At 55.5% G+C, this 60,948-nt stretch overlaps 3 protein-coding genes across 3 annotated transcripts; all 3 read right to left on the bottom strand.

Annotated features, from left to right (window-relative positions):
• Positions 1–1,060: 1,060 nt before the first annotated feature.
• Positions 1,061–7,393, bottom strand: LOC121160203 (corticotropin releasing hormone binding protein). Its single transcript, XM_040985853.1, has 7 exons — positions 7,313–7,393; positions 6,968–7,061; positions 6,623–6,780; positions 5,519–5,729; positions 3,378–3,536; positions 1,303–1,410; positions 1,061–1,218 (listed from the first exon to the last, which is right to left on the bottom strand). Exons 1-7 carry the CDS (start codon positions 7,391–7,393, stop codon positions 1,061–1,063), a joined length of 969 nt encoding a protein of 322 aa, XP_040841787.1.
• A 14,155-nt stretch (positions 7,394–21,548) lies between these two features.
• On the bottom strand, positions 21,549–23,048 carry S100Z (S100 calcium binding protein Z). Its single transcript, XM_040985877.1, has 2 exons — positions 22,908–23,048; positions 21,549–21,707 (listed from the first exon to the last, which is right to left on the bottom strand). Exons 1-2 carry the CDS (start codon positions 23,046–23,048, stop codon positions 21,549–21,551), a joined length of 300 nt encoding a protein of 99 aa, XP_040841811.1.
• Positions 23,049–32,676: 9,628 nt separating this feature from the next.
• On the bottom strand, positions 32,677–33,834 carry F2RL1 (F2R like trypsin receptor 1). Its single transcript, XM_040985852.1, has one exon. The coding sequence runs from the start codon at positions 33,832–33,834 to the stop codon at positions 32,677–32,679; it is 1,158 nt and encodes a 385-aa protein (XP_040841786.1).
• Between the last annotated feature and the right edge of the window lie 27,114 nt (positions 33,835–60,948).

Raw genomic sequence — 60,948 nt, 5'->3', positions numbered from 1 at the left:
CACCCTGGACAGGGCCTCCTCTCCAGCACTCCACTGCTGCTGCCCAGGGACCCCGTGCAGCATGTGCTGCCAGAAGCTGCCCACCCTCCAGGAGTAGGGATAGAGCTGTGAGCTTCCTGAGAGCTGCAGACAGGGTGCTGGTGGCCACCTTCCCCAGCACAAGCTACTGCCCACCATGGAGCTCCCAAGGGAGGGGAGCCACAGTGGCCAGCTGTGGCGAGTCAGGACAAGGACACCAAGGGGCCAAGGTCCCTCCTGAATGAGCAGAGGCGTCTGGCGGGTTTGAAGCTGACAGGGACACAGTTGCCCGAGCATGGATTCAGCTTTCTGAGGGGCGAAGCCTCCAGGGAAGTCATCAGGAGGAACCGGTAGGTGCCTACGCCTCCCCCACCAGGCTCCTGGTCCCTCACCGCTGAGGTGTCCCCTCCCTCCAAAGGCCAGCCTGGCAGCTGCAGCATGGCCCACCTGGGTTTCCCTCCTGCCTGGCTGCCACATTGTACACAGGATCCAAGACCAACAGCGGGCACTATCACGGCCACCTCTGCCCCCAAATGGGCACTTCGGGGCTTCGGGTCTGAGTGGATCTGGTTCTGCAGCCAAGGCGAACCTAACAAGACGGTGGGTAGTACAGCGCCAGGGTCGGCTTGGAGCACGTTTATTTACCTCTATCATGGGCGCAGCACTTCTGTCCACACAACTGGGTTTTGTCAGAAACAAATGGCTACAAAATCAGCAAGAGCTACAACTGCCACCTGGTGTAAACAGCAGAATAAACACACACTCCCTGTGGGAGACACTGGACTGCACATGGACCCGCCCCTTTCTTCCTCTGTGGCCTGAGCCGCACACCACGGGCTGCCAAGCTTCTGCTTTAGAACGTTGCTCCTGCCAGAAGGGCTGGTTTCCCACCACATGGATCATACGTAGATTGCAGAGAGTGGCCAAGTAGGAAAGTTCATACATGTGTGCACAGGTGCTAGCATGTGCTGGAGGTGGGAAGGGTGGGGGTTCCAGCAGGGTGTCAGGGCCCCCGCCGTGTTGCAGTCACTGGTGCCAGGGCTCAGGGTCCTGACACACAGGCGGGCTGCAGGCCGTTCTCATTTGGGGCTTCCATGTCCTGTGTCTCCAGCTGGTGGTACTCCACGGTCATGCGGTTGGTGTGTCTCCCGCTGGAGACCATGCGCACCACAGCACTGTCACAGCCGATTTTCATCTGTGCTGTCACAGGAGGGAAACAGAGGGACAGGTTTCCCAGCAGGCACGTGGGAGCCTGGGCACCTCTACGAGGGTCAGACGTCTTACCAGGTCCACGGAACGGGTAGCAGAGATCAGCCAGGGGCATCATCTTGGAAGGGTCCAATCCGACCCCGCCCAGGAGCTCCACGAAATCTCCTGTTCCCCCACAACCTACTGAGGGCGGCTGTGAGAACAGATGGCAGAGAAAGGGATGCTGACACCCACGTACATGGTGGTTGGCTGGCCATTTGACCAGCTGACCACCTGACCAGCTGGCCGAGGGCAGGTCAGAGGGCTGACTGCAAACCTCCACCCCCACCCCACAGCCCTTGGCAGGGCCAAGCAGTTTAGCACCTGGGACTCCAGAAATTACAAGGTATTTAAGCAGGGAAGGGTCAGGGCAGCGACTTTTGTCAATCAGCCGAGTCACCATTTTTCTTAATGTGTACACGTGTATTTTAAGCCCAAGGGGATCTGAATGAGGAAAGGGAGCGGACAGCCTGGCCTCCCCAGGTCCCTGCACGGACAGCCTGGCCTGCCCGGGTCCCTGCACAGATAGCCTGGCATCCCTGGGTCCCTGCACAGACAGCCTGGCATCCGTGGGTCCCTGCATGGATGGCCTGGCCTCCTCAGGTCCCTGCACAGATAGCCTGGCATCCCTGGGTCCCTGCATGGACAGCCTGGCATCCCTGGGCCCCTGCATGGACAGCCTGGCCTCCCCATGGCCAGCTGTGAGGACTCACTTCACAAATAGATGTCCGCATGGGCCCTCCCCTCACATCTCCTCTCTTTGGAAAGGAGTTTTCCTCTTCCTGGGTCACATCATGTCTAACAGTAAGGATATGCAGGAATTGTGGGATTGTGCAGGAATCTCACTTCAAGAGACACAATAACCCCAAGCTGACCACGTCTCATCCATGACCACAAGAGACAGTGGCCCTAACCTGACCACATCTCATCACAACCATGAAGGCAGTCACATGGTCCCTCCAGTCTACTGTCACAGGAAAGCCTGGATGACCCCACACCTTGCAATCAGTTCACATTGCTCCCTCGCCTGCACCTCAGCAGTGCCTGCCACCCTGCACTTCTACTTGAGTCCCTCGACAGCAGAAGGCTTCAGAAGGTCTTGGAAAATGGGAACCCAAGAATGAGCCTATTGTGCTGAAGATCCTTCCTCCCACAGAAATGAAGAAGTGGGCCACAGTGCCAGTCCTTTACACGGCAGCAGGCTCACACTGGTAAGTTCAATGCCAGAAGCTGCTGCAGTGCCCTTGGAGAGTGCGTGGCCCTGTACACCCGGTGCTGCCTGACTCATGCCTCTCCCTGCCCTGCCTTCTCTCCTCTCCTGGCACCCAGCAGCCTCTGGCCACTCTATGTCACCCAGGGTGGACAGTTCTCTTTCCATCCCAGCAGAAGGCAGTCGCCCCGTGCACATGGCTGCCTTGGTCATACCAAGTCTCGGTGCCATGTGTGTGGCCAGCACTCTGCAGAGCCAGGCTTGACCCCTAGGCAGGCACCACACCAGTCAGACTGTGCCAGTGCATTCCTGACTTTTGCTATGGCATGGTGGGTGCACTGGGGGCTTGGAGGGGAGCTGGCATGCTCCTCTCACTGGCCTGGTCCCAGTCACTCATTTGCTCCAGAATTTGGGCACCTGAGACAGGAAGGGCTGTGCGGCCGACTCAGAGGAGGGTGCAGCACGGAGAGCAAACCAAGCCCAGCCTTGATTCTACAACCCACACAGGAGCTCACCTGAGAAGGGCTCTTAGCGAATGTTCTTATTTTAAAGCAACATGCACTGAACTGAATGCAAAGCAAATTGCTCTCAGAAACGCCTTCTGTGTTTTGCAATACAAAACTCCGCTCCCTGATTTTCTGCTACAGTTGGCATCCTCCTGGCCCCGTTTTGTCAATGAGAGGCTTCCTGGGTGTGTAGAGAAAATTCCAGCTCTCAGTCAAGCAGCTGTGAGGATGAATCAGACCAGGCGCTGTGAGGGAAGCACCAGCACAAGCGAGCCCGATGGTAATTACAGACCGCAACCTCACCGCTGTCTGCGCCAGGAGCAAAGCAGCCAGGGCTCAGAGCCTGACCTTGCACGCCCCCACACCCCGCCCCCAGGGACATCGGGAGGCAGGGCAAGGTCCCTCCTTCACCTGCAGGCCACTGAAGCGGCCCAGGGCCAGGTCGGATATCCTCACCACGACCGGGTAGACCACGGAGAAGCTGCAGTTGCGGCGCTGCTGCGGCACCACCAGTGTGAATCTTCCGCTTGGGCTCGGGGAGACGGCGTTGCAGGCTTGGGGGGCGGAACACGTGTGCATTAGATACTCCGCGGGGCACGCAGGCAGCACACAGCACAGGGTCATCTGCAGCCAAGGAACTAGGGATAATGATGGCCTGGCCGGCCGGCCTATCAGCAGATGTCAGTCAAGGCCCAGGGACATCCTGACCATGGGCAAGCTAGGACTCTGGAAGAAGAGGAGTTGAAGGGGAGGCCAGGAGCTGGGCAGCATGTTAAGCTGCTGCCTGCAGTGCCAGCACCCTACATGAGTTCCAGGGCAAGTCCCAGCTGTTCCACTTCCCATCCTGCTCATATTCCTGGGAGAGCAGCAGAAGGCCGCCCAAGTGCTGGGACGCCCTGCTGGAGCTCTCAGCTCTAGTCTGGCCCAGCCCTGACCAGTGGGACCACTGTGCAAGTAAAACAACTGACGGAAGATCTCTCTCCATCTTCCCCTCTCTCTGTCACTCTGCCTTTAAAATAAAACCAAGTCTTTCTTTTTAAAGTGAAACTAGAAGCCAGCCCATATACCTGAAGTCATATTGTTAATTTTAAATGATCAAATAAATATTTTAAGCACTTTATGACAGTGACAGAGGAGGCTGCAAAGAAATGGACAACACTGAGGTTTGAAACTTTATGCTGGCTGTTAGTAAGTTCACAAAAAATCTTCCAATGTGTAGTTTATATGAACAGCTGAGCCTTTTTCATCTCAGATCTAGAATCACAAAACATTCTTTGAGAGGTGAAGTGAGGTCAGAGAGTAGGAATTTGCCAGTTACGAGATAAAATTTTCTGATGGCTCAGAACAGGTCAGAGTCACCTGTGGCCTCCTTCTGTTATTTCACTCCACTTTTCATAGTGGAATTCCTTGAAGATTCCAGAAGCTTCCTGGATGATTCTAGGAGATTCTGATCCCTAACATAGGAGAAACATCTGATTTTTTTTTTTCCATCTTTGGAAACAATCTTTTTGGGATGACTTCTTTCAAAACTTTTATTTTCTTTAATAGAAATCAGAAGATCATGGTGTGCCACTGATGGAGCAAGGATGAAATCTGAGATTGATTCTGGTTCCCTGCTTGCCTTGCTCCCTGGAGACACGGGCCCTCCATCGTTCTGAGCCAGCACCAACACCCTGCACTCCCGGGTCCCTTGCCTTGCTCTCTCCCAACTGCCAGCTCAGTCAGGACACAAACACACCCCTCCCTGCCATGTTCCATACTCACCAACTCAAATCACTCCACCCTGCCTCTCACCTCCCCCAGCTCAGAATCCCCGACTCCTGGACCTCTGCATGCGAGCCAGCTCAGCCATGTCCGCCCTCCCCCGGGCCCTCTGCTGTACCTGCACACGAGCCAGCTCAGCCATGTCCGCCCTCCCCCGGGCCCTCTGCTGGCTCACACTGTACAAACCCTTGTTTAGCCATGCGTCTGCCCTCTCAGGTTTATCCCCTTTTAATCCACCGGCTCTGGCTGGGAAGGTCTCTCATCTCCTTGCCTGCTTCTATCTTCCTTATAGTGCCTGGCTGGCACATCAGGGCCCCGAATGCAGCCTAAAGGCATGACACCATCACTGCTAATTTTCCAGATCTCTCTCGTGCTTGGGGAAAAGCAGCAGTCAGGTGACTGTGAGCTCATCCTGACATTCTGTGCTTCACCTGGGCTGCTGAGGCTCCAATTACCCAGCAGACATGCCCTAGGCAGAGGTGCCCAGGTCTGCTCGGGCCTGTCCCAGAACAAGGCCTCTCTCCACCGTCCCCGTGCTCCCTTGGGCTCAGCCTGGCTGTGGGAGATGATGAGGGGCGTGAGGGTCAGTGTTGAGGGTGCTGGGTGACTCAGAGGACCTGGCAGGACAGTGGGGATCAAAGACACATTCAGTGACTAGTAACCAACAGGAGATGCTGTTAAGGTCACTTCTGATGATGGTTTGTACTCCAGTCAGCTCCTGTCCACGCAGAGCAAGGCTGCCCTGTGCCAGGCTGGCCAGAAGCCCACTTACGGAAGAGGTTGGGGTGTGTCCTTATGGTCACTGTGAAGCCGTTTCCTGGCTCGTGGACGCGGAAGAAGAGCATGGCCACATTCTGGGAGGACGTGATGCCCCCTCCGCTGAGACCACCGGCACACAAGTCCACATAGCGTTGTGGCGTGGGAAGGGGGTGGTCCTGGGTGCTAGGGAACTTCTCTCCCTTGAGGATCCAGCCGTCGAAGACCTGCAGGAGTGCAGGGGCACTGCGGATGCAGGGTCAGAGGCCGGCAGAGGCACCCACACAGGGGCCCTCCTTCATTCACTCTTCTTTCTGAGCCTTAAGGCTCCCACAGTATGCACATTCTCTCATGCCTGCCTATTTCATGATTCCCTGGTAATTGAAGCACCGACCACCATGGTTTTCTGGTAGCCCCCTCCCAGTCCTGGTCAGCTCCTTTCCTTGCTTGGGTCAGAGAAATGACCCAGGCAGCACTGTATCTGTCAGCCGCTACATGAGGACCCTTAAACCATTGAGAAACAGCATGCAAAGATGCCCCACTTGGCACACTCTTTGGAAGCCTGTGTATTTCTTTTATATTGCACATTTCCACACACCTCCCTCCTCTTCCTTTCTGCCATACACACACACACACTGCTGAGGGCCATCACCCCTCCCTGTGAGGACACACACACACACTGCTTTAGCGTTCAAGCATGACACCTGCTAGTTTGTCCCAAGGACTGCAAAACCCCACGCCCAACGTGGTCACGTCTGCACAGTGACTTGGAGCGCAGATCTCATTCTCTAATTGTCCAGTCCAGCCCTGTCTACTGCGGCACCCACAGCCAGTGGCGGCGCAGAGCCCAGCTGGCCGTGGGTCGGAGAGAGCCTGTTTCCAGCCTGCAGCGCGTCCTGCGGTTCCTTGGAGCACCTGGATGCACAGGAGTGCATCTGGTGGAGACGGTGGGACCAGGTTCTCAGGAGTGGCTGGGCTCCAGCAAGACTTTGGGCCCCAGGGGCGCATTAAGTTTGGAGTCTCTGAGGGCTTGCAAGGGATTTTACACTGGGGCCATACCCTAAGACAAGCTGAGCCTGGGGCCAGGGGCCAGGCGATCCCGCAGGGGGTGCGGCCTCACCTTCAGGAAGTCTCCACGTTGGCAGTCAAGCGAGGCATGGTCGGCTTGCACAGTGAGCAGCTCTCCTGGCTCTGCGATGAGGAACGCAGCGCAGTGCAGCTGGGGCTGGTCCGCGGTGAAAGTGAACTGGCCCTGGAGGCTCAGCGCGTCCAGGCAGCCTGTGGGAGGGACGCAGTCCGCACGCCTTCCCAGCGCCACCTCCCTGTGCACACCCCCTCCCCGCAAGCCTCTTAAGACCGCTGCTTCTCCGGGGACGGTGCCCTTGGCGCTCCCGGCCACCCATCCTGTGGGGAGACCCCAAGCCCCTGTCCCAGCACAAGCCCAACCTCCCACTGTCCAACTCACGCAGCGCACGGTGATACGGCTCCTCCCCAGCCACCTCCCGCTTCGGGCTGGCGCCCAAGACCCGCCAAGGATCATAGTCCACCGCTTCCCGCAGCTGGCCAGGAAAACAGTTTGGTCCCGCCACGTTGGAGGGACCAGGAGTGGAGCTCTCTCTCCCGGCTCAGCAGAGTGGACAGTCTCCCGGGGCTCCCAGAGGACCTGGAGATCTGGGATCCTTCCCGCCAAGCCGTGGACACACACAGCGAGCGCAGAGACAAGGGGGATGGAGGACCCAGCAGGGCAGGTGACCCCCAGGGAGGCTCAGGTGGGCAGACATGCAGGGTCCGCGGGTCAGGGAGGGCTCACCTCGGCGGCACAGCTGTGCCCGCGGAGCGCTGACACACAGAGCAGAAGCAAGTGGCAGCGGACTCGGAAGGCAGGCGACATGCTGCTGTGCTCCGTGGTCCTGAGGGCAGCTGAGCCTAGGGTTCCCTCACAGAGCTCTTATACAGCAGTGGGAGGGCAGCTCCCCCGTAACCATGGGTTACCCCATCCTGGTGACTGCGCGCATGGTGATGACGAGCTCCAGCTGCCAGCCACAGGTTGTCAGTGCAGCCCGGCTCATTTCTCATGCCAGTCCCTGCAACTTGGGCAGGGAATGCATGGTGTCCCACCAGTGACATGCCTGTGTGCATACAGCACAAAGCCCATGCAGCCTTGCCACGCAGGCTCTTCTCACTCACCATGGAGGGAACCTGGGTTCACTGAACACCCCAGCAACCCAGTGACAACCCTTCTACCCATCCCTATGGCTCTCTATCCTGAGGTTTTTCTTTCCAGCACTTTCTTAATGGAAAGCTGATTCTGGAGTCGGTGGACAGTGGATCTCAACTGAGCTCAGAGACTGCACCTGATAGGTACACAGAGCACATCCAGGCAGCCCCACAGCCCTGCAGCCCCTCACCCTTGCAGCCCCACACCCCTGAAGCCACACACACCTGCCACTCCACTCCAGAGCCTGCTGATTCCCACATTGCTGCTAAAATCACTATTCACCATCACAGCTTCAATTGCAGGAAACAGGTGTCTTTTCAGTTTCAAATACTTAGTTACCCAGGAATCTTCTAGTGGTGTCACACTTGATACTTACAGGAGGGTCTGAGTGCTGGAGGCAGCTCTTAATCAGGAGCTCCCCCTCCACTCACCCTGTACCCACCTTGTCAACAGAAGGGACAGCAAAAGAGCACCCAGGACACAGATCTGACTGCCATGGCCTCCCGCCCACCCCAGGGATAATGTAGAAGCTGGGCCTGTGGCGAGGGGACAGAGAGCTGAGAGGAGCAAGAGCAGTCTTCTCTGTGCATCTGCCTCCCCAACCCAGCCACAGCATGGCGAACCCCAACATCCACCACTCACGGGGAGCCCCGACTCTCCCGCATGGCGAACCCCAACATCCACCACTCACGGGGAGCCCCGACTCTCCTGCATGGCGATCTGAAGCTGGGTGCCGCTGCAGCTCCATGCCACCTGTTAGCACAGCCACGGAGACAGCCCTCTCACACACACATTTTCTGTCCTACATCCCCAAGTGTCTACACATCATGTTTACTCACTACTCTCAACCTGTGGACCCCTACATGCACATACACATTATCACTGTCACACTTGTACTCTCACACACCCTACACACATGCACCTACTCAGGCTGTCACACACATTCATTCACACACACTTAACACTTTCACATGTGACACGTACATACATGTTCCCTCACGCACAAACACACGGATGGCACTGACACCTCTCAGGGTTCACCCCGGGAAGAGCCAGGAGAACGAGGCCAGCACTGCTGGGGGTTGCAGCACCTGACCCCACATATCCATCCACAAATCACGGTACCACCTGAACCCCCACCTGCCTCCACCCAGATCAGGCATGGGGCAGTTGACTTGCAGGCAGCATTTACAACACCAGTGCAAACAGGTTTCTGTTAAATTAAGGGTCAGTGATACAGACCAGAACCTGTGAGGAAAACTGACAGTGGAGAGCAGCCAGAGCCAGGGGGCGTCTTGCTGCAGGGGAAGGGGAAGGGACATTGGGAAGTGACCCAACCGAGGGCTCCAGAACGCGGTGGCCTGCATCTGAGGACACAGCATACAAGACTGGCCATCACGTGGTCAACTTCGTGCCCAAGAGTCATCCAACCAAGCCGCTTGGTGCGTCAGCAGGTCCCGCGTTCCCAAGCTGCCGGTACTTCTGCTCCCCTCCGTCTTTGCAGACAGCCTTTCCAGGGCTGGCGCTACAGCCCCTGGCAGTACCGGAGCTGTGCCTCCCACCATCCCATGGGGGCAGGAGGAACAGGATAAGGACATTTTTCCTTGCACGAGGCCCAGAATGAAGTGAAGGCCACAGCACCCACAGGATCAGAACCTGAGCCACATGTCCAGCCCCTGAGGTGGGGCGAGACCAGACTGTTGCCAGGGATGATGGTGTGGTCACTCTGGGGACATGACTCACACACCCAGCTGGGGCACGAGAGTCTCAGTCACCAAGTGGAGGTAGGGGCTGTGAGCCAACCGTGACTTGAACAGTCACCGTGGTACTGATACCAGTGCTGCCAACAGCGGCTCCCCTGCATAGCGATCAAGTTTAAGAAATAAAGATGACAAATGAAACCAACTTCCCAAGACACGTCAGCAAAACCATGCTCGTTCGCATTCAGGGAGACCTGCAGTGAGAACGAGCTTGGCTACTGTGTTGGCGTCCATGTGGTGGCCAACGTGGGGGTCACTCACCTGGTGGACATTGCAGTTAGCCAGAGGACAAGCCACACAGTGGCACCCTGGAGCTGGCACATCCTACTGGGGACCCAGGCCAGACTGGAGCTTCCACAGGTGTGAGGACTTGCAGGCTGTGACTAAATGTCTCATGGTGTCCTCCGGTGGGGGGCACAGTGTTCTGGGGATCCTGATTCCCGAGGCTGAGGGGCATCCCCCAACTGTGAGCTGCAGTACTTCTCACCATGTATGTGGTGCCACAGTGGACGTGGCAGTGCTGTCCTGTTCCAGACCCGTTTCACTTCTCTTTAGACAGCTCATGTGGGATTCCTGGGCCGAGCAGTTTTCTAGCTCAGTGGCCTCTGTGCTGTTTTCTGCAGCAGCTGCACATCTGCCATCTCACCCACAAGCAAGAGCTCCTTCCTCTGTGCTTGCCATTGCTGAGCTTCTTTTTAAAGATTTCTGTTTCACGCTTGGCACAGTAGCCTAGTGGCTAAAGTCCTCACCTTGAATGTGCTATGATCCATATGGACGCCAGTTCTAATCCTGGCAACCCCACTTTCCATCCAGCTCCCTGCTTGTGGCCTGGGAAAGCAGGCAAGGATGGCCCAAAGCCTTGGGACCCTACACCCACATGGGAGACCCAAGGGAGGCTCCTGGCATTGGATCGGCACAGCTCCAGCCATTGTGGCCATTTGGGGAGTGACTCAGGAGATGGAAGAGCTTCCTCTCTGTCTCTTCTCCTCTCTGTATATCTGAATTTCCCATAAAAACAATTTTAAAAAAAGATCTTTCATTGACCTGAAAGCTAAAGTGACAAACAGGAGACACACACACATACTTTCTCTCTCTCCACGTGGTGACCTTCTCAAATGGCCAGGCTGAAGCCAGGAGCTCCATTCAAGCTTCCCACATGGATGGCAGGGACCCAGATCAGTACAGGTCTGGGAACACTGGGAATGAGAGAGCATTGCTGTCCTTTACATCCATGGGGCTGGCTTCCAGGACCCCAGACACCCCATGGATGCACAAGTTGCTTGCAGAAAGTGGTGTTATCTGTGCCCACTGTGAACCCCAGGCCCCTCCCATCTGCTGTCAGTCATCTCCAGCCAGCTTCCTCCGCAGACCCAGCTGAGAGGCTGCTGCGTGCTACTGCCAGGTACGCCAAGAGAACAGTGTCGTACAGTGTGTAAGTGAGGGCACAGAGTTCCCCCAGGACTGTCCCTTGGGGTGGCTGTGATAAGCACAGCCCGCACAGCCCATGTGGTAGACTGGCCAAAAGGAAGGGCAGGCAGAAAGGAAACAGGGCTGACCACAGTGCCCATAAACGGCGAGGCAGTGGACAGTCCACACCACATGGGGCTTCCTAGCCCACCACGCACCAATCCTCAGAAACTAACCCAACCTGGAAATGAGTAACAACAGGGGTGTGATGGCGCAGCCCAAAGCCAGACACCCGAGAGCAGTGACGTCAGACAGCGGCTCCCTCAGCTGTGGCATGAAGCTCTTATCTCTGTTCCCTTCAGGCTGACGAACACCCAGCCCATGACGAACACCCAGCCCCGCCTCCAGCATCAAAGCAAACTCGGTGGACCTGGGGCTGTCAGCTGTGTATCACCACGGTGTGACGTGCAGGGAGAGGTGGCAGTGAGCAGTCTTGTCCCCAGGAGCCTCAGGAGGGACCTGAGGACAGGGTCAGCCAGCTCGGCAGCTCCAAAAAGGGTCAGCCACAGGAAACCACAAGATGGGTGGGGCTGGGCAGGCTGCAGCTCTTCTGCAACCCACTTCTGGGACACCTCCTGCAAGTCCCCCTTCTTGTGTCACAACATCTTACATTCAGCTCCAATACGATCCACTGCATTTCACTCTGACTGCTAAAAATGTTTATATTTTTTTAAATTTGAAAGGCAAAGATACAGAGAGACATACCTCCCATTCCAGCCCAGAGGCGAGTAGCTTAATTAACGTCTCCCACAAGGATGATAGGGGCACAGCTGCTGGAGCCGTCAGCTGCTAACAGCTGAAAGCTGAACTCAGATGGAGAGCCTGGCCCTGAACGCAGGCCCTCCAATGCAGGTTACAGGGCCTGGCCCTGAATGCAGACCTCCAATGCAGGTTACGGGGCCTGGCCCTGAATGCAGACCTCCAATGCAGGTTACGGGGCCTGGCCCTGAATGCAGACCTCCGATGCAGGTTACGGGGCCTGGCCCTGAATGCAGACCTCCGATGCAGGTTACGGGGCCTGGCCCTGAATGCAGACCTCCGATGCAGGTTACGGGGCCTGGGCCTGAATGCAGACCTCTGATGCAGGCTGCAGACACCCAGTGCTGGATCAATGCCTTCCCGAAACTCACCTTGTAGTTCCAATTCCCACAAACTCTGCAGTCACCTCACATACAGTAGAATAACATTGTGTCTAATAAGAATGAATCCCTTTCATTTTCAACAGCAGATGAAATGTGGGAAGCCAGGGCTGTGAGGACAGGTCCTGCATGAACCCGCTCATGTGTGGGATCTGAGTCACTCCCACAGAAGCCGGGGGGAACGGTGGTGCTCAGGGTTAGGGTTAGAAGGGGTGTGGAGAGGGTAGTCACAGGGGAAAGAGGCAGAGCCTGGTGCACCACTGCGTGGCAGGGGCCTGTGTTACACATTTCCAGAATGTTCCTTGCACAAATGCTTGAGGCAATGAGCAGGTTCAGTTCCACAACACCATGCCATGCAGTGTGTGCACACACATGCACACAGGTCAAAGGTTCACACTGCAAGTGTGCATTATCATACATGGCAAGAATTCATAACATGTACCATGAGATTGGCATGAATGCATGTGTGTGCACACATGTGCACGTGTCACAGGATCCAATGCGTCACTGTGCACACATACATGTGTCTAGGATCATGCATGTCACTACATACATGTGTCATAGGACCCAGTGTGTCATTGTGCATGCATACATGTGTGTCACAGGATCCAGTGACACTGTGCACACATACATGTGTCACATACATGTGTCCGGGATCATGTCACTACATACATGTGTCACAGGATCCAGTGTCACTGTGCATACATACATGTGTGTGTCACAGGATCCAGTGTGTCATTGTGCATACCTACATGTGTCATAGGACCCAGTGTGTCATTGTGCATACATACATGTGTGTGTCACAGGATCCAAGTGTCACTGTGCACACATACATGTGTCACATACATGTGTCTAGGATCATGCATGTCACTACATACATGTGTCACAGGACCCAGTGTGTCATTGTGCATGCATACATGTGTGTCACAGGATCCAGTGACACTGTGCACACATACATGTGTCACATACATGTGTCCAGGATCATGCATGTCATTACATACATGTGTCACAGGACCCAGTGTGTCATTGTGCGTACATACATGTGTGTGTCACAGGACCCAGTGTCACTGTGCATACGCACATGTGTCACAGGATCCAGTGTGCATGCATCACTTATGTCTACACACATGTATGCCTATCACAGCATGTCACTGTACACAGTGGGTGAACACATCATAGCATGACGCGGGGAGCAAGCGCTCTTTATAGCAGGCTTGTCCACTGTCTTTGGGATGGCATCCCACATGGGCACCGTCAGAAGAGGACGGCCCAGGGACCTGGGCCCAGCACCCATGTGACACACTCAGAAGCAGCACAGGATCCATTTCAGACTAGCCCGGCTCTGGCCACTGTGGCCACCTGGGGGAGTGGACCAGGAGATGGAAGCTTGCTTGCTCTCTCCCCTCTCTCGTAATTCAAGTCAAATAAATAAATCATTTAAAAAGCATTACTCTATACACCATATACACCTAAGTGTGCACAATTATTGTATGTCAACAGGAAACTCTAAAATTTACTTTGAGATGTGTCACAGGGATAGACATGAAAATCTAAACTACAAAACACAGGAAATGCAGAATATCATTTGCAAACTTAGTATTATGTACACCTGGGAGTCAGACACGAACACTCCTTGCTTTCTCTCCTCCCTTTCTGACACTCCGCTTTTCACATAAATAGACAACCTTAAAACCATTTTAATGGCAAATAAGGAGCAGTTGGCAGTTCAGCAGTTAAGACACCCCAACCTACATCCCAGCACCTTGGTCCCCAAGAGACAGCTGCCCATGTGGGAGGACCTGGCTCTCGGCTCTGAGTTTCAGTGTGGCCCAGTACTGGCTGTGCCAGGCATTCAGAAAGTGAATTATTGGGTGCAAGTGGCCTCTGCACTTCTGTCTCTTGAATTACACAAGTAAGTAAATGAACAAGCAGTCGCTTGGAAGTGGGCACATGGAGAGCAGACCTCTGGTGGTTAGAGACATCCTCACACCACATCGGAACACCTGCATTCAGTTTCCTGGCTTCGGCCTCTAGCCTCCTGCTAACAGACTGAGGGAGGGAGGCAGGGTGACGGAGGCAAGGCTCACAGACTCGGTCCCTGCCACCCCAGCAGGAGACCAACAAGGCTGCAGGCTTTGGTCTGGCCTTGGCCTAGCTGTTATAGGCATCTGGGGTGCTTCAGTGATGAAAACTCTCCATCTCTCACCCCCACCTCAATAAATACATCCTTTTTTGGGGGGGGAAAAATAAAAAATAGGCAAATGAGACAAATGTGTACTTCTCAGAAGGAGAAAAATTAATTGCCCTGAGTGTTTGGAAAGATGCTGCATGTTTAGTCACCAGGAGACACAAACAAACACTACTGAGCAATACTGGCCACATCCACATGAGCTCACATTAAATGGATGACAGCAGTGCTAAGAGAAAGAAGAAGGGGCAATGGCAGGTGTCTGTGTCACGGAAAACCACTCTGCAGTGAAAAGCAAAAGCAGGGGCAAGTTGTTAAGAAAAAAAAAAGTGCCTAGAGGGTCTACTGGGTCATTGCGGTGTGCCAAGAGGTTTCCAGAAGAAGGGTAAGCTGTAGCAGAAGTCTGGGCAGGGGTACCTCTGGGGTGTGGGGTCAGCTGGGGCAGGGAGGCTGTCCACATGCTAACTCATCACAGCTGGGCAGGCCGAGAGCTGTGTGGGACCACACAGGAGTGCTGGGGTCAAACCACGGAGACAACTGAACAAGCCAGGTGCCCCAAGGACCCTCGTGAGGATCAGGCAGGGTGGGAAGGAAACAAGAGAAGCAGAAGAGCAGAGAGAGATATGTGAAGAGGGCAGAGCAGGAGAGCGGCTGGGGGACCCAATCACAGCCTTCAACCTGCACCCTCCTGACAGCCCTGACGTCTTCCAGGAAAAAGTCAGGCTAAAAGGAAGAACAGAATGCAGCATCAGCCACGGTCCCGCTGCTGGGTTCAAGGACCAGAATGCCCGATGAGGCGTGACTGTGTTGTCTGAGTGGCGTGAGTGTGCAGGTGTGGCTGTGTGTGACAGGCTGTGGAGCTCTGGCAGACAGACCGGATACTGAGCTCAACCTGCTGGCCTCACCTCGCCAGGCCAAAAACAATTCAGTGAAGTTTCTCCATCACATGGAAAGAAACATTTTTGGTTTAAAAAGATGTCTGAGCTTTAGGACAATGAACAGGAAAGCCACGTGCCCTGCCAGTACCTAAGGTGGAAGCGATCCCGGTTACTATGCTGGTGCTGGTCTTCCCTAGCCCACAGGCACAGGTTCCTGATAAACAGGCAGCTACAGCACCTTCCTGGCAGTGTGCCTACCTCACGTTGCACCACTCATGCTCCACGGGCACACTGCTGACCAGCAGTGCTTAACTGGCCAATTCCTGGCTGGCATCCATCTCGACAGTGCCCAAATGTTTGCTATCACAATCTTACTGAGGTGTCATCTGAAACTTCTTAATTGGATTCTCTAAATGCTGATGCCCAACTGCGATGCCAGTGTGAGTCTGCGGCCCAGGGAGAGGTGGCCAGTAGCGGGTGGAGGTATGTGAAGGCCCAGGCCGTGCCCTGGCCACGTGCTCCTAGGGCATGACTCAGTTGGGAGGAGAGCAAGGCATGGGTGGAGTACTGATATGGCCTGTGAGGTGCTTTGAGGTCTGCAGAGACCCCTGGGTCAGAGGTCAACGAAGGCCAATGGCATCACACCAGCTCCGTTCTCTCTGCTGCTCTTCAGCAAGTTTGGTTATGCCAGTCCTAGTGGGTAAGGCAGAAATGTGCTCCCCATTTGGCTGGCTGTCAGGGTTGGCCTGAGGAGGGTGAGTGCCCAGGCCCACACATGGGGTCTGACAGCTGATCCTGAACTGGTCCACGACTCTCAGACCCCATAGTTATCTGGGGTCAGCTCCGAGCGCTACGCGGGTCTAATTTCCATCTACAATGCACGCTGGTACGGCTGTAACACTGGGCGTGAAATACATGCCCAGTACAAAGGTTCCTGTCCCCACAGCAGACACTGCTCCAAAACAGCCTGACAACACAGCTGAAAGAACTCATGGAAAACGCAGGTAACAGGAACACACACTAAGCATGGGTTCCAAAAACATTTTGCACCAAAATAAGCTTCACTTTGAAGCACAGCTCACAGGTGTCCCTGAGCAGAGGCTTTGGGGAACTCTGCAGTCTTTGGTCTTTTGTGCTGCTAGTCTGAGGAACAGCCAGGGGGCACTGGGAAACAAGACACTGTGCCCCACCGGGAGAGCTGCTCCCTGTCCCAGCTACCTTTGCAGCTGCCTCCTGCTCAGGGTACAGGGCTGTGCCCTCAGGGGCAGGAAGCAGCTGGCAGCCCCTATAGACTCCGGCCCACTCCTGGGTCCTGACCACCTCCAGAGCTCCAAGGTTCTCCAGTGGAGTCACGCCCTCAGGGCTGTTTCTTTGCCTCTGCTTTCTCTGCTAACATCTCTAAGTTGGTGCTTAGTGTGGAGAACGTAACTCTAAGCTTGAATCTTCCTTAGGGATCACTAGGGACCTTCTTAAAGTCACTCAGGCTTTCCTCACAGTGCAAGGGGCACCTCCAAGGGGATCCTGACCTGATGGCCTGGGGACACGGTTGGTCAACAGCAATGGAAAGCCGGGCCTTGAGAGGGGCTGTGCTCTGTCCTTTCTCACTGCAGCCTTGGAGAGTTATAGAAACAGCCTCTGTCTCTTGGTCTGTGAAATGGGAACATAACAACATGGCTGACCTCCAGAACAATATGCTCGGTGAAACAGACAAAAGGGTCAACCTTGTGTGATTCCAAGACAAGCTCCCAAGGCAGGCCAGTGCATGGGGACAGTGCATGAGGACTGTGCATGGGGACTGTGCATGGGGCCAGTGCATGAGGACAGTGCATGGGGACAGTGCATGGGGCCAGTGCATGAGGACAGTGCATAGGGACTGTGTATGGGGACAGTGCATGGGGCCAGTGCATGGGGACTGTGCATGGGGACTGTGCATGGGGACAGTGCATGGGGACTGTGCATGGGGACAGTGCATGGGGACTGTGCATGGGGACTGTGCATGGGGACAGTGCATGGGGACTGTGCATGGGGCCAGTGCATGGGGCCAGTGCATGGGGCCAGTGCATGGGGCCAGTGCATGGGGCCAGTGCATGGGGCCAGTGCATGGGGACAGTGCATGGGGACTGTGCATGGGGACTGTGCATGGGGACAGTGCATGGGGCCAGTGCATGGGGCCAGTGCATGGGGCCAGTGCATGGGGACAGTGCATAGGGACAGTGCATGGGGACTGTGCATGGGGACTGTGCATGGGGACAGTGCATGGGGACAGTGCATGGGGCCAGTGCATGGGGCCAGTGCATGGGGCCAGTGCATGGGGACTGTGCATGGGGCCAGTGCATGGGGACAGTGCATGGGGACTGTGCATGGGGATAGTGCATGGGGCCAGTGCATAGGGACTGTGACTGCCAGGGTTAGCAAAGCAACCTTGACCCGCCCTGAGATGAGGAGGAGCTGGGGAGTGAACTGCACCCCACTGTGCATGTGTTGCTGTCCGAGTCCCCCCTCACAAACAGCAAGCTTTGTGGTAGTCTAAGAAGCTAGCAGGAAGGTATGAAGTTTAAGGCAACCTGTGGATGTGGGGATGGTGGTTTCTGCCTGTGGACCCTCAGGGGAGAGCAGGTGAATTCACTGCTACTTCACTCAGGATGTGTGAATGAACAATGGTGCCATGGTTTTGGGGCACCTGGACTCCCCTCTGCTCCTGACAGGCCCTCATTCCCACCCTCACTGTGCCCAGAGCATTGGGGGGGGCGGGGTTCCCCTGCAGACCCAGCCAGGGCCCTGCCTGCTTCCAGAAGCTCTGGTCCACCTACAACCTGACACCCCTGAGTGTACCCTGTATGCAACGCATCACTGCATCTCTGGAAACCTGCCCCCCACCAAGAACACTCCTCAAAAACAACTCCCACAGTTGCAAAGAGCAAGAAAAATTGTTCCACAGATTATTCCACTAAATTAAATTCAATAATGACAGCAGCCTCTGGCTTCCCCTGGATGCATTTGGCATTGATAAGGCAAATGCAATTTGATTTCTAATTAGTTTTGCTCCTACTGGCACTTGCTGCTTTGTTTAGGTTTTAAATGTTAGAATCATTAAAGGCTTTTATTTTCCTAGTTCTTTTTAAATATTTCTTCTCAAATCCCTCCAGAAAAAAAGTTCAGCTCCACTTAGTTTTGTTTTTAAACTGCTGATGAGTAATTAAATGAGTTTTCTGTGAAGAGGGTGGTGATGAGGTCATTTCTGGGTGGGGGTGGGGTGCATTGTTTTGCCTGCTGGAATTTGAAGAAGAGCCTTCACTGTCCAGACCCAGCAGGGTTTGGGGCCCTGGCCACCTACACGAAGGCAGCGAGAAATGCGTTCTCCAGCACCACAAATCGCACACATGCCTTTTGGTCTCCCTGAACTGTGGACAGCACAGGACACGACGGCCAGGAATATGCAACCAGGGAACCACTGACCAAATGAGGCCTCATGCCAACGCACTCTGGGAGCCATGTGACACTCACCCTACACAGGAGCCTCGAACTGAACTGCGTGTGAAGAAAAATTGTTCCCACAGATGGGTGGAAAATGAGTCTCTACCCGGGTTCTCTCCCTTGTGTGTCTGTGTGAATGTGTTAGCACACTGGCAGCAAGCTCACGCTGGTGTTTGTCAAAAGAGGGAGAGAGAGCGAGAGAGAGCGAGGTCTTTCGTGCTCACTCAGCATCTGCTCCCTCTGGCCCTGCTTTGGGTGTTGGGGTACTCGGGGGAACCCCAGTGCAGCCCTGAGGGCCTCAGTCCATAAGTCCACTTCTCAGTCCTTCCACACAACTTCTCATCCCTGCCTTGCCAGGAGTGCAGGAGTGAGGATGGTCCCTGTTACCAGCTAGCTGGGTCCCCCGAGTCGCATGCCCTGGCCTTCCCACGTGACACTAACTGGAAGTAGAGCCTTGGGAAGGTGGTTAGGGCTGCATGGCAGGGGACTTGGTCATGGCATCTGCCATGCAAACCAGAGACCAGGACTCACTGCTGCCTACCATAGGGGCACAAGGCACAGGCAGCCATCTGGAAGCCCAGAGGAGTGACTGACCACGTGACCAAGACAGATACCTGGTCTCTGTCTCTAGCCTGCAGACCACACAATATGCAGGCCTATTGTGTGCGATCTGTCCTAGCATACGGGTGACCAGCAGCTTCCCCATGTCACTGGGTGAATCCAGTGGCCATGCTCCTCTCTCTGTTGGGGCTCATCTGTGGCCTGGGGACCACTGTTTTATCTCTATGAGGGTACATGACACCTCCTCTGCCTGGAGAGTCAGGCCTGGGGCAGGGGAGGGGGGAGGAGGAAGGCAGGAGCAGCAAGGCCAGGTGCTGTCTCTCAAGAGTGCCCTGGGCCACCAAGAACAGTCAGTGTTTCACCACACAGACAGCTTAAGGCCCCAGCGTCACTCCTCCAGGAGAGCCACTGCCTGCCCCTGCAAGCAGCAGATGCTCCAGTGACCCGGAGGCCATGAGGCTAGGGCTGCCTTCTCTCTCCAGCAGGTATAGCTGTGAGCAAGCAGTGCAGTCCTCTGATGCCCACCAGGCAATCACCTCCAAAGCTCCTAACAAAACCCAGATGGCAGAGAGCCATGTGTCAACATGCATGTTGGCCTCAGCTGTGTTGCTTGGGGATAGTTCTGCATGGGATAACTGCAGGTTTATACACATACACAATGCTGTATTGCCTTAAATTGACCTTGTGGACAGAAAGGACAAAGGCGACTCTGTGTCCATCCCCGTAACGGCTTGCTAATTATCACTCGGGTCTCCAGGGACTTCACACCCAGGGGTCCTTGCCCACATTGATTTAGATGTCAATTTCCAGAGAAGTTTGTGGGACTGGATGATTCCCAGAGCATGTCCCCCAAGAGTGGCATTCCTGGAGTCACAGGACAGCCCCTTTCCCACCCCGGGGATGCCACGATCCAGACTCAACTGCGGTGCCGAGTCACATCCAGCAGCGGCCGAGGCCGTCAGGACTTGCTGGCAGCTCTCCTCAGCCCCCTGGTTGAGCTGACCTCTGCTGCAGGCCTCGGAGGAGGGGCTGGTTCACTGCCTGCCTTTTGCTCTGAGCAGCAAAGCCGCGACGTGGTCTCGTGCCTCCTTTCCATGGAATGTAAGCGGGACTTGGGCCATCTGTGTCGGAGCCAGGAAGCAGCCCCAAGAGAAACCACCAGGGGTGGTGTGACAACAGACTCGCCCTACTGCCTGGGCACCAGCCATGCACACACTGCCCACACCTTTTCTCACTCCTCCTGCACTGCTCTGCCCCGTCAGACTTCACACTGGTCTGCCCCTCGGAGGGGAAAGGAACATGTTTACACAACTAAATCCTGGGTTTCCTTCCAACTGGCTGTGGGCACTGGTGGCCACACCTGCTACCAGGCCAGGGGCTGCTAGCAACACCTCAAGCGCCTCCCAACTCCACCACAGGCAAAACACAATGCCGCAGACCAGACAGGCACCCCCTTCAACACCCACCGCCTCCAGAGCCTCCCTCCACCTCAGCCGCTTCTCGTCTCCAAGACCCTGGAGTTGAATCTTCGTCTCTTACCTGGGCCACCGCAGTAGTCTCCCAGCTGGTCCCATCCTCAGCCATGAAGGGGATCACATGACAATGAGGGGGGTCACATGACAGTGAGGGGTCATGCTATAGTGAGAGGGGTCACCTGACAGTGAGGGTCACGTGGCAGTGAGGAAGGCCATGAAGCAGTGAGGGGTCACATGACACTTCCTAAGACCTTCTAGAGGAACCATCCTAGCTGGGCTTCCCATAAGTGAATCCCAAGAGGAGGTTTCATGACAAGTCATTTATTTGCAAGGGGCAGGAAGCAGGGGTTGTGTGGCCAGCCAGCAGGGTAAGGGACCCCAGGAAGTTTCAGGTCACAGTGGGAGGACTAGCTGAGGACTGCCTCTCGTGAAAGGGAAGGCCGCTCATACCCAAGTCACCAGGTTGCAGGTCAGCTCTGGCCCTGCACCTGCCGATTTGCCTTCTCAGGATACGTCCCCTCAACATGGCGCCCAGCCAGTTAGGGTCACAGAGCAGGGGGAATGGCCGACAGGGCAGGACATTCAGAGCAATCCTTTGGGATAACAACACTGTGATACCTTTGCCTGGTGCCAGCCTCCTATCCAAATAGCCACATGCTTGCAACGCTTTTTTTGTGGGGCAGACAGAAAAGAACATGCATGGAACATCTTTGACGCTAGGGGCAAGCTTCAAGCAGGGCATATGGAATCGGAGCTATTTCTGTGGAGCCAGTGTGTGTAGGTACATAACTAGCAACAAGTCACCTGTGTGGCCTCTCCAAGGAGCGGTGGGCCGGCAGAGGTCTGGGCACAGAGCTGCCCCTCTGGAGCCACCCAGCCCCCAGCTTCACTTGCGGTTCTTCTTCAGCTGCTCCACAAAGTAATCGTTACAAGCCACGGTCAGGGCGGCCACCATGACCACAAATTCGTTGAAGTCCACTTCGTTGTCCTTGTTGGCATCCAGGTCATGCATGATCTTATCTACCAGCTGGGGGTCCTTCTGGCACTACAAGGAGAGAGACTGTCTGGCATCCGACTCTGACCACTCCTGGGCCCTGTGACCTGCACACCAGTGTCAGTGTCCACTGTAGCAGCCTGTTTCCAAGAACCTGTGTGCAGGTAGGTCTAAACCAGGCACATGTTCCTAACAAGCCCAGTGCCTGGCCAGCATGCATTTATTGCTGACTCGCTCTGGCCAGTGGACATTTAATGCTGACTCACCCCGAGGAGCAGGCAGACCACACAGCCCACTGATCCCAGTGAGGCTGGGAGCACCACTCTACCCACAGAGGAATCCCTCAACAACTGAGGCTTTTTGTTTACACGAGGGGGACAGTGACATCTGCCCATACATTCTGACAATCCTGCAAATCCCTTTTGAGGTGGCCCAGCCAAGGGCTGCTGAACTCATCAGACATGAACCATGTACCAGATGAACCCAGCCTCCAGGTCAACAGTGCCATCTGTGTCCACAGGTAAGTGCAGGCAGCAGGCTGTACCCGTAGCTCCCCCAGCCCACTGCACATGCCCAAGATGCAAGGAGGGGTGCAGCCCACAGCACAGGCACCAGGGCCCATTGAGGTCAGGGCACCCCGGAGCCCTGGCACTGGCTGCCATCATGTCATGGGTGGAAACTTTAACCAAAGTCACCACACTCCAGCAAAGCATGACTTCTACTTGAATCAATCAGAATATGAGAACTGATCTGGGCCTTCTGTTGTAAGCATCAGGCAGAGTGGGAGCCAAACCCAACTTGGAAAAGTTCTAGAATCAAAAGCATTGCGCAGAACTCCCAGGTGAAGCCCTTTCCCGCCCACTTCTGTTCCCCAGGGCTCTAGGGAGCACCTCCTGAGCTCCCGGGCCACCTCCCAAGCTGCTGGGGGGCAGGGTGGCAGAAGGAGCACCCAGGCCAGGGTCACCACACTCAGAAGCATAATGCTGTGTGCAGGAAGACTGGTGCAAGAGGTCAGACCAGAGGGGTGCAACATCTGTAGGGCAACCCCGGCACCCACCAAGGGGGTGGCAGCTGTTTGTCTCCCACTCCCAACATGGCCACAGGAGGGACCCAGTCAGCGGCTGAGTCACAGAGCTTAGGGGGGCACCAGTAACCTCAGCCCCAGGTTCAGCAGGATGTGCCGCCCACCATGAGGCCAGCGTCATGCAGCCCACGCGGGATGCGCCACGCTGCCCACCCGTCCTCACTCACCGACAGGAACTCAGTGAGCTCCCGCTGTAGCAGCAGCTTCAGTTCCCCCTTGCTGAGCTTGAACCTGTCCCCTTCCCGGCAGGAATAGCGGTGGAAGATTTGGATCATGGTGTCCATGGCCACCTCCAGCTGCGTGGGCATCTCGGCACAGTGCTGACCTCTCCCGCCCGACCCAAGGATGGGACACAGCTGGGAGTAAGCAGACGGGAGACACAGCGTTTGGGGAGCCCCAGAGTCAATGGCCTCCGCCCCTCTCCCAGGCGCCCCAGTAAACTCCCCTCCAGGGCTGCTCCCTGCCTCCCAGTGCTGCAGCAGATCCAGCCCCTCGCCAGTTGGCGACAGTCAAGCACCCAGTGAGAAGGACACCAGGAGGGTGTAAGCGAGTGTACCTGCTTGGCTTGAACTGGCACCGCAACCTGTTTACAGCTCAGCTGGAGAACTTATACCTGGAGCCCCTCGCACACCTGTTCCAAGCCACGCGGGACTCACGGACGGATGGAGGTACCCCGGTCTGTTTTGAATCAGCAGAAGGCGCAGGTGTGAGCAGCTGCCCCAAGGGCCACTGAGCCGGTGTGGGCATGCCAGGGGCCGGAAGGGACTGGGTCCCTTGTGAGGGACTGATCACCGGAAAAACTCTAAAAATAGACACGGGGAGGAAGCTGGGGTTGGCGCTGGAGGAGGCAGGGTCCCACGGTGAATCTGGAGTGGCCACCCCAATGGCTGAGCCCGCTGTGGCCCTGAGCCCCAGAATGGCAGCATGCAGAGAACAGAAATGCATGTCTGTCTAACCCTAATGCAGCTGCCTAAGGGATCCCTGGAAGAACCCAGCAGACCTCCCCTCTGGGCACTGAAGACAGCTGAGCTGTTCAGAGATGGGAGCCTAGACACCCACCCATTCCTGGGCACAGGGTCAGGGGTCCTCTTGGCACCTGCTTGTCCTTGGCAGAGGAATGCGCCCCAGAGTCTGCTGCCACCTGGTGCCAGGCCCCAGTACTGCAACTTTATTAGAAGAAAGAAAAGAAGAAAGAAGAAAAGATTTATTTAATTATTTGAAAGGCAGAGTGTCAGGGAGAGATCTTCCATCTGCTGGTTCCCTTTGCAGAAGGCAACAGCGAGGCTTGGGCCAGGCCAAAGCCAGGAGTTCCTGCTGGGTCTCCCATGCGGGTGCAGGGTCCCAAGGCTTTGGGCCGTTGTCCACTGCTTTCTCAGGCCACAGGCAGGGAGCTGGATGGGAAGTGGAGCAGCTGGGACTGGAATCAGCAACACAGGGTCCACCAGCAACACAGGTGGCATTCCCACCCACAGCACAACACTGCTCACCTCCTGTCTTTAATACCAGGCAGCCCTGCCTCACCCCAAGCCCAGGAGCCTTTCAGAAACAAAGCTCAGAGAGCTGTGTCAGGCTGGAACCTGAGGCCAAGGGGGTGGATGGTGGGAGGATGGTGCCACGTGCAGCATGACCGTCTCCCCAAGACTCCTGGTCTCTTTGGTCCACAGCACCGCATCTGAGGCTGGGTCTGCACTAGCTGTGGGAAGGGAGAAAGTGAAGGGCTCCAGGGGGCATGGTCCTGATGCACAGGTGGGGTGTGAGGCCCCAAGAGCGTTCACTTGAAGTGGTGGCCGGGCACCACCATCAGGTGCAGCTTGAAGCTACATCAGAATAAGAAGAAAGGTTCTTCAAGTCCCATAAAAACAGAAACAGCCCCTGAGAGCACACGTCACGCGGCATCTGGGCAAGGCACGGCTGAGGACAGCCCAGTCTTGGCTCCGCTTCCAGCCCAGCATTCTCTTGGTGCCCCAGCCCACCCCCTGGCAGCACCCGTGGAGCTCCTGGCTCCCAGTTCAGGCCTGGCCCAGTCCTGGCTGTGGGAGGCACTGACAGAGAGAACAAGGAAATGGAAAATGCATTTGTCTCTCTGCCTTTCAAATAGAATCATTACATGGTGTTAAAATTAGAATTCCAGGGCTAGGGGAGGAACAGAGTTGTTCCCTCCAGGATACCAGTTTGAGCTGGTGGGGGCAGTAAGAGCACCAGGTCTGGCTTGGGTGAGAGGCACAGGCCACAGGCCACAGAGTGGACATTCCCACTGCTCCTCTCCTGGCAGAGCTCCACACCTCCCACCGCGGGCAGGGAGAGGGAACCAAGTCCACACCTTAACCCTATGCCAGCCAGCACTGGGTGCTCCAGGCAGGTAAGGGACACCCCCACCCCATGCCTGCTTCAGCCCCCAGCCCCTGGGGACAGGGCCAGTGAGTCTGCACAGGACTCTGCCATGGAGCTTGGTGGTGGCCCTGAAGGAGAGAGCCGGCATGGACAGAGCCCAGAGGCCTTTCCTCCAGGTCAGTGCAGGTCCCCCTCTACAACACACATTTGGGACAAATGTGGGATGGGCGCCCTCTGGCCCTGACACAGTGACACCACACCAACAGCCAACCCTCAACTTGGGTGCCATCTAGTGCTGAAATGGGGGATGTGCAGTGGGCCCAGAGGACAAGCCAAGGAAAGTTCCAGGAGGCAGCTGGTGACGGCCCAGGTGCCGGGCCCCTCCAAGCATGCAGGAGACCCTGATGATGCCCCTGGTCCATCTAAGAACAGATCTCGAGGCAGGCCTGGGCCTGCCACCACACCCATGGGAGACCCCGACGTTTTAGGTATTTAAGGAGTGAGCCCTATTTCTCTTTCTCGGTGCATATTACTCTTTCCTTAAAACAAGTCATTTAAGAAACATCCACAGGCAGGAGATCAGCACGGTGGAGTAACAGCCTAATCCTGCCATCTGCAGCTGCCGGCATCCATATGGGCACCAGGCCATGCCCTGGCGGCTCCACTTCCTTTCCAGCTCCCTGCTTGTGGCCTAGGAAAGCAGAAGATGGCCCAGAGCCTTGGGATCCTGCACCTGCATGGGAAACCCAGAGGAAAAGCTCCTGGCTCCTGGCTTCAGGTCAGCTCAGCTCCGATTATTGTGGCCATTTGGGGAGTAGACCAGTGCAAGATCTTCCTCTCTGTCTCCCCTCTCTGTAAAATTCACCCTTAAAACATAAATAAATCTTGATACCTCCAATGACTGGGGCTGGGCCAGGCTGAAGCCAGGGGCTCTAGGGCACCTCAGAATCTTACCTGTCTTAACCGTCCCATGCACCAAGAGGGTCCTGTAGAAAGACCAAAGGGACAGAGGGGCAGGAAGCATCTCCAGAGAGAAAAACAGAAAGCTGCTCAAGCCTAGACACACACAGAGCCATGCAGCTACTGCGAGGTCAGGTCTGAACCAACCATGCCATCAAGTCCGCAGGTCAGAGAGCGAGCCTGCAAGGCCCGGAGCATGGCCTAGGGGCTATAGTCCTCATCCAGCTTACACCAGGATCTCACAGAGGCACCAGTTCGTGTTCCTGTGGCCCCACTTCCCATCCAGCTCTATTTGTGGCCTGGGAAAGCAGTCGTGGATGGCCCAAAGCCTTGGAATCCTGCACTTGTGGGAGACCCAGAAGAGGCTTCTGGTTCCTGGCTTCGGATCGGCTCAGCTCCGGCCGCTGTAGGAACTTGGGGAGTGAATCAATGGATAGAAGATTTTCCTCTTTCTCCTTATTTCTGTATATATCTCACTTTCCAATAAAAACAAATAAATCTTTAAAAAAAAAAAGCACACCAGTACAGCTGGGCCCCTCAACTGCAGACCTCACACGGTAGCCCCTAGGCAGCCACAGCCGCCGGGCTGCCCCATGCAGCAAAGCTACCGTGCAGAAAGGCGTTTTTCAACAACAAAAGCTGGGGGGGTGAGGGTGAACCATGCTTATGCCACTGCCTGGGACACCTATCTATACCATGTGGAGTGCCAGCTCCGCCACGCCTGGGCCTTCCACACAACATGCTGAGTGCCAGCTCCGCCACGCCTGGGCCTTCCACACAACATGCTGAGTGCCAGCTCCGCCACGCCTGGGCCTTCCACACAACATGCTGAGGGCCAGCTCCAGTCATAGCTCCTCTACTCTGAACCACTTCCTACTAGTGCACCCAGCAGAGGAAGATGGCCCTGGTGCCTGGGGCCCCAGCACTCACATGGGAGACCCAGGGCGCTTCTGGCTGCTGTTGTTTCAGAAGCAAACCAGCAGCAGCAAGTGGCAGAGCCAGCTCCCTCTTTCTCTGCCCTGCCCCCTCTTTTCTGTCACTCTGTCTTTCAAATAAACTAAAGCTCTGAAAAGTAAGTATAAGGCAACCTCCACACAAAATAGACACATAGGTAAACATGCACTTACAAAGATGAATGACATCGTGGAGGCTAACACACCGGGAAGATGTGTTGCAGAACATTGCTCTACTCTCGAATACAAGATGGAATCCCAATGAAACTGTCCAATACATCTTGACAGGAGGGAACTAGACTTTCTAACATTGTCGACACCTACAATATCATGATGCACTAAATAGCAGAATGTTTTTGAAGGACTATATTATAATATATGGGAAGTCGGGGAGTGGGGGGATACCTGTGAGTCTATGGAACTACACAATAAAAAAAAAAAAAAACAACCACACAGGATGGCCTGGCATTACGGCTCAGTGGCAAAATAGTTGCCTTTCACGTGCCGGGATCCCATACAGCTCCCTGCTAGCAGCCTGGGAAAGCAGTAGAGGACGGCCCAAAGTTTTAGGATCCTGCACCTGTGTGGGAGACCTGGAAGAAGCTCCTGGCTTCAGATTGGCTCAGTTCCGCGCATTGCAATCACTTGGGGAATGAACCAATTAATAGAAAATATTTCTGTCTCTCCTTCTCTGTAAATCTGCTTTTCCAACAAAAATAAATTAATCTCTCAACAAATGAAAAGGCACTTAGAGATTCTAAAATTCTCAACAGTGGCACCAGGGAGGCTGCAATGCCTAGCTCTGACAGAAGAAGGCGCTATTTCCTAGGTTTTCAGCACCTGTGGAGGGAACAGCAGGCAACCGGAAGGCCAGCCATGACAGTCTCTTTTTCTTTTCTTCTTATTTTTTTATCTGAAAGGTAGAGAAACAAGTATATGTCCCAACTGCCTGTAACAGCAGGGGCTGGGCCAGGCTGAAGCCAGGAACCCGGGAGCTTCACCCAGGTCCCCTGTGTGGGAGGCAGGGGCACAAGAAGCAAGGCCCTGACAACTGCCTCGTAGGGTGTACATGAACACGAACAGCTGTCCCTGAGACATGGACCAGGTCTTGCAGCTGGAAACAAACGTGCCCAAAGTGGGGACAGAACTGCTGCTCCAAACACCCTCCTCACATGTCCGCAGAACCCACTCATTCCTGGCTTCCCACCCCATGTCACTGAGCCCAGAGGGCCTGTCAGGTCCCCAGCATGCACGCTCCACGTTGTCGCAGCCGATGGGCACTGCCACGCTGAACGCCTCTTGCCAGCCCCTCTGAAGATCGCGGGCTCCCAGTCCCTGTGACAACCCGCTCCTTACCAGCAGCAGCTCGCTCAGTGGCATCGCTGTGTCCTCTGTGTAAGGACACGTGAGGTGGCAAACTCCTCCCTGCATCCCTGAATGCCACTTAGGACATTCCCCTCAGCGACACCGGCGCCCGCCCAGCAGTTATGGCGATACAGATCTTGCCACTCTTAACTTCCCCGCTATCATCCATCAGGCAAAACCCTTACTCAGACACTGCCCCTCCCGTCTGCAGACACTCCTCCCGGCCTGGGCACTGGAGCCAACGACTTCCTGGGGACTAGCTGAGGCAGCGGCTGACATGGAGGGACAACCCGCCTGCCCCTGGCTCCTCAGCTGGGACGTGCTTCTGTGAGCAGTTTCCAGGTCACCTTAGCACTGATATCCCACCTGCTCAGATCCAGTCCTGCCTCAGGATATGACACTCGGGCTCTGAGCTACTACTGGGTCGTGTCCTGTCAGCCTTGCTGAGAGGGGAGCATACCACAGGAATCTTCGTCCCCTCACCTCATCCACCTCACACAGGCTTGCCTCACCTGTCTGCCTCACACTTCCGTCAGCCACAGCAGGGCAAAGTCCTGCTACCCAACCTCCACCTCATACACACACAGCTGACCTGAGCCCCATGCAGCAGGGTCTGTGTCCTTTGCTGGCCAGGGGCTGTGGCGACTGTGGCCAGTACCCTAAAGCTATCACACCCATCACTGGACAGACAGCTCAAGGTGCAGCCCCCACAGGACATGCTCACACAGGCAAGCTGAGCCACAGTCACCTCAAGGAGTGGTCACCTGCACAGAGAAGGTACAGCTTACTCAGTCCCCAGGGGGCCGCCCATCTGAGGGGCTCAAAGTGCACAGCAACACCAGTCCTCTGGGGCCACTGTAGCAGGGAAGGATCCACACAGCAAGGAGCTGGGTGTTCTGCCCAAGCCACTGGCTTACACCCCAGGGCTGGGTCGCGTGGCGGCAGGTCATGCACCCAGTCACACCTCCGGTGGATCCCGGGGGAAGACCCAATACCGGGGGATGTGGCTGTCCTACCCTTGGACTCCTGACCCCAGAAACTGCAGGTGAGTCACTGTCTCAGGTGTGACTCACTGACACAGGGTGCGGGGCAGCCCCAATTTCTCCTGTTTATCTAAGTGCATGGACCATGCACTGAGGGACACGCCTCCTGGTGACTGGGGGCAGGAAGCTGGGCTGTGCCCAGGGCACGCCCCATGCCTCTCTGTGCATCTAGTCCACTCAAGTTCATTTTCACATGAACCACTGATACTTCCACATTTATTTGAAGGGAAGAGAGAGCAAATTTGCTGATTCAATTCCCAAACATCCACCACAACCAGGGCTATACTGGGCTGAAGCCAGGAGCCAGGAACTCCACCTTGCATGTCCCATGTGGGCGGCAGGGGCCCAGGGGAGTTAGCAGGAAGCAGAGCAGCCTGCATTGGAAGTTGGGATGGGCTGCAGGCACTGCAAGTGACTTAAGCACCACACTACACTCCCCCTTGCACTTCTGTAGAAGGTGAGGGTGCGGCAGCACTGGGGAAAGGAGGTAGTGCTGGGGACAGAGCTGAGGGGCTGGGGTCTGGGGTCAGGGCTGGGGGGCTGGGGACTGGGGTCAGGGCTGGGGGGCTGGGGACTGGGGTCAGGGCTGGGGGGCTGGGGACTGGGTCAGGGCTGGGGGGCTGGGGACTGGGGTCAGGGCTGGGGGGAGGTGGTAGGGTTAGGGTTAGACCTGACAGCTCACACAGAGCTCAGGGAGGTCTGAGGCTTGACTGACAGCTCTGAATTCATGCCAGAGCCCCAGCGGCTTACCTGCCCTTCAGGATTCAGAGTCTGGGAAGTGCTGTAGCCAAGTTACCACCTGCGAGGCCCTATCCCTATGGCTGCACCACTTCCACTCCCAGCTACCACACTTGCTCCCTGCTAGTGCACTGGGAAGGCAGCATTGGACGCCCAAGTGCTTGGGCCTCTGCAGCCATGTGAGAGACCCAGGTGGCGCTCAGGGATCCTGGCTTCGGCCTGGGCCAGCTCAGGCTGTTATGGTCATTTGGGGAATGATGGATGGAAGACTTTTCCTTCTCTCTCACTCCACCCTTCAAAAACGTAAATATCATTTTAAAAAAATCAAAAGCCAAAACATGGAAACCAAGGGATGTGGGTAGTCTAGTGTGAGAAGCTTTTGTCCCCAGCAGGGGCAGACACCTGCAGCGACAATGCTGGACTGGTCAAGCTGCCAGCAGGAAACTATGCATGCTGATGAGCTCACAGGCTGATGCTGACCTGATAGCCAGAAGCTGGGCAAACAGCCAGCCAAGTGGCTCCTGGGAATGCCTCACAGGGTCCAAGGAGTGCTGGGCCCAGGACAGCCTGTGCCAGAGCACGTCGGAAGAGAAAGGCCAGCCAGACATGAGCTGTCACCTTGGCTGACCACCTGGGAGCTCCAGCAGGGCTGCTCTGGTCTCATGTCCTGAGTCTCTTCTCCCAATCTGTACACACACCTGGAAATGGGACAACAAGCATGACCAGGTGGACTGTCCAGAGGCCTGCCTGGCCACTGGGAACGAGGGGCAGCAGTCAGCACACCACGGGGGATGACCACATCCCACATCCGTGGGGTGCCTAGGTTCAACTTCCCGTTCCACTCCAGATCCAGCTCCCTGCTACAGCACAGCCTGCAAGGATGCAGACGGCCCTAGGGCTCGGAACCCTGCCACCCACATGGGAGACAGATGGAGTTCCTGGCTTGGCCACACCAGTCCTGGCTCCTCTAGGCATTTAGGGAGTGAATCAACGGATCAAACACCTCTCTCACAGTGCCTTTCAAATAATTTTAACAAGCTTTGGGAAACGATGTGGTCACATGAGTGATGGCCCCTCTCTCCCAGTGTCCTCCCACTTTTCCTTTAGAGGCGGCTCCTCAGAGGTCCTGCTCGAACACACAGGTTCCACAGTCCAGGAAAACAAGGGCTCCCTAAACACAGGTGCTATGAACCAGCCCACAGCTGCCCAAGTGTCCCTACAAGGCCTCTCCCCCCGGCAGCAGACCTGGAACCACGGAATGACTCAGAGCTGCTCAGCGGCCCACCAGTTTGCAGCCTGTGAGCTGTTTGTTTCTGGAATTTTCCATCAAGCCATTCAGATGGGGGTTGACACAGATCACCAGAGCTATGGGGTTGGCAGTGACAGGGACAGTGCTAAGTGATCGTAACACGCGAGCAGCCACACCCGGTCATGAGGGATCAACACTACCTGCTTCAAAAAGCAGGACGCTCCCTTCCCTGCGGCCGGGCTGCACACTGCACAGCTTCCTCAGAATAAAGCACGACGCATCAGTGGCCCCCAGTCAGAAGGCAGGCAGAGGTACAAACACACCGCTAGGCAAGTTAGCGAAGGCAACCGGCAAGCGCTGTAGCAGCTCAGACGTGGCCACTCCACTCCAGGGCTCTGAGAGGCCTGCATACAGACAGACTGGGGGCACAGCCCGAGGGGGCCACAGAGGTGACATGTGAGAGAGGCCCCCTGCTGCATCCCGACACATCCCCGATTTCTCAGCGGTGGAGCAGAGCCCCTGCCTCCTTCAGAATCAAACAGCTCAGACATGCATTGTAAAAAACTTTGTTATAAATCAGCCAGTTGAGAACTCATCATGTTCACAGTCAGAGCGGAGGCAGCTGGTCTGGGTTCCTCAAGCAGGTACCTTGGGCTGTCCCGCAACCCCCTGCTGTGAACTTGCCAAGACCGTGACTTCCTGCCCCATGACAAGGGAACAAGATTGGCCAAACACAGCCCAACAGAGGGTCCCACATGCCAGTGGAGGGTCTGCTGGATGTGGGATGTCTCACTCAGCCTGGAGCCAGTTCCACAGTTAGTCACGGACAGGTGACTACCTCAGAACCTTCAACAGCGACACACACAGGTAGCCCTGAGGCCTCACAGAGTGTTTCCGGCTATCAAAGCGCTCATGGCTCTGGAGCAGACTGGGAAAGCAGCAATTCTCGAACTTTCCCATATGTCGCCATGGTGCTGTCTTTCAGAATTCTAGCAGGTGCCAGTCCTGCACCCAGCCTGTGTTCAGCAGCACCCACGGCAAGGGAGAAGGAAGCGATCAAAGAACCCCACCTCCTGACACTGGCCTCGGTAAGAATCCTGGTTTGCAGGGATGCTGCCAGCACCGGGTGGGCGGCCTCAGACTGAGGGAGCAATGCCACAACTGACCTCGGACGTGAAAGACATGACAGTTTAAGCAGGCAGCCAGGTCTCCATGTCAGTCAGGGAGGCTTGCCCATGTCCTGAGAAGTGTGTGTCAAGCCCACGCCTCCACGTCCACCTCTAGCAGCCATGCAGGCTCAGTAAGAAGCCTTGACACTGGTTGAGCTGGAGGAGTAGGAGCTAGACTTGCGTGAGACCTTCTGGGAGCTGAGTGAGACCTGCATGCGCTTCACCGTGCGCACGCTGCGGCACTGGAGCGCGTGGCGCACGTGGTCACGGAATTCCTGCGAGACAAAGTAGTAGACGAAGGGGTCGAGGCAGCTGTTGAGTGTGGACAGGCAGAGGGCCACGAGGTAGAGCGCATAGACGTGGCTCTGGCCCCGAGTGCGGATGAGGAAGTAGTGCACCACCAGCAGCAGGTTGCTGGGCGTGAAGCAGAGCAGGTACATGGCCAGCACGGTGATCACCAGGCGCACAGCCCGCCGCCTCTTGCGGTCTGAGGCCTCGTCCATGGCTGAGGAGCGCAGCGTCCGGATCATGAGCGCGTAGGCCGAGGCCGTGAGCACAGCTGGGAAGAGGAAGGCGCCAATGGCCAGCGAGAGGAAGTAGCTGAACATATCACCCACCAGCACCTCTTCAGGCAGCACGTCGTGGCAGGTGGTGATGTTCAGGGCCGGGATGTGCACGGTCTGCTGCACCACATACAGTGGAATGGTGAGCAGCAGGCCGAGCAGCCAGACGCCCAGGGAGACGCCAAGGGCCACACGGGCGGCACGGCCGGGGTGCAGCATGGGGTTTACGATGACCCAGTAGCGCTGCACGCTGAGGCAGGTCATGAAGAGGATGGAGCAGTACATATTGCCGTAGAAGAAAGCCACCAGCACCCTGCACAGGGCCTCGCCGTAGACCCAGTCATTGCCGCGCAGGTGGTAAGCGACCTTGAGGGGAAACCAGAACACCGACAGCAGGTCGGCCGCGGCCAGGTTGGCCATGTAGATGACCGCCGCGTGCCTCTTCTGGCTGCGGAACAGGAAGACCCACAGGGCCATGGCGTTGCTTGGCAAGCCCACCGCAAACACGAGCGTGTACACTATCGGGAGGAAGACGGTGGTCAGCTTCCCTGTGAGCACCGACTGGGAGAACTCATCCACAGAGAGGCCCGGCTGCACCAAGGCGCTCCTCCCAGGGACTGCTGGGGAGGTGGGGTGCCGGCCGATCAGACTGCGCCCCTTGGAAGTCCTGTTGGTCCCTGTGTGGGAGACAGACAAGGTCACAGACCAGCAGGGTTTCCACATGGATGACGGGGCCCTGCTCACAACAAACACTCTTGGTCCTGCTCAGCGGGAGGGCATTCCTGGGATTCCTTCACCTGCTTTCAAGCTTTTGTTTTTAAATATACGACTTTATTTGGAGGGCAGAGCTACAGAGGTGGGAAAGACAGAGAGAAAGCTCTTCTTTCTGCTGCACAGGGCTGGGCCGGGTCAAAGCCAGATGAGGAGCTCCAGCCTGGTCTCTCACGGGGCTGCAGGAGCCCACGCACTTGGGCAACCCTCCAGAGTTCCCCCAGGAATGCCACACTGCAGCTGTCGCTTTGACCCCACACCACAGGGAAGCCCAACAAGGACATTTTTTTTTTTCAGAAGTTCTTGCAGAATTAACAAGCAAACTAATCTCTCGGAATCACACAAAGACCGGGAGTGTCTCACTCTTTCCCAAATTGTACACACCTGGGAAGAAATCTGTGTGTTGTATGGGAACTCCTTCCCCTGTCCTCAAGAGCAGGAGGCAACAAGCTCCACCCAGCACCTGCTTCCGGGCATTCTCCCTGTGTGGCCTGGGGCACTGCACCTGACCTGGGGAGGAGTACCAGACCAGGGCTCCCCTGCAGGGAGGAAAGACTCTGCTGTGTCTCCCTCACCCCCTCTCTCCCCCACAGGCCTAAGGGTGCTCACTCCAGTGGGGGAAGGAGGTGGCTCTCAGAACAGCAATGCAAGGCTGCCCAAAGCTCCACAGCCACGGACCTGGCCTGGTTCAGGCACAACATGAGTCTTGAAAGGAGGTCACCTGGGAGCACCCAGGCAAGCGTCCTTCTGAGAAGCTGAGGGAGACTGGAGGCACCACAGGAGGCACAGGAAAAAGTAAGATGAAAACGGAGGCAGACTACAGTGATACCCAGGCATGTTGGGGGACACCAGGTCTTGTCCAGGATGCCAAAGCAGTGCCAAGAGCCACCAGGAACAGCACACATTCAGTGCCGGCCCTCCTGGCACCTCTGGAGGGAGTGAACTGAGACCTTGGCCTCCACCCAGGCGAGGCACCACACTACTGTGGTCTCCACCGCTGCTGCCGCCAGCATGACATGGCAGCCACAGCAAGTCACTGGTTGCGGTCAGACCCAGCTCTGATCCAACTTCATTTGTAGGTTTCCAAAATGGACATTTTATTCTTAAGTTGTAAAGCAACATACCCACATATCACAGTGTCCTTCAAATACTTGATCACAACCTGCAGTAAGAAATTGGATGCACATGCTAATCTTTTCCCAATACAACTATTCAGAAGAATGGGTTACAAGCCACTAAGCCCTCCAGCAAGCTGTCTATCCCCTAGAATGTACCCTGTCAGCCTGCATTACCCAGGGTGTATTGTGATGGCCTGATTTACCCAGGATGTACTCTGATGCCTGCATTACCCAGAATGCACCCTGATGGCCTGCATTACCCAGAATGCACCCTGATGGCCTGCATTACCCAGGGTGCAACCTGATGACTTGTTTTACCCAAGCTACACTCTGATGTTCCTAACCCTTTTCTAGTCCACTCTAGCTAACATTTCAGTCAACACACTAGTTTTACCACATGACCCACTAGCGTTTTCCAAAACCTCAGCTTTCAAGTTCTCCAAGACCAAGGGTGCAGAATGACTGCATGGGCAGAATGGCAGGAGGGGCTGCTGTGGCACACCCATGGCCTGTTGGAGGCGTGGTCCCTGGTACCAAGTAATGGTGCTGAGAGCTAGGCACCAGGGAGCTGGGATGCTCGCTTTCCAGGAAGTGTCTGCTCCAGCAGCCCGAGGCCACAGGAGTAGCTCCTCTCTCACCGAGTGGTCTCTCCCAAGGCACCTGCCCAGCTCCCATGGGAGACACACTGCCCAGTAGTGAAGTGTCCTGATGGCTCCCTCTGCAGCAGCCAGATGGGCCTGCCTCACCTTGGACCCTTTTCCTGCCTCCTGCCCAGTCTCATGTCCTCATCTTCTGCCACAGGACTGGCCTGAGTACCAGGGCTGCAGGCTGAATAATGACTGTGGTCTGAATCCTTTCTGGCAGCCACAGTGCTGGCAGATCCCAGGCTAAGGGGCTTGGTGAGATGCACTGGATGGTGGCTGGTCCCCCTGCAGGCCACTTTGCCTCTTGAGGAGGCTCAGCACCATTCAGCACATCACCCAGCTCTCCTTGCAGCCCTGACCAGTAATGCAGGCACCACTGTGAGAGCCGCACACACTGCAGCTGGGACAGCTGAGCATACCTACTGAGGCCGACCCACCCCCAGGCAGCAGTTAGGGCTCACCCAGCCACCCTGTCTCTAAAATCTGCCAGCTTTGGGGCCTGGCGTGGTGGCCTAGTGGCTAAAGTACTCGCCTTGAAGGCCCCAGGACCCCATATGGGCACTGGTTCTAATCCCATCAGCTCCACTTCCCATCCAGCTCCCTGCTTGTGGCCTGGGAAAACAGCCAAGGACGGCCCAAAGCCTTGGGACCCTGCACCCACATGGGAGACTTGGAGGAAGTTCCTGGCCCCTGACTTCGGATCGGCTCAGCACCGGCAGTTGCAGTCACTTGGGGAGTGAATCATTGGATGGAAGGTCTTCCTCTCTGTTTCTCCTCTTCTCTGTATATCTGACTTTCCAATAAAAATAAAATAAATCTTTAAAAAAATAAATCTGTCAGCCTGATTGGGCCTCTGTCGACTCCATGGAGATCCAGGTGACCTGTGCTGACTCCACACCACGTATTTGTCCAAACAGAACATTTGCATTTTTTTAAAAAGATTTATTTTTATTATTTTTTCATTGGAAAGGCGGATATACACAGAGGAGAGACAGAGAGGAAGATCTTCCGTCTGATGATTCACTCCCCAAGTGAGCGCAACGGGCCGATACTATGCCGATCCGAAGCCAGGAGCCTCTTCCGGGTCTCCCACGTGGGTGCAGGGTCCCAAAGCTTTGGGCCGTCCTCTGCTGCTTTCCCAGGCCACAGGCAGGGAGCTGGAAGGGAAGCGGGGCTGCCGGGATTAGAACCGGCGCCCATATGGGATCCCGGGCGTGCAAGGCGAGGACCTTTAACCACTTGCGCCACTGTGCCGGGCCCGAACATTTGCATTTTCAATGTCATTTTAAAACCTACTCTTGGGGCTTGTACTGTGCGGCAGCAGGTGAAGCCACTGCCTACAAAGCCAGTATCCTGTATGGGTACCATTTAAGGTCCCAGCTGGTCCACTTCCCATCCAGCCCCCTGCCAATGTGCCTGGGAACAAAGGGGAGATGGTCCAAGTGCTTGGGTCTCTGCACTGACATGGGAGACCCAGAACCGCCTTGCTTCGTCCTGCCCCAGGCCTGGTCTTTGAGGCCAGTAGGGGTGTGAAGCAGTTGGTGAAAGAGCTCTCCCTGCCTCTCAGCAACCACAGTCTGCTGAGACCTCTTGGTCATCAGGAAAAAACGACCTTCTGTGCCTTCCCTGGAGGCCCCAGGGAAAGAGGACTCACCATAGCCTGCAGCCACAACCGCCTCACCGCCACGCTAGGTGGCTGCACCCAGAATCCACTTCCCATGGTCTGGGAGCTGGGATGTGTAGCCAGGGCCACAGAGCCAGACCTATGTAGGCCTCGTGGGTCAGCCCTCACACTCCTTTGTGTGCTAGGTGACCGAAGTGATGCTGGTCCCATCCTTGAGGATGCCCATCATTCCTGGGGATCCCCACATCCGGGGGGTGGAACCCACAGATCCAGAGCATTCAACAGTGCCTTGGCACTGACCACTCAGTGTGGCAAGTGAATGACATTTTTAAAAACTAACTTTCACGGGCCCAGCGCAGTGGCGCAGTGGTTAAGGTCCTCACCTTGCACACCCGGGATCCCATATGGGCACCGGTTCTAATCCCGGCCGCTATGTTTCCCATCCAGCTCCCTGCTTGTGGCCCAGGAAGGCAGTTGAGGACGGCCCAAAGCTTTGGGACCCTGTACCCGTGTGGGAGACCCGGAAGAGGCTCCTGGCTTCGGATTGGCTCAGCTCTAGCCGTTGCGCTCACTTGGGGAGTGAATCATCGGACGGAAGATCTTCCCCTCTGTCTCTCCTCTCTGTATATTTGCCTTTCCAATAAAAATAAATCTTTAAAAAAAATTAACTTTTACTTGTTTTATTTGAATGACTGGTCTACTTCCCAAAGCCTGCTGCAGCCCAGGCTGGGCCAAGGCAAGCTGGGATCCTGAAACTAAACCCAGGCTCCCACATGGTTGGCAGGAACTCGAGGCCTGACCCACCAGCAGGACACGCATTGGTAGGGAGCTGGAAGTGGGAGTGGAGTGGGCAGAGAGCCCCGAAGTGCCCGACACCATGTTCAGCATCCACCCTCGGACAGTATTTGGAGACTCAGCCAAGCTGTGTATTGGAATAATATGGAAAATTCTCCAAGATACAAGGGGTCTTGAAATTGCATTATGGAAAATACCTGCAAAAACCTTTTTGTACTAAAATGGACCAGTGTTCTGGTCATCCTGCCTTGTTGGCTCCGTCCCTTGCTTCCTGCCTCACTCCCTATCTCAGCACCATTGTCGCAGTGGGTTTTGCCCTCTCTACGTGGAGCTTCCTGGTGCAGGGCTTTGGCCGTGTGGAAGCAACTCTCTTGGTGACACCCATGCCCATCGCTCAGCTCTCCCAGGGATTTGAAGCCTTGTTTCCTGGCCCAAAGCCCCCTTCCTGCCCCTCATTCCTCACCCCAGGCTGTCATTCAGCAGCTTAGTTCACTGGCACCACCATGCCATCCCTGCCTTCAACGCCATCCTTGCCTTTACAGGGTTCGAATGAGTGGCTTTGAGGGCACCACAGCTGGGTAAACCCTCCTGCCTTGTGATCATTCGCCCATCCACCACCTGCCGGCCACCCTCATGGGAGGGTGAACCTGTGCTGGATGCGCAGTGTGCTGTGTGTTCTCAGGCCTGCTGTCTTTGGCACCATCTTTCCCAGGTTTCGAAGGTCAAAGCTACTTACTACAGTCAAAGTGCGTAAAGTCAGTGTTTGCACAAGAATGTACAATGGGAGATTGCTGTTGTCACAGGAAGAAGGAAATCACAATCGCAACAGCCCTAAGCAGAGGGCCAGCCCGGGACCCTGATCCCACAGCCCTAAAAGGGCCAGCCCGGGACCCTGATCCCACAGCCCTAAGCAGAGGGCCAGCCTGGTTCCCTGATCCCACAGCCCTAAGCAGAGGGCCAGCCCGGGACCCTGATCCCACAGCCCTAAAAGGGCCAGCCCGGGACCCTGATCCCACAGCCCTAAGCAGAGGGCCAGCCCGGTTCCCTGATCCCACAGCCCTAAGCAAAGGGCCAGCCTGGTTCCCTGATCCCACAGCCCTAAGCAGAGGGCCAGCCCGGGACCCTGATCCCACAGCCCTAAAAGGGTCAGCCTGGGACCCTGATCCCACAGCCCTAAAAGGGCCAGCCCGGTTCCCTGATCCCACAGCCCTAAGCAGAGGGCCAGCCCGGGACCCTGATCCCACAGCCCTAAGCAGAGGGCCAGCCCGGTTCCCTGATCCCACAGCCCTAAGCAGAGGGCCAGCCCGGGACCCTGATCCCACAGCCCTAAAAGGGCCAGCCTGGGACCCTGATCCCACAGCCCTAAGCAGAGGGCCAGCCTGGGACCCTGATCCCACAGCCCTAAGCAGAGGGCCAGCCCGGGACCCTGATCCCACAGCCCTAAAAGGGCCAGCCTGGGACCCTGATCCTACAGCCCTGAGAAGAGGGCCAGCCCGGGACCCTGGCATGCAGTGCTTGCCAGAGTCCACACACTGCAGGATGAGCTGACAGGCCAGTCCGCCAGGGCAGCGGGCACCACAAAGCCCTCCTTTCCAACAGGTTACGTCACCCGTGAGACCCAGGTCTCACCAGAGTGACAGGAGAATTACCGCAGGATCCTCTCTTCAGACCCTTCTGCCAGTGCAATTCCAGAAGAAAGCAGTGGGTAACACTGGGGGCACCACAGCTGGACGACGGGTGCCCTACCACCACCAGCCAGAGATGCAGCAAGCCCTCCCTCAGCCAGGGCTGACCATAGCTACTGCTGACTGCCTCTTTCCCTCCCAGCCTCCAGGAGACCTGGCTGAGGACAAGGTCTGGGGTGCTCTGTCCACATCCCCTAAAACTCGGAAAAAATGCCCTAAGTGTGCTCTCTCAGGAGCAGGCACAATGTCCTCAGTACTGGCCCAGCTCACAAAATCAGAGATGTGGCACTCCAGGGCAGCCAGGGCCCCCCACAGCGCTGCTCTCCTATGGGGGACCCCAGGGCAGCCATGGCCCCCCACAATGATGCCCTCCCATTGGGGACCCCACATAGCACAGCCCTCCCACAACTGCCTGCAGAGTCACCTAGAGAGCCTGGTAGGTGCTGGTAGCCATGTACCCGCCCACCTGATCTCACTCATGGACACACACCTTGCCTGTGAGCTCACCCTAATGCACACACGAGAAACAGGAGCCGACCCTCAGCGGCAGCTACTTGGTGGGGCTAGGGCTGGGGTGATTCAAGTCCTCCCTCCACAGTGGCACCAGCAACAAGGGCCAAGCTAAACCTCCACCTACGGTGCCAGCACCCCACATGTGCCCCAGTCCCTGCCTCTCCACTTTTAACCTAGGTCCCTGCTAATGGCCGGGGGGGGGGGGGGGAGAAGCAGATGGCCCAAATGCTTGGGTCCCTGCACCCAAGTGGGATACCTGGAAGAAGCTCCTAGATTCAGACTGGCCCAGCTCTGGCCATCTGGGGAGTGAACCAGTGGATGGAAGACCTTTGTAACTCAAACCAAAATAAAGAAATCTTAAAAAAAAAAAAAATCATAGAGGCAGCAGATCCCTTCTTGGGCCAAGGGTTCAGGGCGTGTGTAGCACGGCTGGGTCGGGCCGCACCTATCTGCTTTGCTGTTTGTCGAGGTCCTGCAGTCAGGAGCCCATGGTGGCCAGAGGGAGCCAAGAGCAGCGCCTTTCCCAGCCTGTCTCCGGGATCCTCACCCCACGAAGGAGCTAAAGCAGTGTGACCCGCTCTGGTTAACCAGTGACTTGGGGCCATCGGCACGCCCAGCCCCTAGTGAGGTAGACAGGGTGTTTGGGAACACACGGCTCAGGCCTGCTGCACCCACACCCATGCAAGGAAAAAAAAAAAGCCTTTGCTCCCGAGTGGAAGCTCATGACTGCAGAAGACTCGGGCAAGGCACTGCCCACTGCAGAGTACACTTGGGAGAACAAGCGTGTACCCTCCGCGGGCCCCACAAGGGCTGCGTGGCAGGCCAGGCCCACCCGAGAGCCTCCCGTCCTAGGTGGAAGCTCCGCCCGCAAACCCTGAGGCCTGAGCTGGGCCCTGCACCCGGTTCCCCAGAGGAAGCTGCCCAGAGACTCGGTGTTTGCAAAGAGACTGGCCCCGGGGGACGGGCGCGTGCCCTCGGGACCCACACTCCTCTGGGGGGCCAAGCACCGAATCCCTGGGCCGCTCTCGGGTTCCAGAGGTCCGGCGGCGCACAAGGCAGCCGCTGGACACCTTGGCGCGAGCACCTGCCCCGTGTGCCCGAAGCCTTCCCTGACCACGAGCCTCACCTGCGTTTGCGTCACTCCCGGAGGCCGAGGTCGCCAGCAGGAGTGTGCACCCCAACAGCCACACCGTGCGCGGGACCTGCATCTTCCCCGACGCCGTGGGCGCACACCCCGCCTCGCACTGGGAGCCCTGGCCGTGCCGGGAGGAAGCGAGGATCCCGCACGTCAGCCCACGTCTGAGTCGGCCCAGGTCTGAAATCGTTTCCGCGCTCTGGCCGCACCTGCGCGAGGCCCCGCCCCTGGCCCCGCCCGGTCTCCGGCCAGGGTCCCCGAGCTCTCAGCATTGGAATGCAAATGACCGGGAGCTGGGAAAGCGGGTTCTCCCGGTTACGGACAAAGCTTACACCACTCCCACCTGGCTGGTTACGCTGAGTCCCGCTGAGAGTCCCTGTAGTTCCCTGCACTGTAGGACTTGCACGCGGGCTTTCCGCCAGCAGTGGCTCTAGAAGTCTGCAAGCCTCGCTGGGAGCAGAAAGGGGTCGGGTTGGAGCCTGCTTCCCTTTCTGCTCTGACCAGCAGCGTCCTGGACACTCTTACACCCCTTCAAGCCTGGCCAGCTCCTGTAGGTGCAGCTGCAGAAGAGCTAACGAATCAACCGGCTCCTTTTTAAATTTTGTATTTAATTTTATTTGAAAGGAAGAGAAAGAGAGACCTGCCTTCCACAAACTTCTCTAAATCACCTGACAGTTATGGCTGGGCCAGGCCAAAGCCAGGAGCCAGGGGGCTGTGTGTTAGCAGGGAACCAGATCCAAAACAGAGTGGCCTAGACCTCATACATGAGGCAGGGAGGGACAGGGTTCCAAGCCAGGGCTCCGTCACTGTAGCCCCATCCACCCACCGCAGTGCCATATCTGTGGGAGCCTGGGCTTGTCCCATCCCACTGGTGGAACGAGGTGTGCAGGTATTAGCTGTGAGCTCATGTGCTGATGGCCACATGGTGGGTATTCCAGTCAGGAGACCCAAGCCCAGAGTCCCCGCTGGTCACAGGAGCCTCTGTCTAGCCCAGCATCCCTGAGGTGGGAAACAGGACCTGCCTCTCCCTACTAATGCACCTGTCTAAACACCTGTTATCCCTTAGGCCAGTGGGTGGGGAAGATGTCGGTGTTGGATGTTTGAACCTCCAGATCAGTGTGGAGGAGAGAGGCAGGACAGGGGACCGGTTTTAATGGCCCAGAGAGTGTAAGAAGCAGCTGTGGACCCAGCTCAGTGTGGATGCTCCTGCCCAGCTCCTGCCTGGCTGTCTGAGAGCCAGGCTCCCAAGGCTGGCCCCAAGTCTCCCAACAGACCCAGGTCTGCCCTTCAGTGGGCTGGGCCACTGGACCCTGGACCCAGGCTGTCCTGGATGGCCCCGCCTGTGAGGGTGTCTTGGGTGTGGTACTTCCCAAGCCCCAGGGTGTGGGGGAATTCCCAGCTTGCAGGTATCTCGAGAGGGGGCTGGGAAAGGGTGGCTGCCCGCCAGGGCCCCAAAGTCACCACAGACACCTGGGAAGCCGCAAGAGGGGAGTCAGTGGCAGGGAGGGAGGGGGGCCTGGAGTCAGGCTGGAGTCCCAACCTGACCTTTGACACTCAGCAGCCCTGGGGCGGCTCTGGCTGCATCCCAGAGACCCCCTCTCCCCTCCCCCACAAAATGGAGTAAGGGTTGTTTCCTTTGCAAGTGTCCTCTGGCAAACAGAGACACCTGCAGCCAGGGCGACAGCTCAACTGGGTAACCCCCTGTCCTGCTTCACCTGCAGCCGGGCTGATCCACTTCTTTTTTTTTTTTAAGATTTATTTTTATTATTTTTTTATTGGAACGGCAGATATACAGAGAGGAGAGACAGAGAGGAAGATCTTCCGTCTGATGATTCACTCCCCAAGTGAGCGCAACGGCCGATGCTATGCCGATCCAAAGCCAGGAGACTCTTCTGGGTCTCCCACGTGGGTGCAAGGTCCCAAGGCTTTGGGCCGTCCTCTGCTGCTTTCCCGGGCCACAGGCAGGGAGCTGGAAGGGAAGCGGGGCTGTCGGGATAGAACCGGCGCCCATATGGGATCCCGGGCGTGCAAGGCAAGGACCTTAACCACTTGCGCCACTGTGCTGGGCCCTGATCCACTTCTGATCCAGCTCCCTGCTTGTGGCCTGGGAAATCAGAGGATGGTCCTGTGCTAGGACCCTACACCTATGTAGGAGACCTGGAAGAAGCTCCTGGCTCCTGGCTTCAGGCCAGCTCAGCTCAGGCTCTGCAGCCATCTGGGCAGTGAACCAGCAAATGGAAGATCTTTCTATCCATCTCCTTCTCTTTGTCAATCTGACTTTTCAATTAAATACAAATCTTAGAGACAGAGACACCGGCAGTGTCCCTTCCCTTCTGCTGGTTCCAGGAAGAGCCAGGTCTCCTGGCAGCTCACAGCCCCCCAACAGGCTGCTCCCCAGAGACACCAGCCCCTGCCGCTACCCCTCAGTCTCCCCACTGCCCTGTCCTCGCCCATCGCCTACTGCCGTCCCTCTACAGTGTGCAGCTGACAGGTGGCTCCGAGCTCCATCCTGGGAAATGCCCTCTGAAAAGCAGCAGAGTGCAGCTGCCGACCCCCCACGCCTGCCCTGGGTTTCGGTGAGTCTGCTGTGACTCACGTGGAAGGGTCGGGTGTCATTCTCCAGGAATGTGTTTCTCCAGGCAGGCAGCCCTCCTAGTTGTCTCCTGGTCCTGGCCTTGGGTGACTCACATACCCTGAGGGCTCGGCTGCTGTGTTGAGAACTCTGTGCAGCTTCCCACACCTGCTGTCTAAGAGGAGGGAGATGGCATTCGAGTGAAACTACCCACCAGCCTCGAGGCCTGGCTGTGTCCCACACATGCTCACTAAGCACTCATTGGGCAGGTCAGCAGTGCCCTTCCCTGTGAGCCACGTCCAATCTGCTAGCAGGTTCTGCGTGGAAAATATCCCCCAATGCCAGCCAGGCATGGGCAACCATGGTCCTGCCCTGTTCTAGAACCATCTACACACACAGGGTGAACCTGCGTCGATTAGGGGTCTGCACTGTGGCAATAGCATCTGTCATCAGGGTGCTTGGCTAAGTTCTGACTGTTCTGCTCTTTACCCTGCTTCCTGCTAATGTGCCCCCTGGGAAGGCAACAGCAAAAGACCAAGCCCTTGGGTCCCCATCTCACACACACACACACGCATACAGGACCCCTTACACACATATGTGCACACACACAGGACCCTATACACAAACACACAGCACACACACACACATATACTGCACACACACAGGACCCCATACACAAACACACTGCACACACACACACACAGGACCCTATACACAAACACACTGCACACACACACACATATACTGCACACACACAGGACCCCATACACAAACACACAGCACACACACACATATACTGCACACACACAGGACCCCATACACAAACACACTGCACACACACACACAGGACCCCATACACAAACACACTGCACACACACACATATACTGCACACACACAGGACCCCATACACAAACACACTGCACACACACACACATATACTGCACACACACAGGACCCCATACACAAACACACTGCTTATACTCGACCTCATCCCCGAGGATGTTATTCCAGTCCTATATGTCCCTACCACCCCTCTGTACCCACTGCCCTTCCAGGGGGCAGGGGCCACATTCCCCCAGCCACCTCCCACCTCCCCCTCCCCCCTGGACCCCACAAGGGAGGCACAGGAAGTGGCCCACAACCAGTGGATACTAGCCAGCGGGGCCGTGTCAGCCTGGAAGAGGACACCCTTGCAGGGGCTGGAACTGCATAGTGCCGGGGTCACAGTGGTGCGGTTGAGGACTGGGGTGTCAGGGGACCTTGGTGGGTGGTGGCTCTGTGAGAGGGAGGAGGAGAGGAAGGCAGGGAGGCTGGAACTGGTCTCCAGCTGCTCCAGGCAGCAGAAACTAGTTTGGTCCGGATGCAGAGCCACTGTGAGCGACTCATTAGCATGTGAAGGAGGTGCCCGCCTTGCCAGTCTCTAGTGCCTGCTATGCATTCTGGGCCTGACTCCAGGACGCCAGCAAGCCAAGACCAGTGCAAGGCACACGTGCTGGATCCCACACGCAAAGAGCAACAGGGGTTTCAGACAGAAATGCTCGCAGCGGGAGGTGTGGTGTGGTGGGCGTGCCTTCACCCCGGCCAATGCCCTGTGGCCCACCAGCCAGCCCAGGTGTTCCAGAAGGAAGCTCACGCAGTGCGCCTTGGACGTCTGGGGGAGGGAGGTGTCTAGCTCCTGCCCAGGTCCTGGCGTGGGCATGATGGTGCCCTGAGAGCCACTGCCCAGCCTTTGTTTTCATAGCCCAGGTGGCATCCAGAGCAGAGGCACTGTGAGCCAGCATGGGGCCAGCAAGCTCCTAGAACTCTGTCCATCAGTGACCATTTCAAAGCAGTTAAGGCCAAAGGTCAGGCCGGCGGGGGAGGGGTACAGAAGAGGCCCCAAGCTCCAGCTAGCTTCTGAGACACTGAAATCCCTTCCACATGAGGTCTGTTCCCGAGAGAACTGGGGTATGGCAGCCTGTGGGCTGAGGGCTGGGACCCTTGAGCAGGCCCAGATGAGAGGACTGAGGGTCGTCCTGCGGCTTTGGAGCTGAGTGGGCCTGGCAGGATGTCCAGGGGGCTGATGGGCAATATGAAGCTCTGGACAACCAGCCAAGTGTCCACACGGCCCTTGATTTCTGGGCTGTGAGAGCCTATGAAGACAGCAGCTCTCCCTGACCAAATGCCAGCTCTGGGAGTAGACACCCACCCTGGCCTTGGTCACCTTCCCTCACATGGACAAAGGGGTCTGCCCACCAGGCCAGGCTAGGCCAAGACCCCAGAAAACAGAATGAACCCAGGTGCTGGACCTCCGGTACCAGAGGCTCCCACTGCTCCTGGCCACCAGGGCGGCCTGGTGCCCAACCCTTTCCTGACGCCTTCCTCTGGTGATGGGCGCCCATGCCCTATACACACGGTGCCCTTCTTCCCACGGCCCCTCCCCCTAGTCTGCACCCACCGACCTGTGGTTCAGATAATCTCAGTCACCAGTCCCAGGCGCCAGCACACAGCTCACACAGCCCTCCCTCCTGCTTCCCTCCTCTTCCCTTCTTATCTGGCTCTCCCCTGCACTGGCAGCCCCCATCCTGCCATCATGGCAGATGTGTCCCTTCCAGTTCTCACCCCCTCCATCTGTGCTCCCATTCCTACCCTACTGGAATAAAAGGACCTCCTGATATCTCATCACATCTGGTGTTTTCGGCTTAAGGTAAAAGGACCTGGCTGCGGGAATTAGCTGTGCGCAACGACGTTTTTAGGAACCTTAAATGCATTTCAAAACTTGACACCCACAGCTCGGGCTCATCTCCTTGTTAGGGGAGCTCTCAGCAGAGATGTCCACCCTTGTCTTTCTGCACCCTGAACCCTGCATTCAACGAGCACGGAGAGGCTGGTTCGTCGCTCCAGTACTGAGGCCACCCCATGCCAGGAGGGGACTCTGCTGAGGGTCACCTGGGGCAATGAGGCTTGCTTGACCTGATCCTGAGTTGATGCCTCAACAAGGACCCCTGCTAAGGAAGAACAGGCAGTTTCCCACATAACAGGATATTAAGGCGCAGTGATCCTGATGGACTGAGGTTGTCAGTACCAGGGTTCCAAGCTCCTCCAGGCCATTGTTTTCACTGTTCACACACTGCTCTGTGTAACCCACTCAGTGAACAATGCCTTCCCTAAGCCATGGGCTCCAGAAGTGAGCCAGTGAGCCCTCACTAAGGATCAAATTATCAAAAGGGCTTGCCTGGACACCACCCTGTAGGCTAGCAACTGTGGAGAGCGGAGCCGCGCCTCAAAGATGGTGCTTGTTGACCATTGCTTCGTGGCACAAAGGTGGTAAACAGGTTTTGGGAAGTTACTGAGGATTGGGCCGAGCACGTAGGGAAGCTACATGACCTAAGTCATGATTGGTGTGCTTATCACATGATGTGAGGAACTGTGTATGGATTGGTTTATGTAATGTAAAAAGGTCTGGGTGAAAAATAGTTACTGAGGAGATTCCACCAGGCGCGCTTCAAGGCTAGGCTAGAGCTAGAGCTATCACTATCACTTCAAGGCTATTGCTAGCTAGCACTAGGCTGCTTTTGCTTTACTGTAATAAATCTTACAAGTGCTGTAACTGCTTTCACTTTGCCACAACGCTTGAAGTCTTACCCAATAAACTTTTTTAAGAATCTTTACTGCATCAGGGTCTTGCTCGCGGGACGAGGGACCCCGATATTTGGTGCCGTGACTCGGATAGAAGATATTTGGTGCTGTGACTTGGATAGAAGATATTTGGTGCCGTGGCTCGGTGGAAGATATTTGGTGCCGTGACTCAGTGGCCCAATATTTGGTGCCGTGACTCCTTGACTTGAGAGAATTTGTATCATAATAGGTAAGTAAATTTAGATAAGAAGCTGGGCAGCATTCGCCCAGGAAGAAGCTGGGATTAATACCCAGGAAGCCGCAACAACGGAGGGCCCATTTAAACTGAGGTCTTGCTTACCTCAGGGAGCCGCTAATTGCAGCGGGGATGTGCATGTCAGGCTCGCCAGGTTTGCAGGTTGGCGACAATCCAGGTTCCCGATAAAGGGACGAATTAGGCTCCCGGTAAAGGGACAAGTTAGGCTCCCGGTAAAGGGACAAGTTAGGCTCCCGGTAAAGGGACAAGTCAGGTTCCCGGTAAAGGGACAAGCCTAAGTCTGCAGTGCTGAGCAATATGGGGAACTTGGCTTCCTTGGCACGTATGCAGAACTTATTACAGAAACTGCTACAAAAGCATGGAACGCCGGTAAAGGCGTGGACGGTACTTTCATTTCTGCAAACAGTGCAGCGACATGCCCCTTGGTTCAAGTTTGCCTGGCCACCTGCGCCGTCTCCTGGAGGTCCTTTGTTGCCTAGTGCGCCACCTTGGCCACAATCAGGAACCCAGCAGATGGCTGATGCTTCGCCTTGTTGTGGCAAGGTGGGCCTTTGGTCTGGGTATATTTACCTATGCAGCCCTCTAAAGTTTTAGCTACTTTTCCAGAATTAATAGACCAGGTAATTCTTAAAGCAGTAGAATGAGCTCATGAGCAGTTATGATTGATAATCAGATTTTTCCTGTTGCAATTGCTACATCTTCTCCTTAGCCTGCAGAATTGGCTGCTGTTGCTTTAATTTTAAAATTAGTGCCTAACTCTTTGAATATTCTCTCAGACAATCTGACTAGCCAAAAGAATGGCCTCTAAAGCAGTCTAACCAGACCCTGTGAGGCCTTGGAGTAGCTAACTAGCCACAACAAAGTGCCTCTGTTATCTCCTGGGTGGACCGTGAAGGTCGCAGAGAATTTTTTCAACCTTATGTTTGTGTCATTCCCATGAGTTCTTTTTGCCTCTGCCCATACCGGAGAAAAAGTTCAGGATATTATTTCCCATTGTCTGCAAGCCTTTGCTGCTTGGGGTATTCCTCGATGTTATAAGACAGATAATGGACCTGCATATACAGCCAAAGCTTTTGCCACCTTTTGTACTGAATTTGGCATAAAGCATTCCACAGGCATACCTTACAGTCCTACTGGTCAAGCCGTGGTAGAGTGTGCCCATTCGGTCATTAAAACATTATTTTAATAAAACAAAAAGGGGGAATAGGAGCCTCCCTATATCCTTCTAGTCCTAAGCATCAGCTGGCTTTGGTGAATGTTTTAACAAAGCAATGGAAGGGCCCGCATCCTGTTTTACGACGGATGCGAGGTGCGGTTTGTGTTTTTCCACAGGATTCAGACGGACCAGTGTGGGTGCCGGAACGTTTGAAAACAGAGCAAGATGAACCTTTAGATGTGGTGAATGCTGACTGGGTCGATATTTCTTCAGATGATAGAGGCTTGGACCCCCGGGTTCTCAATGACTAAGTCTATTACAGCCAAGCATGTTGTCTGGAAGTGGGGATGGGTGAACTCCACCCACAGTCGAACCCAGGACAGCTTCACTTGTGCCGCAAATCAAGTCTGTTACTTTCTCCACATCAATGCCTACTGTGATCCCTCATCAACAAACTCTTGGTTGGACCACGTGCTCTATGCAAAACATCTATGCACTAATACAAAAGGAGAATGCCCAGCGGCTGCTGATGCAAGGATATGCGGACATGTGGCGTGTTATGTTACAAATATCTGAGGATGCTTGGGTTGCTAAGACACACTCCCCTACTAATTGTACCCCAACTTGGTGTTATGGCATGGTAGTATATTATGTTCCCAAGTTACCAAAGTGTTGTTTTCCTTTCATGTGTTACCTGTATTAATTGATTCTAATTTTCTGAAGCCTCAAATTGATGGAATCCATACTGATGAACATAATGTTACTTATCAATTGCAAGATTGTGTCCCTACTGATAGAGGTTCAGTGTAATGGTGTAATGGTCTTGTTCATGCTGTGGAACCTTGTTTACTTACTCATGCTATCAATGTATGTCATTTTACTGTGTTTCCAGTTGCTAATTATTCAGTGCTGTATGAGATTGAATCTCAGCATGATTTAATTCGTATGGAATTGCCCTCTCCATTTGTTGGATGCATAGAACACCTTGAGGTTCCTTTCTGGTTTGATGAAATGTTCTTTTTATTCTGGTATTGGTACTCATTTTTAATTGCTACCTTTATTGTGCCTCACATAAGCAGCTTCAGCAACAACAGATCATGGCTCAAGCTGTGTTTTCTCTCCACAAGCGTGATTCCTCAGGTACCTGGCTTAATATGCTGGACCGGTAGCCAGAGACGGGTAAGTATCTGATACAGCTTTACCGACCTAAGACAGGCACCACGTCTTTAGCCACGTGGTTAGCCCATGACGGGTAAGGAAAGTCTGAATTCGGAACACCTAAGACAGGCACGGTCCCTTATTTTAATAAAACAAAAAGGGGGAGCTGTGGAGAGCAGAGCTGCGCCTCAAAGATGGTGCTTGTTGACCATTGCTTCGTGGCACAAAGGTGGTAAACAGGTTTTGGGAAGTTACTGAGGATTGGGCCGAGCACGTAGGGAAGCTACGTGACCTAAGTCATGATTGGTGTGCTTATCACATGATGTGAGGAACTGTGTATGGATTGGTTTGTGTAATGTAAAAAGGTCTGGGTGAAAAATAGTTAATGAGGAGATTCCACCAGGCGCGCTTCAAGGCTAGGCTAGAGCTAGAGCTATCGCTATCACTTCAAGGCTATTGCTAGCTAGCACTAGGCTGCTTTTGCTTTACTGTAATAAATCTTACAAGTGCTGTAACTGCTTTCACTTTGCCACAACGCTTGAAGTCTTACCCAATAAACTTTTTTAAGAATCTTTACTGCATCGGGGTCTTGCTCGCGGGACGAGGGACCCCGATAAGCAACCCCAACTCCCTACTGCTCTCTAGTGCAATGTCCCCTGTGTCACCACTGCCTGGCAGAAGCATGTCTCTGGCTTGGCGATGCACTGGTCACACCTGCCTTGCACAATGCAGGCCCCTGCTGTGTGAGCTGCTCCCCACAGCACCCCACCAGCCAGTGAGTGGGCACTGACCACACCAGCATCTCAGGGCTGAGTCTGTGTGAATCTGGGTGACTCCGTTGCCTGTCCAACTCTCTGGTCACGCACCTGGGAAGGCAGCAGGCTCACATGCCTGAGTCCCTGTTCACAGCATTCTTTACCCTGGCTTCAGCCTGGTCTGGATTTGTCTGCTGCCATCATTTGGGGAGTCAGTGGGTAGACAGAAAGAGAGAGAGATCTCCCATTCCGTGGTTCACTCCACCAAATACCTGCTAAAGCCAGGGCTGAGTCAGGAGCCAGGACTCCTCTGGGTCTCCCACGGGGTGGCAGGTGCCAGGCCGCCTGCCAGGGTATGTGCTGGCAGAAGGTGCTGGGTCAGGAGGGCAGTGAGGACATCTACCTAGGCACTCAAGTAGAGTGTGGGCTTCTATTTGAACGCAGTGGAAACTTAGCAAAGAAGGAGGGAAGGAAATTGCAAAGGGGGCAGGAGGGAAAGCGGAATCGGGATCCAAAAGGGGAAGTTGAGAGGAGGTCGTAGCAGGTGCAGGGGTGGGAAGGGCACAGGGATTTCATGGTGTTACCTTCTCCTGCAGCCTGACCCATTTTGCCACACTCACCACCAAGGCAGACATTCCATATATACATACGCAGATGGGACACTAACTCACGAGGTAAGAATTCCTGGCAACGAGCATGACAAGAAGAAGGCAGAGTATGCTGCTGTGTATATGGCACAACTCAGTGAAGTCAGACGTACAGAGGAATCTTTTAAAAGTGTGTTTGCTTGTTCATTTGTCAGGCAGGGGGCAGAGAGAGGGCTCCTGTGGACTGATTCACTCCCCACACTCCCTTGACAGCAAAGGCTGGGCCAGGGTAGAGCTGGGAGCCTGGGTCTCCATTTGGATCTGCCCTGTCCCCCAGGCACCTTAGCAGCAAGGTGGATGGAAGTGGAGAAGCCAGGGTTCGAACTGCATACCATATACAGATGTCCCACCAGCAGAAGGATGCAGCCATGCCCAGCTCACGCAAGAAGGACAGGGAGTGTGTGTCCCTGCTAATGGACAAGGGGCATGACCAAAGGGGGTGTAGAAAAGGGGTGTGCTGTGAACATGGGGTGTGGATGTGGCCATGAGGCACGAGTGAGGGGTGTGGTTCAGGGGGCATGGCCAAAGGGGGTGTGGATGTGGACAAGAGGTATGGTCGAAGAGGGTATGGATGTGGCCACTGGCTGTGATTGAGGGTACGGCCGAGGGGCGTGGCCAGAGGGAGGTGTGGATGAGGGTGTGTGGTTGTTGCCAGGGGTGTGACTGAGGGGCATGGATGAAGACCAAAGTGGAAATCCTAGTTCACAGACATGGGCAGGTGGGTTCTTTCAAGAGAAAAATAAAATATCTTCCAGTGGACAACTGTGGTCCATTGATGCTGACACGTGTTTCTATATCTGAGTGTCCCTGAGATGCCTTGAGGTCTTGGCCTGCATTTCCTTCCTGGCTTTTTCTGAGGACACTGATCAAGTGGGAGGAAGGACAGGAGGTTGCAGGGGCTGGTCTATCAGTCCTCCACTTTTCTGAGCAGGAGCTTATCTCGCTGGAGGCTCGGTTGCTATGGCAACCCTCATGTGCAGGATTGGCTAGCCAGGTGGGACACCTGCATGCCCCATCTGACTTTCTGGGTCAAGTCCTGGTCACTCCAATTCCCCCCAGCTTCACTGTGCACCCTGAGATGCTGGGGTCCATGCAGTGGATATGAAGGACACGAAGGTGTGAAGAGAACTCTTCCATTGCAGGCAAGGCTGCAAGGAATTTCCCACTGCCTGGCAGAGCCTGGTGGATGTTTCTGCATCCACCTCCCTTTGCATGGACAAGGGACCATCACACTGAGAATTCTGTAATCGATTCAGGCATTGTTTGCCACTGCACAGTTGGTTTTTACTATCAACATGAGCTTGGAAGTTGATGTTGCTGATAAGTCTTGCCAAAGGGCCTTTTACAATTCATGCTGTCTCCATCTGTCTCTGCTGTCCCCATTGACCATCCTTAATCTTTAGCTCCCTCCTTCTGTGATGCACTTCCTCCCTTAACTGATTCAAGACTAAGCTGTAGAATGAGGATTGTAGTAGGAATATGTTACTGACTGATTTGCACAATCTATTGAGAACTTCTATTGAAAGCTTTAAGGTGAACTAATGGCAGAATTATCCTTGGAAACACCCACTTGAACATGACGTAAAAAGTCTGTGCCAGAGCTTGTGACTGCTTCTGTATAAAGGGGACAGCTTTCTTGCATTGTCCATTGTGATCTTGAAATTGTAGTGGTCATTTCTTTTCTCTCTGTGCCTACTCCATGCACCTTTCCCAAGCTCTGAACTCGGCTGGAGCTGGACTCCAGCACTGGGAGGCAGCAGCCATGGCTGCAGGGCTCAGCCCCTCACACGGGAGACTAGACGGAGCTCCTGGCTTTGGTCTGGCCCAGCCCTGGCTGTTGTGGCTGCTGGGGGAGTGAACCAGTAGGCAGAAAGTTTTTTCTGTTCTGGCTCTCACCCTGCCTAATAAAGTAAATGTTGAGCCAGGCGCAAACTCACAAAAAGGAGCTGTGTATCTAATTCCACCACATAAAAGCATTGGGGGCCCTCGCCCAGCTTGAGAGAGCTGGTAGTCAGCACTTTCACGGCCAGGGCGGGGTCTCTGAGGAACCCTCCCTGTCTAGCTAGCATCCTGGGGTCAGTCGTTTTTCTGCATTCTTAGTCTTTCTCAGGATAAGATGAAATAAAATACAGGAACCAGGAAAAGAGCCATGGAAGGAAAAGGGGAGAGGCAGGTGGGAAAGAGGAAGAGACAGGTGGGAAGAGGTTAGGAAGAGGAAGTGAGAAGCCAGGTCGGGGGGCTGCTCCCAGAGGTGCCCTGCGCCCTGAACCCCGAGTTCTCCCCACTGAGCTCCACCTCCAGTTGCAGGCCAGCCTCAGTGTCCAGCAGGCGTCCCTCACAAGTGTCCTCTCACACACTGCTCTTCCAGCATCTGGGCTGCATGCAGGATCTGGGGTCTACATTGCTCCCCTCGGATCTTCAGGAACCCAGGTGCAACCCAGGCCAGCTGAGCGGGACCCAGGGTGCTTCACCTGTGCTGGGGCTGCCCTGCAGGACAACTGCTCCCCAGTGCCCCTGGCAGGCAGGCAGGGTGCTCTCCCACCCCCCCACCCCCGCTGTGGGACTGCAGGACAAGTGTTTGCTCAAGCTTCCTCAGATGGGACAACGGCTGTTGGAGTGACTCAGGCCCTTGTCCCACCCGGGAGCAATTATCCAGAGCAAATTCACCTGCTGAGTCACTGGGACTCAGCCTGGCCCTCAGAATACGACAGCTGCCGGGCAGGACGTCCTGCTCAGGCCTCCTCCGCTGACCTCCACTCTGTACACTCCCTCCTCCTGCTTCACATGCAGCCACATCTTCCTCCTGTCGGGGAAAATGCGTGGGTTTCCGGAGTGTCCTGACCAAAGCCAACCTTCCTGTGGCCTTTGTTCTCCCGGTTCTGTTTGTGCTTTTATTGCTTTATGGTGGGGTAGGGCTCACACGTAAAATCGTGCTAACACATACACTCCACACTGATACATAAAGTCGCACAAAACATGTAAACTCACACTACTCAATGTATATGCACAACGGGTCAAGTAGCACCTTACACAACAGAACACTGCCAAGACAAAAAGCTTCATTTCAAATAACCCCACAGACTTTCCAGCCACACCATCTGTGCCTGTGGCTGCTACATTAAACCCACAAAGCCCACGGGGTGAATGGCAGAAGTGCAGGCTCGCGCTCCCCAGGGGTGGACATGGAGAGGCAGCTAGTGGCTGCTCCCCACCCACCAGCTCCTGCAGGCCCCACGGCCCCCTCCGTGTGCGAGTCTCATCTGTCCTCTGGTAACTGGATCACTCCCAGGCAAGACCCAATCCTGAGACTGCTCTCCTTCCACAGCAAGGTCCACCATTCGAGGGCCAGAGTCCCCAGCCTGCTATTCATCCAAGGACACTTCCCGCCCTCCGCTGCCACCCACAGGGAAGATGAGGAGAGTGCAATCCAACGGTAGGGCAGAGCTGGCCACTCGGGTCTCCTGTGGCTCCTAACACTTTCTGGCAGCACCTGGGAACCTGGTCAGCCCCAGCCTCCTTTGGGATCCTGGCAGACTACTGCCCTCCACCGTGAGCCAGGGCCACTGTCTGACTGGGCAACCTCACCTGGAGCCATGGCACGTGGGCAGCTGTGGGGCAGGGCAGTGGGATGAGAATCCAGCACTGTGGCCGGCTCTTTGGCCTCCTGCCCATGTGCCCACCCTGGAACCCAGGTGCAACCCAAGCCAGCTGAGCAGGACCCAGGGGTGCTTCACCTGTGCTGGGGCTGCCCTGCAGGACAACCACTCCCCACATTCCTGTGTGTCTGCCAGCCTCTGAATGCCCAGCCAGAACACTTCTTCTCCCTAAGTTAGCCCAGGAAGCCTCTGCTGCTTGCAGGCCAAGCCCTGACTTAGCAGCTGCCAGGCTCAGCCCTCCAGGATGCCCAGGAGGGCATGGCTCTGCTAGCTCATGTGTCCCCGTGTGTCTTGTCATATTGCACTGATGGGCTTCAAGGCCTGCCTGACCCATCTGTGTGCACAGCAGTAAAAGGCTAATGAGGCCCAAGGGTGGGCATGGGGAATGACCTGGAACTGCGACAGAAGGAAGGAGAGAGTAGCAACCTCAGACCTCCACCCAAGTGCCTGCTGACCCTGAACCATACCAGTCAGGTGGCGGGCTCTGGGCACTGCAGGGGCACTCAGTGAGGGAGACAGGACATGCTGCTTAACTCCAGCTTTGCTCTATTCACAGGGGACCTGGCAGCAAGCTGCGGGCTTCACAATAGGTCAGACATGGCCAAGGGAGCTGGGTTCTCAGAGACCCCACACAGCAGTTGCCTGTCTGCCTGCTGCACACCATATGGCTGGCACCTCTCCTCTCTCCTCCTTGACGGCAAATCAATTCAGAACTGGCTTGTCCAGGCCACCATGGCCAGACTGGACGCCCAGAGAGGGTGCAGGTACCAGGAAGGTTGGAGAGGCTGAACCTAAAGATGGACAGCCAGGAAGGGAGGGCTGTGTGCACGGTGCTGTGTGTGGCTTCTTCACCGTGGTTAGCCCTCGGAGAAAGGAGGCAAGTGCTTCCCCTGAGCACAGCAGGCCCTACCCAGGCACGTACACCAACAACTCAGGCCTGGACGAGCTCAACCAAGTCTCCAAGGACACCTGCAGGCCTGTCAAGCCGATGGACAAATTAACTGTCACAGCAGCATCAGGGACAGAATCATGACATGGCAGCACTAGCAGATGCCACTAGAACGAGGACTTGCGAGGGGAGTGCAGGTGCTGTGGTGCCACATGCTGAGCCACCACTTGCAACTGGCCTCTCTCCTTGGAGTGCCAGCTCTGGTCCCAGTTTGCCCTGCTTCTGATCCAGCTCACGGCTAAGGCCTAGAAAAGCAGCCTGGGCCCCTGAACCCACGTGTAAGATCCCGCTAGAGTCCAGGCTCTTGGCTTCTGCCTGGGCCAGCCCTTGGCTGATACAGCCATTTGGGGAGTGAGTCAGGGTACTAATAGAGCCACAGCCAGGGTTGGGCACAGACTCAGCAGGGTCTTGGTCTCCCGGTTTAAGTGGGAAGGGCTTGTCCTGAGCTGAGGGAAATGGCCCAGGACACAGTCATCAGCCACATCTCTTTCCTGGTTCAGAGTCCCAGTCACAAGTCACAGCCTAAAGTCCTTGGTGAGATTTACCCGGCGCTCACTGACATCTCCTAACCCAGTCTGCTCCCATCCCTGGCTCACGCAAACCGGCAGGTGGGATAGTCTAGTCTGGTATGGTCCACACTCCAGCCTGGCTCTTGTACTTGCCAGGTAGCTATAGTTGGCCTGGCCCTGTTCGGTCTACTCCCCTCCAGAACCAAGCCATACCCTTGCTGACAGGTGGAGCTGCCTTGCCAGCCTGACCAACACCAAGGCCTAAATCACATGCTCACCAGTGCAGGGGAATTTCCTAAGCTCCCCCACCAAGCCCATTCCCAGAACCAGATTTCACATCTGCTATGTTAGGCACTTACCCAGCACAGTCTACCCACTGTGTCCCTGCCTTTGTATGAGCTGGTGGATGGAGTATGCCTACTCCATACCCTATTCTTGGATGTCCCTGCAGATGCTGCAGTCTGGACCAGCCTGGCCTGTCCCCAACCCCAGTACCCATGAGTTTTGGAGGGTTCCATGGTCATGCCTAGTTCACTCCGTCACTAACCCCCACTCATAAGCAAACCAGTAGAAACTGCAGTTCCACAGAGGTGTGCCGACATATCTCTTACAGAATCAGCCCGCAGAACAGGTTCTCTCAGGTGGTGGTCAGTGTCATGGCCCAGCTTAACATTGCCCATCTCTTGTTCCAACTCTTGCTGGCACTCTCACTGGCAAGCTCCTGGCACACATGCTGGCCTGGGCCCTTACTCCTCTGCACGCCCAAGTTCCAAGCCTATTTAAAGTTTCCCAAACCCAGTTCACAGGCACACCAGGCCAGCATGCTAACTTAGAGCTTTACCCCCACACTGCCTGGGACACAGCATGTGGGGCAATCCTAGGCTCACTCCACTTGCCTGGACGTGAGCCCCAAGGTCGCTGCATGCCCCTGCTGGCCCCTACAAGCCCAGCAAATGCAAAGGTGCCTGGGAAGCATGACCAGGAAGCATCTGATTGCCTTTTTATTTGGAAGGCAGAGTGAGAGAAAGAGAGAGAAAGAGATCTCCCATCCATGGGATCCCAAGGGATGACTTTACTGCTGTGCCAGTACTTCCCTCACACACCTCAGGACCACAAAGGCCATCTGCTCCAGGCACCCAACTGACACACACCCCAGTGGGGAAAGGCTGCAACTAGGGATGGCCGCCCTCACATGTTTGTGGAGCCGAGTGCAGAGGGCTCAAGCAGCTGGGCAAGGGCAGAGGGTGCACGGCACCCAGACAAAAGGGAAGAAATGAGGCTGTACCTGTTCACACTTGCCACGGGCATGCTAACAGAAACTGTTCGATACCCACAAACTGTAGGACTTACAGACAACGTCAGTCAAATTCCAGGACACACTGATGAACACTAAGACGCTAGGAAAGTATTTAGCTAGGGATGTAAAAGATCCGCACATCGCACAGCAGCAACAAAGGGATGAAGATGAGAGACAAATGGGGAGGGGTCCTGTTCTTGCACTGGGAATGACTGCTGTTCACCCGGCCTCACTATGGGAAGCAAGCCACAACTTCAACAAGACCGTTTCCGAAATCCCAGCGCCAGCCCCCTCAGAAGTGCAGGGTCATGTGGGACCACAGGCATCACCAGTTAGAATTGTCTGGAGTGGGAGGAGCATGCACTGTGGGGACAGCTGGGATGCTGAGCCAGTGTCCAGCCTGCAGAGTGTGTCCACAGCTGGGATGCTGAGCCAGTGTCCAGCTCACAGAGCATGTCCACAGCTGGGATGCTGAGCCAGTGTCCAACCTGCAGAGCGTGTCTGGGAGGACGCAGGATGGTCTCTAGAATGAGCTTCACAAAGTGACCCATCCCACAAGACATGGAAGAACAGGACTGAGACAGCCTGTCCCTGAGATGTCCACATTTCCACGTTAACATCAGATCTCCCCAGTGGAGTTCACAAGAATGCTCTCTCCTCACAGCCCAGTGGGGTGGACCTAACTGCCGACTGAGCAAAACTTAATAAACTTGTGCTAACTCAGGAAGTTACTGGCAAAAATGGATCCTACATAGGCCAAATGAACGGGCCTAGCATGGTGGTGTAGTCACTAAATCTCCACCAGCAGAGCCAGCATAACAAGTGAATGCTGGTTCGTGTCCTGGCTGTTCCACTTCCCATCCAGCTTCTTGCTTGGGCCTAGGACCTGACACCCACATGAGAGAGCCAGAAGAAGCTTCTGGCTGCTGGCTTCAGGTTGGTTCAGCTCCAGCCATTGTGACTATTTGGGGAGTGAACCAGTGGATGGAAGTTCTTTCTGTTTCTCCTCCACTCTCTGTGAAATCTGCCTTTCAAATAAAAAAAAGTCTTTAAAAATGCCAACAGAGTTCCTAGCTATGCTGTGAATAAAATGGTGTAAATATTTTAGAAGTTGCCAGAACATTCCAATTCTATACTTTGAGCTGACATACCGGGACAGCAGGGTACTCGGCAGTGGAATGATATCCTGCACACATCCAGGCAAGCTTCTCCCTGGACAGAGCAGGACCTCCCTGCCCTACGGCGGGCCTGGCCAATGTCCATGGAGTGTCGACCCCTCTCCCAGCACGACACTCTGGGGTTGCCAGAACTCAAGTGCATGCTGGACACATCCTACCAGTGCTGGGTCGACTTGTACAGTGTTAACATTCACTCAGGATGTTGCTTCCATGTCTAGGGGGACAGGTCACTTCATGACACATCCTAAGCTGCTTCACAGGCTTTACATAAATTCTGACAGCAGGCTGGATCCCGTCTCACAGCACCTTCCTCTAGCAGAGCTATTTAAGGACAAGGGGTAAAACACCATCTCCCCCACCCCCACTAAGGAGAACCTTTCAAGCCTTTCTGGCTCCTTTCCCTGCACTTCCATCCTGGGAGTGTGTCTGGAAAGTCTTCCTCATAGCCTGGCAGGAGTCGTGGGTTTTGCTTCAGGTGTCATGACCTCAGAGGTCGAGGTGAACCCTGGCTTAGTGCCCTGCCTCCCAGAATGCTGTGGCCATTTCCTATGTTGCCACCTGGTGGCTGTGGCTGGGACCAGTAGGCTCCAGGGTCTCCTGCCTGGGAGGAGGAGCAGCCTGGAGAAGCTACTCCTGGAGCAGCAGGCTCTGCTGAGGTCAGAGCAGGGGCAGGAAGTGGCAGGTGGACATTGTGTCCCTCTACTGGCTCACTCCCCAGATGTCTGCAAGGGTCAAGGCTGGGCCGGGCAAAGTTGGACCCTGGGCACTCAACCCAGATTGTCCACGTAGGTGGCCAGGGTGGGACCTGAGACCATCCAGGCCTGCTGAGGTCTTGGCCACACCTTCAGGTGGGCTGCACCAACATTGCCCACCCATTTCCTAACTGATTAAGAGACCACTAATGGGAAACCTTTTATCTGTAGGTTCCCGCCTAACAAAGAGGGGTCAGGGAATGCTTAAAATTTCAAGACTCTTTCTCAAATTTTTGGTGTGTCTCTCTCTCCCCTTTCTTTTCTTTCTTTTTTTAATTTTTTTTAAGATTTATTTATTTTTTTATTGGAAAGGCAGATATACAGAGAGGAGTAGAAACAGAAAGATCTTCCATCCAATGATTCACTCCCCAAGTGGCTGCAATGGCTGGAGCTGAGCTGATCTGAAGCCAGGAGCCAGGAGCTTCTTCTGGGTCTCCCACGTGAGTGCAGGGCCCCAAGGCCTGGTCTATCCTCCATTGCTTTCCCAGGCCACAAGCAGGGAGCTGGATGGGAAATAGGACTGCCAGGATTAGAACTGGTGCCCAATGAGATCCCAGCGTGTTCAAGGTGAAGACTTTAGATGCTAGGCTACCATGCCAGGCCCCAAAACAAACAAATCTTAAACAAATAAACAAAAAACCCAAACACATTGTACTTGGCGAAGGCCACTGGGGCTGTCTCCTTGGAGACGCCGAGTGCTGAATGGTGGAGGGGGTGGTTTGGGAGAAGCCGACCAGGTGAAGGACCCTTCCTCCCCCAGCACAGGCTGACGTGATGACCTTTCCGTGAATGACAAGCGTCCACTCCACAGGCACAGAGCGGGCCAGCAGCCCCTGCTATGCTGGGCCCTGGCTCCCTACACTGCCTCCCACATGAGGGTCACCTGCAGAACCTGCCAGACCTAGGACCCCGGACGGCGGCTGCAGGGGTCTGAGTGAACAGGCAGCTGCTGGCTTTGTGACCAGCACATGGGGCCCAGCGTGAGAGCAGGACACAGGAAGTCTCCCCCCAGCTGGGGAGTGCACCCCCAGACGGTCAGTGGGCCTCC

This window comes from Ochotona curzoniae, unplaced genomic scaffold (genome assembly GCF_017591425.1).
Source record: "Ochotona curzoniae isolate NIBS_2020 unplaced genomic scaffold, NIBS_Ocur_1.0 contig_4501, whole genome shotgun sequence".
Lineage (NCBI taxonomy): Eukaryota > Metazoa > Chordata > Mammalia > Lagomorpha > Ochotonidae > Ochotona > Ochotona curzoniae.
This window is presented reverse-complemented; position numbering and strand designations above follow the sequence as displayed.

Excerpts from the sequence above, each read along its gene's own strand:
- LOC121160203 (XM_040985853.1), bottom strand. The coding sequence starts at position 7,393 with ATGTCGCCTGCCTTCCGAGTCCGCTGCCACTTGCTTCTGCTCTGTGTG. Across the intron at positions 7,062-7,312 it reads GGCACAGCTGTGCCGCCGAG|CTGCGGGAAGCGGTGGACTA; the intron begins GTGAGCCCTCCC and ends TTTCCTGGCCAG. Across the intron at positions 1,219-1,302 it reads CTACCCGTTCCGTGGACCTG|CACAGATGAAAATCGGCTGT; the intron begins GTAAGACGTCTG and ends CTCCTGTGACAG.
- F2RL1 (XM_040985852.1), bottom strand. The coding sequence starts at position 33,834 with ATGTGGAAACCCTGCTGGTCTGTGACCTTGTCTGTCTCCCACACAGGG.
- S100Z (XM_040985877.1), bottom strand. The coding sequence starts at position 23,048 with ATGCCCACGCAGCTGGAGGTGGCCATGGACACCATGATCCAAATCTTC. Across the intron at positions 21,708-22,907 it reads AGCTCACTGAGTTCCTGTCG|TGCCAGAAGGACCCCCAGCT; the intron begins GTGAGTGAGGAC and ends CTCTCCTTGTAG.